Raw genomic sequence first — 72,089 nt, forward strand, 5'->3', positions numbered from 1 at the left:
CATGCTTCCTTAGCATGGGAACATCGCTGTGCCTCTTTGCCTCCCACCCACCACCAGTGAATGTGGCCATAGGCTTGCGATGCTCCACCGAAGTCACGACAACACTCTGGCTTCCCTCATCCTCAGAAGAGCTCGCATCGCCACCCACCTCCGTGGGGTCCTCCGACTCAAACTCCACCTCCACGTCACTCCGATTCTCGCTGGCCCGCACCTGCTAGGTGATCTCCATCTCCTTCCTGTGCTTCCTCCGAGCCTTCTTAGCTCTCTTCTTCTTCTTTACGACCGCCGCCTCCTTCAGGGCAGCTTGCCAAGCCACGCCCTCCGGCCCCTTCGAAAGATGTGGCTAGGATTTATAACCGATGAGTCCCTGCGAAATGGATGACTTGAATTCACATTACAGGAGGGCAAGATTGAAAGGGACATAGAATAAGGTGAGGAGAATGTACTAGATTAGGTAGCTTCCCGGTGAGGAGAGGTCTGGGCTTTCCTTTGAGGGTCTCCTGGGCCTTCAGTTGTAGCACCTAGTCGAGTCGGCTCCAGACTTCATCCTTCGCCAGCTCCACTGGTGACGCGTGGTCGAGTTCTGTTGAGCCGGAGTACAGCCACATTGGCCGCGTCCTTTCCATCAGTGGGGTGACCCGATGGTGGAAGAAGGTGTGGAACACCCATAGCCCATCGAGGTCATGCTCCAACAGCTTCTAGAGCTCTGCCTCGATGATCCCCAGCTTATTCTACCAGCTGGAGGGGCCCCATGACCAGCTCTCCCACCTCTCTGGCCTTCTACCAATGAACGACGGGAATGGCGCCTCCACCGAGTTCTGAATGTAGAACAACTCCCAATGCCACCCCCGATTAGAGTCAGAGGGGGTGTACGCGGGGTAGGAGCTCGACCAACTCAACTTCTTCTGTAGGGTGAAGCCCCCAACCGGCGTAGTCCTGGGCGGCTTCCCCTCTGACAAGGCTTGCCCGGTGAAGATCCGCCATAAGAAGTCCACGTGTGGCTCCATTTTGAGCTAGGCCTCATAGACGGTCACGAAGCCGGCGATGTGCAACACCCTAGTTAGATTGAGGTGCTATAGCTCTAGGCCCCACTCATTGAGGAGCCTACGCAGGAACTAGTGCGTAGGATATCCTAGCCCATGCTCATGGAAGGCGAGGAAGGAGACAAACTCATCGGCCCAAGGTCGTGGAAAAGCCTCCCTCATAGGAGCCCTCTAGTGCGCCACCTCCTTCAGCGGAAGTAGCCCCTTCTCGATGAAGGCGGCCAGCACCATCTCATCCACATTGGATGGCCTCCAGCTGACATCTGGCTTTAGACTCGCAAATAGATCTGTGAGTTCTCCTCTCCCTCGCTCTACCCTTTTTCTCCTAGGAACCGCCGTAGCACACGAACACTCTTGGCAAGAAGGAAGAAGGGGGAGAGGCGGTAGTTGGGGAATAGGCGAAGGAACAAGACGAAAACCCTCTCCCTTCCCCTATTTAAGGAGGAGATGCAACAGTTGGAGAAAGGTGAAGGGTTGGGGTAAAAAACCCTCCCCCTTTCCCTATTCAATGTAGATGGGAACATGATGGGATGCGTCCTGACCAATGGGATGTGCCCTGCCTGATGAGACGGTGCCTGGTTAGATAGGACATGGCTTGGGCATGGCCCACCACTACCGCACACAGGCGTCCCTCTGCCTTCCCAGGCAGGACCTAAAAGGGCCCAACGATGGGAATCTCCATCAAGGAGAGACCAACGGGCTTCCTAAGTCAATCCGATGGCTCAGGCAACTACCAAGAGATAGGTAAGTAGCAGAGGGATGCCCCATGTGGGCCACACCGACTCCATCATGAACGACGAACACGGATCCCATTTGGACATCTCCGATAAAAGCTCTCTGAAACCTGTCGCTCGAGTCATCAAGGTAACTTTACTAAACCCTCTTCATTTTTTGATGCATGATCATTCATCCATTCTCATACATGCATTCACACATTCATTTATACAATCATTCATTCATCACATACATCCAAAGCATCACATATGCAGCTAATGCATCACAACGCTTTGTGTTGCGTCATGAAACGGTAGTTGTCTCATTCAACATGAGCAACGACCGACCGGGGTTCGAAGGCTGGCCCACGAAGGGCTCAAGGCCACCTCGCGTCAAACAGAGTCAGGGGAGAAAATGTACATGAGCCCTAGTGGCCCTCGACCAATCTGCTTAGAAGCAGATAGGGTCATCTCAACCTTCTTGTTTGATCCTAACCTTGAGCCATGCCCACAGAATCTCCATCGAGGGGAGGCTAGCGGGCCACCTAAGTCGGTCTCCAGAATGACCTGGGCATCTATCGGACGTGGGTTAAGGAGCAGTGGAATGCCATATGAGGGCTATGCTGACCCCGTCATGAACGACGGACCCAGATTCCACTCGAACATGCCCGTTAGCGAGCTCACCGAGCGCGTCGCTCGAGCCATTAAGGCAAGCAACGTTAGCTTAGCCCTCCAGTTGTGGAAACTACGGATGGGGTAATGCATGGAACTTGACCCACCCTGACCAAGCCCAACGGGGCTCAGGGGCTGAGGTCGCCTGACACTGACTCAGGAAATCAACCAACTGCGTAGGTCATGGGTGCGACAAATATGGGCAAACCCCCTGAACAATAGTCTGCAACCCTAGGAAAGAGTACCAACATGCTCAGCCTCCAACCAATTTGCCAGTCGGACGCACCCGCTGTTAAAACAAAAAATTCCCCTGCTGGCAAAACAAAAACCCCCCTAACGATTCTACCCGAATCTCCTAGGGGCACGGGGGCTAAACCCGCGGGTGCGCTCACATGCACCCACTGCCAAAATGAAAAATTCCTCCGCTAGCAAAACAAAAAATGCCCTAGACGATTCTACCCGAATCACCCGGGGGCTCTAGGGCCACACCCATAGGTGCGCTCGTGCGCACCCGCTATCAAAAATGAAAATCCCCAAGACAATTCTACCCAAATCACCTAGGGGCTCGGGGGCTCCTATTGGGTTCATAAATCCAGAGTCCCTGATGGACCTACTTTCCAGCAAAAGCTCAGCATAGCAGACGACGTTGCGAACGACGCGCAACTCCTAGGCCGGCCCAAAAACCTAATGACAGGCCAGAAGGGTGATCCAATCTCTGACCAGAAGGCCTGGCCAAGGAGGAACAGCGCTCGCTTCTGACTCCGGCCCGCCTCTTCGACCGGAAGGCCTGGCCATAGAGGAATGGCGCTCGCTTCTGACTCTGGCCCGCCTCTCCGACCGAAAGGCCTGGTCAAGGAGAGGACAACGCTCGCTTCCGACTCCAGTCCGTCTCTCCGACCGAAAGGCCTGGCCAAGGAGGAACAACGCTCGCTTTCGACTTCGGCCCGCCTCTTTGACTAGAAGGCCTGGCCAAAGAGAGGACAACACTCGTTTTCCGACTCCAACCCGCTTCTCCGATCGGGAGAACACCGAACCTCTGCTTATAGCTCTTCTCCAATCGGCGTGATCAGAGTCGACTAGGAAATGACCAAACAGGGACGCCCGCTCGGTAAGGACCCAAAGAATCAGGCGGAGCAGGTAAGGTAGGGCGCTGAAGTCAAACCACAATATCGAGGACCGTACCCTGCACACCTGTAGGATAGTACTGTCAGGTCATGTCAGAAGGGTGCTCTACAACCTTCCAGACATGTCAGAACATGAACATTGTTATGGGTGTCGACATTTATCCTACAGTATGGTAGGTGCCGACATTTGCCATACAAAAAAGAACACAGTGGAACCAACCACATGCATCCAGCCATCAATAGTATTATGGGCACCGACAAACCACCTTGTACCTGATGGTGTGGGCAACAAGACTAGGTAGCACACACACACTCTCTCTTATAAAGTCTTCCCCTTTATCTATAAAAGGCGATGCACTCTTAGCAAAAGGAGGAGGATCGATTCACATAGACGATTCTAACGAACAACAGACATATCACTCTGATTCTCTCTGCTTGGCTCTAGAACTCTAAAGCTAAACAAAGCATACGTTCGAACACCCATCACTCTTGGCCCTTTGGTCCAGAGTCCGACCGGACCTCTGATACCCCCCATCTTACTCCCTCTTATTTGTAACCCCACAGCAAACTTCGAGCACCTGGGCTCAGGAATAAAGTCACCGATCGACTCAAACTGGATGTAGGGCACGTTGCCTAAATCAATATAAACCCTATGTCATTGAGTGCTAGTCCACCTCCGATTACAACGTACGACAAAACTATAAATACTTACGTGTTGGTCACTTTTTGCACCGACACGTAATATTAGAAATTTACTTGTTGGTGGTGACTCGAAACACTGAAAGGGTTACAAATGGGTGAGAGAGGGAGAACGTCCCAAGTCTCTGGTGAAAAGATCGAACAGAGTTGAGTCTTGTTGAGCTCGTTCAGCCAAGCGCTCGTGTCCCTCTTCATGGGGCGTCCTACTTCCCCTTTTATAGGTAAAGAAGAAGGCACAGGTTACAGAGAGAGAAAGAGAGAGAAAAAGGAGAAAAGCGAGGGAGAAGAAGGTCTCTAGGGTCGTGGCATCCTTTATCTCCTTTATGCGGGTCCCACCGGTCCTATAGATGATGATGGGGATGGCTCCACATCGTGGCCTTGTTCGTCACTAGCGCTATACGCAGACGTCGTCAGCCGGTCGCAGCGCTCCACTCTGTTCCGACGGGTGGCATGGTCAATAGGTGCTCTTGCCAGAAGTCGTACGGGGATTAGGCAGCATAGCGCCCGCTTCCCTCCCAATGTCAGAAGTTTGACCCTAGGGTCGTACTCTTAGACCCGTCGGGCGAGACAGAACCCGCATCCGAGGGTTCTGGTGAGATGGAGCCCATGCCCTCGAGGTCGAGTGAGACGGAGCCCGTGCCCGAGGGGTCTGGTGAGACAAAGCCCACGCCTGAGGGGTCGAGCGAGATGGAGCCCATGTGGCAGAACCACCCGAAATAACTCGCTTCTAGAGGCGCTCGTCTTCCACTAGACACTAAACACCTCAAAAGGGAGCTACATCGCACAGTTTTGTCGAGCACACCCTAAGGGAGAACTCGAAACAATCCATATTTTACATCTAGAATCCAATAATGAGTACGAGCTTACAATACTTAGTCCATTTCATACAACAAGAGTTCTTAGAAATTATTTGTTACAATACCAGAGTTTAGAGTGCGATAATTAAACAACGGAATGAAAATAAACATCTAGCGGAATCAATACAAGGATCCATCTATGCCCACTAGAAGAATCCTCCACACAAGAGCTACTCCTCAAGTTGCACCTACAACAGGGGTAAAATAAACCCTGAGTACACAATATACTTGCAAGACTTACCCGACTAGTGGAAATAGTTTCCCGACTCCAAGGAGTATGATAGGCCATATGGGTTTGTTGTTTTCTTCTTGTTTGCAAAAAGTATTACTAATAGTTCATCCTTACAGTCAAGTTTTATTAGCAGTCATGGTTACTTCATTAGCTAACCATTTTAGATAAGCACCTGTTCTACTTTCAAGCAAGGGTTGAGCCATCAGAACTATTTTACCATCTTTCATCTTACAGTTCTTACTACGGTGCTAGACCATAGCCAAGTCGTACCATCTTCATAGAAATGGTGATTCACGAACTAATGTATCCCAGCTGGGTTCCCCGAAACATACGCCTCGTTTGTACCCAGGCACAAACAAGACCAACCCATTCCACTCTTGTTAAGGGGTCCAGGTCCCTATTCAAACTTGGACTCCAAGTCACCACCCTTGAGACTCGGTCTTAGTATGGTGCTTAGACCTCCACCTTTCTTCGCCTCCAATCAGTTAGTCCGAAAAGAGCCAAAACCCACTATAAGAGCGTAACGAGCCTTCCCACTCCCATAAGCAAGTATGTGCTCAGAATAATAAGTATGTGATCTGACTACCATCCACAGCAACAAACGGTCCTTAATAGACACGAACAGATCATGATCTCCGCTAACTCGGTCTCTACATGCATGCGATGATGATGCAACACTTAGCATTTAAGTAATAGCAACTCCTAAACTTAAGAATACGCACACTAAGCCACTAAGCTAGCTCTAATGACTAAGGTACTAAGCTAACTATCATCTTTACCAAGCAAAGTGTTGGGTTCAACTAACAAACACCTAGCTTTACAAAAGAATGATATATCTTTATTTCTACTAATGATTTAATGTATATTAAAACAAGGAGCATTTCACTACCCTAATGCTTAGTCTATTCTAAAGCTATAAAAATTACAATGAGCACATAATAATACCATGAAGCTACTATAAAATTTTTAGGACTAAAGGTATCACTAATTTACCACAAAAATTCCTACAATAATTAACTTAATAATATTGAGCACTCTCAAATGATTTAATAGCTCCTGGTATCAACATGTATATATATGAACTAAATATACTAACAGATAGAGCATAATTTTAGGAACCTAACAAAATTTGTTTCATAATTTTTGGACACCTACATGATTTTATATGATTTACCAAAGATCAGCTCAAAAATTAAATTAGAAAACTATTTCTAATTCCTTACGAAAAAGAAAAATGAATTCTCCTGCGTGGCCCATGCGACGCAGTGCGCGCGTGTGTGAGCACGCGGCAGCCCGCAGTGTGGCCCACACGGAGACAGCCCGTGCCGAGGAATCCCGCGCGCGTCAATGACTTTGCAAAAGAGACCTCGCACTTCTCCTGAATTACAACTAAGTCCTAACACTATTCCCCCTCCCAGAACTTCTTAGTTAACCCCCTGGCCTTTTCCTAATTCACCCGCGCGCACCCCCAGCAACTCAGTGCACGGCAGCGCGGCGAGCGGCGGCATGGAGCGCCTACGCTGGCCACCTAGGACCTGTTCGGGACCACCTAACGGGTCGATCACCATCTCTAACACGAGCGGCTATGCTAAGCGGCGGTGCAGGGTGAAACGACTGGCTAGGGAAGGCTGCAGCGGTGCATGGTCATCCGCGACAGTGGTGCCACTGTTCTGGTGGGCTAGGGTAGCTACAGCCTAATTAGTTAGCACGTGAGCATCAGGAGGCTATCCTAGACCAGGCCGACATGACAGTTGGGGCGGAGGATGATAGAGGAGGGCTGGTCATGTGCGGCCGAGCCATGCGGCGACGCACCGCGGCGGCATGGTCGCGTCAGCGATGATGGGGAGGCGGTAGCGGTTCCGCTGACGTGCGCAAGGTGGAGAGGGCGGCGAGGCGAAGCTGGTGGTGTAAGTGAATTGGCTTGGGAGGGATGGTAGGAGTGCTGCCCACATCCATGGCCGGACGAAGCCTTATCGACACAGCGGCGGGGAAACTCTAAAATTGGAGCTTGGCCATGCGCGTTTCAAGGCTGGGTGGGGTCGGGCAGCGAGAGGACATGACGGTGAAGCTGTGGATGCAACAAATTGAATGGAGGTGATCGTTTGCAGGGTAATTTGATGGCGTGGCTTGACGACGGCAGCAGAAGGAGAAAGAGAGAAAGAAAGAGACGGGGCACGTCAGGTAGGCTCGGCTCGTCCTCGCCTTGGCGAGACACGGTCGACGTGATCATGGAGGACCACGTGCAGGCGCTAGCCGACAGGCACGCGCGTTCACGACCGGCGTGGCCCGCGCGCCGTAGTGCCATTAATGACAAGGCGACGGCGAGCCCGACCACGTGCGCGTGGCAGAGGCGGCAACGTACTGGGCCGGCAGCAGCGTAGAGATGTAGAGGGAGGCATGGACATGACGGCAAGGCGACGGCACTGGTTGCGGATGCGTCGCGGCACGGGGCGGTAGTGCGGCAGCGCGGTGGGACCGGCGGCAGCACCGCCCGACAGCGCAAGCAGCAGTAGCGGCTCCGCGCGCCAGGAGCCAGCGGCAGCCAGGCCACAGCCCAGGCCAGAGCAGTCGTGGTCGGACACGCGCGGCAGCGTGCGTGCGCGCGGGACAGTCAGCGTGGCGATGCCGAACACCCGAGCGTGGTGATCACGCCCACGCGGCCAACCAGCCCGAAACCATGTCGTGCATAAATTTTAAAGTGCCTATAAAAACTAAACGGTTGCTTCTGGACCTTAACCATCTTCACCATACTCAAGATGGCATATGAGGCTACCAAATTGAGATATAACACTACACCACCCCTTCATCCAATCTCTCAATATAATTTGCTAAACATAGCAATGTCTAGCTGTTGACAAACTTGAAAATTTTTCTAAGTTTTGAGCTGAATTTAATTTCAATTTGCAATTTCTAAGCTAGTGGAAATATTAGCTAGTAATATCATTTTTCGACAGCAAGTATTTCAATGTCATCTACAAAGTTTGTACTTCAAACTTTATTTAAGTATTACACACATGTTCTATAGTATTTTTGCTTAATAAAAATTAGTTTTAAACCCTACTTGATATACATGAACTATCGAATCAACTTTCGTTTAACATTTTTATTGATCATTTTAAGTTACAAGAAATTTATCTACACATTCTATCACATGCATTAACACATAAATATGATGCTCATGACATGTTTTAGTAAATGATTTAGGGTGTAACACCGAGGGTGTTATAGCCCGCGCCCTCGGGGTCGGGTGAGACCTTAAATACGTCTTGGACCATCCGGGTGAATTAACGTTCGTGGCCGTTAACTTCCTTCCTCCGAATATCCATAATATCGATACCCGACATATTGTATAACTTTTTCTGATTAAATATGATTGTTATTTTAGTACAGAGGAAGTATATATAAATGTAAACACCTAAACTCGCCAACAAGGATTTGTTGTACCTAAATGGCATCGACATACATCCACAATTAATCTCAACCAACTAAGCTTGGCTTAGCTTCCTATTCCAAAGTTAAAAGTCAATGCTCTAAGCATACGCAGTTCTAAGGACATGCCCAACCTATAAATTAGATGGTTTCTATGTTTACTACTTAGGGTGCTAGCTAAGAAAAATGATGATGTGGCACTAGAATTAAAGAAGAGATAGGATAAAGCGGTTTCATAAATAAGGAACTATGGGCTTATTTGGGTGGAGCAGCTCTACAAAAAACCTACAAATTCTGGAGCAACTATGTGCTCTCAACTCTACCTTTTTCCTGAACCAGAGTTTGCGGAGCTATACCTATTTTGCTAACAAAACGTCAAACGGAGCTAAAAAGCGTGGAGCAAGACGGTTACAAACAAGCCCTATATCTACGAGGGAACCAAGATATATGAAGAGAAGTGATGGGTAGAAAATGGTGAGAGATGACATATGACTAAATAAAAAATACTATTGAAAAAACTATACCTTGAAATTATACTATATATGTAGTATCTATATGATTTGCAAGTATAGAAATTACCTCATAATTCTGGATGGAGACTACTCTAAGGAAGTTTCTTATATATTCGGGAGTAATAGACAATTGAAGCCCACGAAGGAGGAATATTGCACAAAACAAGAAACGGCCCATGTACAAAGCACACACGCAAAAAGGTCAAGAATACCGGGGATGAAGTACGCCAACTCGCAAGAATCATGTAGCCACATCCAACCTCCAACCATACAATATTTGATTGAAAGGTACAAAATAATTTGTAATAAGTACTTGAAAGAGCTTCCAAAATGAAATGATTATACCTAATAAATAAATGAAATAAACTCCATACCACCGAGGTCACTATAGCATGTTTGGTTGCCCGCTTACGTCGTGGCTAAGCTCTAGAGATTTAACTTCAATGTGTTTGGATGTCTGCACCAAGTCCTAAGCCTGGCTTCCGAGATGTTCTCTGGATACGACAATGAGACCCGTTTCTCCAGAGTCGGACTCCCTAGGTATAGCGTATTAGTAAGCAAAAAATATGGTATTAGCAAATAATTAACACATTTCAAGATACATTAGTATATTTCAATGTAGATTAAGGTTTAACATGATAAAATTAACTACTATACAATTGATTCAAAAAAATAAATATTATCTTAGTACTTGTTTTTTTAAATTTTAATTTAATATGATGTATCCTAGTGCAACCAAACAAACAAACACTATACTCAGCCTGGTTCTTCACACTGAATTCATGACACGCTCCCGCCATCACTACCGGAAACCCTTAGTTTGTCGAGTGCAAGAATCTTTGCCGAGTGCATTATAACGGGCACTCGGCAAAGAAGCTCTTTGCCGAGTGCTACCATAAAAACACTCGGTAAAATAATTACACTCGGCAAAAGAGGCAAAAAAAAACACTCAGCAAATGAGAACAAAAACACTTGGTAAAAGCTAGGCACTCGGCAAAGTCCACATCCGTTAGTACGTGTGCCGTCCGTTAGTACGTTTGTCGAGTGTCCGTTAGTGGAAACACTCGGCAAAAGAGAAAAAAACACTCAGCAAAGGGAGGCACTCGGCAAAGAAATATCTTTGCCGAGTGCTAAACATGTGGCACTCGGCAAATAATTTCATTTTTTCTCTTCTAACCTTGAAAATTTTTCTACTCTCCACATGCATGTGGTATTCCATGTTAAAATTTGGTATATTTATGGATCTATTTGCTATATTTAATTAATTTATTGCATTTCTAGGAATTTTTTGGTATAAGTCAAATTTGAACTGCAAGTGATTCAAATAATAGAATAAAATGAGTAGAAAATGATATTCATGTTATTGAGTCCAATGTGAGGCCTTACCCAGGAAATGAAAAGAAATTTCAAACATCTTGTTCAGAAAACACGACCACAAACATGTGGTCGATTGGTTTTTAAATTTAAAAAAAACAAACAAAGTCTGAAAATCATGATATTTGTCATGATGTGATGATATCATATATGAAGGTTGTGGTAAAAAATTGAGAAGGTTTCGCATAATTTGTCACGTACGATGTTTACAAACCGAAGTATCTCAGAAAAAGAATCGTAGCGTTAAGAATGATTCGCTAAGATTTGGAGTCAAAGTGACGATCGAATTGGGGTTTGGCTTTAAAACTTTTTGTATAGGCAATAGAGAACATAGATTGTTTCATGTGAAATTTTGGTAATTTTTTTGATCCCTTTGATAATTTTAATTTATTAAGTGTATAGAATTTTAATTGATATAAATTAAATTTGAGCTGTAACTGCATAAAATAATAGAATAATATTCGTAGAAAAATCAAATATATATTGTTGAGTCAATTTGACAAGATATTTTCAAAGTACATCGGGAAAAAAACAAAAACACGTTATAGAAAAGAAGAAAAAGAAGGAAAATAAAAAAACAGGATTTGCCGAGTATCCCATCTAACACTCAGCAAAGCTGTCCCGATCTGACACTCGGTGAACCTAGATTTACCGGCTGTCAGATCTCGAACACTCGGCAAACACATCGCGGCCTTCACCTCGTCGATCCGCGGCACCGATCCCTCGCCAATCAGAGATCGATGCTCCATTCCATAAATAAACCGCACCCCACCCCTCTCCTCATAGGAATCAAAATTCCTCATCCTTAAATCGATCGATCGAGCGAATCTCCCTGTTTCCGCAGCCTCCACCCCACAGCAAGCCGCATCGATGGCGCCCAAGGCTGAGAAGAAGCCGGCGGCAGAGAAGCCCACGGAGGAGGAGCCCGCGGCCGAGAAGGACCCGGCGGGGAAGAAGCCCAAGGCGAAGAAGCGCCTCACGGCGAGCAAGTCGGACGGCAAGGAGGGACGGCGGACGGCGAGGGCACGACACTGGTGGCGCCAGAAGAATGGGCGGAGGAACGGTGGGTAGTCGTCCATGCGCACGCCGACGGCGAGCAGCACGCGCTTCATGACGGCATCGATGTTCACGATGTGCTCCTCGTGGAGGTCCAGTAGGCCGAAGGTGCTCCGGGATGCGGCGCGCGGCCAGCCGGCGGCTCGGGACGGGGTGGCGCAGCTCTACGTGGCTTGTCGACCTTCGCTGGCTTCCGCGACAACGCCCGCAACCCCTCCTAGCACGCACGCGCGCAACACCGCCCGAGCGAGCGGCCGGAGCCAGCAGAAGAGGGAACTCTGCCTTGCTAGCTCGATGATCTCACCGTGAAGTCATACTCTGCCTTGCTAGTTTGATGACCTCACCGTGAAGTCACGCTCACACCTTATATGGCCATTTTTCTTTAGAAAAATAAATTTAGAAAAACTTTAGAAATACACTTATACTGGCAATGAACCTCTACAGTTCCTCTCTGGATGTTTGCCGAGTGTTTTTTCCCGTGGACACTTGGCAAACATGACATCTTTGCCGAGTGCCCGTGCCGTTAGACATTCGGCAAACGCACCGTGACCGTCTTCTCGCCGTTACGTTACTTTTTTTTTCTGAGCGTCGGTTTTAACACTCGGCAAAGTCTTTGTCGAGTGCACGATAAAAAACACTCAGCAAAAAACTTTTACCGTCATTGTGTACGTCGTGTGCTGTTTGCCGAGTGTTTTTTGGGCTTCGCCGTGTGCCTTGGACACATAACAAAGCTCATGTTTCCAGTAGTGCATCCAAAAAAAATATATACAATTGAAATTACCTTGAGTTTGATCAATCATATAAAAAATATCTATAGTATCTATGATATTAAATAATAAGTATATTTGAATTCTCTGTGAAAATATATTTTCATAATGCATATATTTAGTGTCGTAATAATTATTAATGCTATTACTATAAACTAGCAAAGATACACATACATTGCAACGGGACGTTTAAATTGTTGTGTAGTAGTTACCAGGACGGATAGCTAGAATTATATACAATTTTTTTAGGACGGATATGGAATACTCTGGAAGGATAAGAAGAATGACATCATGAATAATGTCCCCGGATAGTACGAACCACCGCCACGGAGGAAATAAAAGAGGCTGCCAATCAAATCCTCTCGATCGGGAGGGAGTTTGAAAGCATGGAATGGACACGGAACATCACAGGAGCTGCTTGTTGTTAATTTGAGCACCACCACTCGTTTTTTTCTTATCGGAGACTACCGGCACCCTGAATAATCTTGTCGGCTAGCTAGCAGTTGCACTGGTAGTTGGTTGGAGAAGAAACAAACTTTTGTTTATTTCCACATCTCGCTGCGGTCGCCCTCGTCACGTCGCCGCCCGTCCGGCCAATCATGGCAGCCGGTTCCTCTTCGGGCATGTCCCGCTCGAGAATACGATACGTACAGGAGGCGAAGTCCCCTAGACAGGAATATTGCAATCTCGTTTAATTTATTTGACGCTGATCGCCATGATCGATATATATATTTTATATGTATACGTAGTATGTATGTATAAGAAAGTTGACAACGTACGTAGTACGTGCATACGTATTTACGCAGGCAGCATGATTGCATATCTTTCTTTCTTCTTGCGGCCGGGCTGCTCGATCGGAGCCCCATGACCGAATATCTGTAGCTAGTGAGGAGTATTTATTTGCAGACTCCGATGCGATCCGATCCGATCCGCAGATGCTATTTGCAGGAGCTAAGCGTGACCAGCAGGGATCACGTTGTTGAGTACTCCGTACACCGAGACATGAGAAGAAGCGGTATACATATACAGTATATATAGAAGTAAAAACGAGTGAGTGACTATGTTGCCCGTGTGCCAACGTGGATACTCACCTAGGCCGTGTGATACGTACTCCCTCCGTCCACGAAAGAACGTAATTCTTGCTTCCCCGAGAAATTAATCAGTTTCAACTTTAACTAAAATTATATTAAAAAATTACTAGCATTACTCATGTAAAATTAATTTTCATAATAAATTTATTTGGAGACATAGGTATTAATACTATTTACTATAAATTTGATCAAACTTGACGGATTCCATAATTGCATTCTTTACTTTCCTTGATGGAGAGAGGGAGCCGCGCGTAAAAAAACGTTACACGTACGCGTGCTAGCTGGATGATGAACGCACGCACGCATCCCCAGGTTTACACGTACTACGGCCCAGTGTCAACGCCGTCGCATTTGTGGCACGGGCCACGGGCCACGGCTAGTTAATTTTCAGCGCTCGCGGACGTCACGAGTGGAATGGAGAGACGATCGAGCCGCGCGCTTTGCTTGGGGTGGAGACGTAACAATCGTAGAACAAATCCGGCGCGGCGGCACACACGTGGACGCGCTTTCGGCCTACTACCAGACACGTACCGTACCTGCGTTGAGTTTGTCTAGTAGAGTAAGCATATTCGGCTGGTACACTTTGAGCTTGTTTTAGCTTATTCTTTCTCACAGAATACTATTGAATCGGTCGAAATCCGTGGCGTGGTGTGTTGGATTCGAACGGTTGGTAGCCGACTCACTCAGAGGGTGATTGGTTGCCCAAACCAGAACGTCCTGCATCCCTCCGTGCACTTGTGTCGTGTTTGGTTGCTCTGCTCGCACCTTTTGCCTACATCTTTTCATTCGTTTGCCCTCCCTCATCCCGCACGCCTCCGTCTTCTAGATTTCTCCTTCCCTCATGATGCAGGATGACTTGATTCACCCAGGATGCAGGGACCCATACGTCAGACACCAAAAAAATTGATGCATGCGTGCAACCAAACACAATCTCGTCTCGTACTAGAGCAACAGCAAAGACAACCAAACACAACTACTTGCACAAACTCAACCTAGCTGTTTGGTCCTGCATAGCGTGGCCATCCTGGCTTATGGCCTGGTTTACAACCAATCACGCCCTCAGTGTAGCCGCACAGCTGGGCAGGTCTAGCTTGTTGCTTTGTTGGGTACTGTACCCAGGTCATTCAATGTGTACGGCGCGGTCCACTTGTTAGTTTTCTGGATCTCAACGTGCTGTCCACAAATAAAAGTGAATTATTTCGTCTGAGCAGTTGAAGAGGATGGGACGCCGCAATTGTTTTGTGTAGATAGCGTCTCCTGCCTGGCCGGTTTGATTGATCTCGAGTGAAGGGCAGTGCGTTAAATCGTCTCCCAATAATTTGCAGGGCCCGGCCGGCCATCGTCGCCCATATGCATCTCTGTGCGGTGCGGCATCATCGTTACGCCAGGGCAACGTCACGGCCAGCTTGGAAGAAAAGAAAGAATAAGGATGAAAAGCGCACGCAGGTCCACGCATCCACGATCCGCGCACAGGCTTTCTATCCCCTGCTCCATCGATGGCTGCTCAGTGCTGACAACCACCGGTGGATCGGAGGTGGAGCACTCGTGGCCCTCCAAGGCCGACGGCCGGGCTGCGTGCCAGTGCCACCGCCATCGCCGTCCCAGTGGTGCTCTGCTCTGCTCTGCTGCTCCCGTGTACGTCCCTTTCCGAGGGTCACTCGAAACGATAGGAGACGTACGACAAGCAAGTCGAGTCGTTAGTCGTGGTTCCTTGCGTCTTAATGATGGTCGGCACCTGCATAGTTTCCCGACGAGGCTGACCTGACAGCAACCTCGCTCACCGATCATCTGAAAACGGATCGAGGGCGAGGCCGGCGGTGGATGGCGGCCAATTGTCAATATCCGGTTCGTTTAACCGGATTCGTGGGCAAAGGCAACCGAAAGCGAGTGGCCCGGGCGGCGGAAAGGTGAAACCCAAATCTCGCCGGGGGGTGGCGCTGCCGATGTGGCCACCACAAACGAATGCGGTGGTCTCGCTCTCGCCCGCATGGAATTTCGGTGGACCTAGTCTACACCCATGACACGTGGACTTGCAGTTTGCAGGTGCTAAAAGAGGTTATGTTAGGCACAAATAAAAGAGCTCGCAATGGGTAAGGTTTGGCAAGATTTGGCCGTCATCATCGCTCTTTTTAGGCAGTTGATCAGGGACCGTGATCTTGCTTTCATGTCTATCCGGATTCCGGTCAGAGTTATTTATTAGGTTTATCATTACCCTATGAGAGAAGCGTAACACATGTAATTCTATGTCATCAAAACTTGGCTGTAGTCACAAGTATTTTCTTTTAACACTACTAGTGCATACTCCCTCTGTCCCTGAATAAATAAATTTCTAGAGTTGTTTTAAGTCAAAATTTTTAAACTTTGATCGAATTTATAGAAGAAAAAAACAAGATTTATGATATCAAACTAGTGTCATTAGATTTACCATAGAATGTATTTTCATAATGTCCTCATTTTATGTCATAAATGTTGTTACTTTTTTCTATAAAATTAGTCAAACTTAAAAAAGTTTGACTGACACGGATTCTAGGAATTGATTTATTTAGGAATAAAGGGAGTATATAGATATAATATATAGTATTAATTAATGATGGGCATTTTGTATGATTTGATCTATGTAAGATTGAGTGGGGGAAAATAAAAGGTACTTCATAGAAAAATAATGCAAAATGGGTGCCCATGTTATTAACAGGAGCAATACACAACATTCGGGCCTCTTTTTTACTTGAAGGATTTTCATATGAGTTTTGTAGGATCCTGATCCATAGTAATTTTGGACATGTTTAGTTTGAATCTTAAGAAAGTTGCCTGGACCAGGCAATAATCTCAGACGTTGCATTTTGGTTGACTGTGGTGGGATGTTGCTGCCTGGATTAGACAAGTTTCTCAAGACGAGGGCCGAGCTTAGTTGGAGCCAAAGGTGGCCATGCCCCCTACTGTTAGAAAGTTTCTTTATTAAAGGGGTGACTATAGTCCTTGTCACATCAGATGTTTGATGCTAATTAAGAGAACTAAATATAAGCTAATTATAAAACTAATTGTATAGATGGAAACTAATTTGAGAGATGAATCTTTTAAGCCTAATTAATCTATCATTAGCACATGTTTACTATAGCACCACGCTGTCAAATCATGGACTAATTAGGCTTGATAGATTCGTCTCATAAATTAGTCTCCATCTGTGCAATTAGTTTTGTAATTAGTCTATGTTTAATACTTCAAATTAGTGTTCAAACATCCAATGTGACATAGACTAAATTGAGTTTAGTCCAGGGAACCAAACGCCCCCTAAGTACTCAAAATTACCATGTGTGGAGTGAGTTGAGTTTCATCTCTTAGCTTAGCCCCCTCCTCTTACGAAGATCCGCCGTTACATGTAGTTTCCTTTTACATCATCCAACACACACAACCTCTATTGTTCCTGCATTTTGAAATCATATAGAATCTCATATGTGAGACATTTTGTTCTATATTTTTCCTATTTCTATGTTTTCAACTCATGCTTTCTAAATATAAGGCCTCGGTAAGATGAACTAGTAGCTTTTAAGTTGACAAAGTAGCAAAGCCATCACCCATGTACCGGACAATACACTAGTGTTAAAAGAAGTCCATGTGTTTACTGAACGGGTCTAAAAATTACGAGATTAAACTAAAAAAGGAAAAAGAAATCATCATTAGATTTTATCATGATCTAACAAATTAAACTAAATAAAAGAATTCACACCAGATAAATTTAATATAAAGTAAATTTGCGGTAATAAATGGGAGTAGAAATTGATTTCCTTACAAAATTTGAAATAAAAATACCTAAATAAAGAATCCATGTGTAAAACACAATCAATAAAAGACAAAAATTGAATAAATTAAAATATTCTTAAAAATAATATTTTCATCTCCAGATGAATTGAAAACAAAAATATATAAATAAATAGTCTATAAATTGTAATTAGAAAGTATTTAAATTTAACATTGAAAAATTGTAATCTGATTAGAAAGTATTTAAATTTAACATTGAAAAATTGTAATCTGATTTCCCTATGTTTGAAAAAATACATAAATAAAAAAGTTAGCATATTGGTATAAGTAAAGTTAATAGTCATCTTTTTCACTCCCAAGTGCTAAAAACTAGCACATGATCTTATAGATCAAGATTGTAATGATTTAGATTTACCCAAAAAAACAGTACAAATTCAAATATAGAAAGAGACAATGATATATATAGAATTTAAATATAGCATTACAAATTGACTTTTTCATGTAGATAAGCAAACTATAACTAAGTGATAAAATGCATGCATAAGAGCTATATTAGCATGCCATCACTATATTTGGCATGTTCATAAAAATCATTGATGCACTTCAAATTCCCACGCCGCTCCTTCTCCCATTGTGTTGTAAGGGCACCCGCAATAGTATAAGCTAGCTGCTAGCTCTAAGCCAACTTCTTCAATAGTGCCAACTTTTAGCATATAGCTCACATAACATAAATAGCACCACATGACACTCTCACAACATCTAAAAATGTGTGTATGAGCCTACCTCTTGGTCAAGAGCTAGTTTTTCTCTCTCTTCTATTAAAATATGAAGAAAATGCTTAGAGATAGCTTATAAGTCACCCATTGCGGGTGACCTAAGCCTCACCATCTCAAATTGCTCTTTTGTCGTAGACTTAAGATCATTGATTCACTTTTTTCATGTGTTTATGTCCCAAAAGTTTAGCACCAACATCGACATTGGTGAAGGCAAACAAGTAGATAGTATAATGAGCCAAAGGTCCTCTAGCCTAATTTGTTAGATGGCTCCGGCGGCACTTCTCAGGTCCTAAGTTCGATTCCTCACGGGGACGAATTTTAGGCTTGAGGGTAAAAAAATCCCCTCGTCTGTCCCACACCAAAGTACAGGTCTGTGGCCGTCCCGCTCACGGGGATGTAGGTGCCGCTATATATGGGTAGGACCGGGGTTCGAGGATTTCCTCGAGCTACGTGAGAAATTCATCTTCTTAATGAAGCACTGTGGGGGATGTCTCTCCCCCATGGCTCGAGAAGATAGTATAACGATCGTGGCTCAAATTTAATGTATTTCATAGTGATTGTGATGACCAGGAGAATAAAACAAGTTCGATCAGTCAAGATTATGATAAAAGCATAAAAGCATATCTTCTTTTGATATCTTACAAGCTATTGATCAAACAAAATTCCTTGGTGCACATGTTTAACAAGTTCGCAAGCAACACAAAGGGGTATTATTTGGTTTTTTTTACGAGAAGTTGGACACAAGTGGAAACAGTTATGATCATAGCATGGTTCATGCGGTGGAGTGGCATAAGTAGTAGTCTAGAGATCACCAGCCCACTGGTGTTAGCGATGGATCCACAATTTTATGTTAGAATGCTTACGTCAATGAATGTTGATGTGATCATGGGGCCGACCAACGAATGTTCGAGGCAATATATTGCCTCTAGCAGACATGAATAGCATTGTGGTGAATTCGGTAATGGTTTATGGTAAAAAAAAGGTAAACGTAGATTATTGCAAGAGGGATAGAGAATAAGAAATGTTGTGATAGTGATTCTGTTAAGCTCAACAAAGAACTGAAAGTTACCTAGATTTTGCATCAGTAAAAATTACAGTCATGGGATATGATTGTAGAAAGTAAGGCCCAGTTTAGTTCCCCAAAAATTTTGCAAAATTTTTCATATTCCCTGTCACATCGAATCTTTAGACGCATGCATGAAGTATTAAATATAAATAAAAAATAAAACTAATTACACAGTTTAGACGAAATCCACGAGACGAATCTTTTAAGCCTAATTAGACTATGATTAGACACTATTTACCAAATAACAACGAAAATGCTACCGTACCCATTTTGCCAAAAATTTTGGAACTAAACTGGCCCTAAGCCAAAGAATTGGTGACAACAGTATAAATTTTATGCAAGTGGACGTAGTTACTATGAAGCATCAAAAGAAAAAAAAAGTTTCTTTGAAAAGTTACTTCAAAACTTAATAATTAATAATAGATATACAATGAGGAAAAAAGCTACCCGTCATCTTGCTAGTCTGGTATCTCCAATCGTCACGCTGAAGAAACTCTCCCATTGCTGCTCCCAAACCTTCGCACTGGCGGGTCACGGCAGAGCCAGGCGGCGGCCGGGGACTCTTGCCTTGCCTGCCTGCCCTCTGGCCATGGTCCCGGTCCACGAGGCATTCACCCATATAAACCCACGCGCCACCGGTCCACGCTCTCACAGTTGCCTCCCCTGCACGGCCCCGCCCCTCCCTGTCCCTGCTTCCCCTTCCGCTGACGCAACGGGTGGCCTCCGTTCCGGCCCCGCCCGACCCTCCCCATCCCCTCCCTCACCTCTCCGGCGCTCGCCTCCCGCTCCTCCTGCAGTCCCGCCGCCTTCTCATCGCTTCCAAAATCGCAAAGCCGGATTGAAACTCGCATCGCGCGCGGGGACATGGACCCGGACGACGAGCCGTCGGCGCAGCGGAAAGCCGTCGACTTGCACCTGCCGCGCGACACGGAGCCTGCCTCCGCGCCCGCGTGCACCCGCCGCACCGCGCCGCGCGTGTTCAGCTACGGTGATGACCCTGTCGCCTCCGCTTCGACGCAGCGCTGCGCGTCGTTCCCGCAGCGCCACGGCCACGGCGAGACGGCGTTCGCCCCCGAGGCCTCCTTCGCCGCCTGGGTCGACGGTGCCTCGGCGTCGATGTCGCCGTCGGCTGTGGCGGCGGCACTGGAGCGGGCCATGTCGCAGTACGGCGGCGCGGACGGCGCGCTGCTGGAGTTCGTCGGCGCTGGCGGGGGCGAGGGCATCTTCCGCGTGCCGCTCCGCGCGGCGATGCACCCGGCCCGCCCGCCAGCGCTCGAGGTGCGGCCGCACCCGCTGCGGGAGACGCAGGTGGGTGCCTTCCTGCGGACGCTGGCGTGCGACCCGCGGCGGCGGCAGCTGTGGGCGGGCGCCGAGTCCGGGGTCCGGGTGTGGGACCTCCACGAGGCGTTCCGCGGGTGGCGGCCGGGCGCCGGGCCGCGCCGCCGCGGCGACGAGGAGGCCGCGCCGTTCAGGGAGTCCGTGCCGGTCCCGCCTGCGCTCTGCGCCGCGGTCGACGGCGCCAACGGGATGGTGTGGACGGGGCACAGGGACGGCAGGATCAGGGCGTGGCGCGTGGACCATGGCGCGTCCTCGCCCACCGGAGACCCTGCTGGCAGTGCGCCCATGTTCAAGGAGGCCCTCTCGTGGCAGGCGTACAGCCGCACGCCGGTGCTCGCCATCGTCGTCACGTCGTACGGTAACAAGCTTTGCTTGCTCGATCATCTCGTTATTTTGCGCTCTGTTGACTGCTTCTAGCAATTAGACAATGCCACTTTTTACTGGGAATCCGGAATGTTCGGTTTTTTACTGGCTGATTTCACGCGACTGAATTGTGGTAGCCTAGCAATAAAGTTCTGGGATCTCCAGTAGTCAGTATAGTTATTGACTCGTTGATGACGAGAATTTTGAATCCCAAATTAGAATATTATCATGCCACCGTCATATCTTAGCTATATGTGTCGAGTACTTTATGTCCAAGCTTTGTTGTTTTGTATGAGGTGGGGACAGCTACAAATAGAGTAGGGACTAGCTACAAGTTATTCTGGAATGGCGTCATCCCCTTGTCTTTCTTTTCTTATGTGAATAGGAGCACGCTTGGATTTAGCACATTTGGCGTCTCTTTCTAGCTGGAGAAGTTTTGTTGGGTAGAATTAGCTTCTGTGGTGTCTTTTCATACAGAAATGAATTAGCCTGTGGAAACTTTAACTATCATAATCCTTGAGTGCTACTCCCTCCATTCCAAAATTTTCAAATTATAAATCGTTTTGGCTTTTCTAGACATTGTTTCTATTATGTATCTAGGCATAGTATATATCTAGGTGCATAGATAAAGTTATGCATCTAGAAAAGCCAAAACGACATATAATTTTGAATGTAGTAATTTGCAAAATCCAAATCGTTCCTCGTAATTGCTGACATGCTCAGTGATGTTATCCATAATCTATATGATTCTTGATCGACAACTTTGTACTCGTGATCAAAAGTTCTAAACCTATTCTCCCAGCTTTATGGGGACGCTTTCCTTTTGCTATCTATCAATGGCTGAATCACTAAATCTTTATTGTTTGAGTCTATTCATCTCTGATGTTTATAGCTTATGTGTTAACATAGATTTGGATTTAAAAGGGCTAAAAGCTATCCAAATTTATTGTTTCATTTAATCTCTTGGAAACAGGTGAAATTTGGTCAGGATCGGAAGGGGGTGTCATAAAGGCATGGCCTTGGGACGCCATTGCTAAGTCCCTCTCATTTACATCAGGAGAAAATCATATGGCTGCCTTGCTGGTTGAAAAATCCTATATTGACCTTAGAAACCATGCTACAGTTGGTAACATGTGCTCTTTGCCTGCTGCTGATGTGAAACACATGCTTGCAGACCGCTGCCGAGCAAAAGTTTGGAGTCTAACTAGCATGACATTTGCTCTTTGGTATGCTTTGATAAATATAGATATATCTAACAGTTGCCAAAATTTCACTGGCCCTTATTTTTCTTATAATATTTTATACAGGGATGCTAAGACTAGGGAGCTTTTAAAAGTATTTGGCATCGATGGCCAAGTTGACTTAGCTCGTCCTGAGGCCCCAGTAATGCCGGAACAATTCATAGAGGAAGAGATTAAAGTAAAACCCACAAAAAAGGAGAAACCGCAGGGCTCTTTCAGTTTTTTTCAGAAATCTAGGAATGCCTTGATGGGCGCAGCTGATGCTGTACGCAGAGTTGCAACGAAAGGGACATTGGTGGAAGAGAATCGGCGAACCGAAGCAGTGGCTCAAGCAATGAATGGGACAATTTGGTCTGGTTGCACAGATGGTTCAATTATTGTGTGGGATGGAAATGGGAATAGATTGCAAGAATTTCATTATCATAGTTCTTCTGTTCAATGCATAAAGACACTCGGAGCAAGGGTTTGGGTGGGCTATGCTAGTGGCACTATTCAAGTTATGGATGTTGAAGGTAACCTTCTGGCAGGATGGATTGGTCATAGCTGTCCAGTCATAAACATGGCAATCGGTGATTCTTACATTTTTTCTTTGGCACATCATGGTGGTATTCGAGGATGGCCTCTAAGTTCCCCTAGCCCTCTCGATGATATTCTACGCTATGAATTGGCTAGCAGGGAGCTGTCATATACAAGGCTAGAGAACCTTAAAATACTGGTTGGGACTTGGAATGTTGCACAAGAGAAAGCTTCTCCTGAAGCACTAAGGTCATGGTTAGGTGGTGCATTTTTTGATGTTGGGTTAGTGGTGGTAGGTTTGCAAGAGGTCGAGATGGGTGCTGGAGTTCTTGCCATGGCAGCAGCCAAAGAAAGTGTAAGATACTTTGCCTCACCTTAATATTATTTCTTTCTTGTCAAGTGTGAAGGTAGCATTCAATTTGGCTAATAGTGCCAGAACAGGGAGAGAAAAAATCTGGTTAAGAATTTTGAATTGGAGATATTTAAAGAATAAGTTTACATAGTTTCTGACAATCTTCTTATTGTCTCTACTCCACCCGTTTCATGATTTAAGGAAGATTTTCCTATAGGCTTGTTCAAAATATGTGACCACTTGAAAAATCGAGGGAGTATTCGATGAACTATCCACCTACTACCACTAATTGACAACATTGTTTCTTTTTCTTGAACAATATTATGAAATTGAGGGAATATTTGTGAATCTTCATGTTTGTGGTCCTGAAGCACCCAATCGTTTAGGTTTTATTGTGCCAAAATGCAATGTAAATACACCCTAATGCTTGTACTGTCTCCACCTTGTTACCATTTGCTCTCCATCCCGAGTTAAAGTTTTCAATGTTGTAGCTTATAGGAAGGGATATCCTCTGACTCCTGTTCACAATTAACAGATTCTTCTATTACTTAAAACTTGGGAAGTTAATGTATTTTGTTCTCGTATTAATTATAGATCCATTTTTAGAAAGTATCCATTTTACCCCTGATAACTGAAAGGGAGGGAACACTAATAAGTTTATATTTTCCCTACTCATTACTGTATTCTGATCTTTCTCCTGCTGCTTTCAGTTTAATCCAGAAATGTCAACATCACCCGCTATCGTCACCTACTATTTTGTGCTCTTTTGGTTATTGTTCTATATATAAGGTGATTATTTGATTCAATATATCTGTCTTATGGCCTTAGGTAGGGCTTGAGGGCAGTGCCAATGGGCAGTGGTGGATAGACAGTATTGGCAAAACACTTGATGAGGGGATATCCTTCCACAGAGTAGGTTCAAGGCAGTTGGCAGGATTACTTATTGCTGCATGGTACTGACTAATCATGAATCATTCTTAATAACACATTGTAAATTTCTGTTCACATGATTATTAGAGTTTGCGCTTAAATACTTTTCTCATCTCATATTTCCACATTCTACGTCATGATTATCTGAAGGGCAAGTAATGACCTTAAGCCACATGTTGGTGATGTTGATGCTGCTGCAGTACCATGTGGCTTTGGGCGTGCTATTGGCAACAAGGTAAGCGATTGTCAAGGCAACTTCACTTTCTTGTTTCTGATGAAGGTACCAGGTACCATCTGTCTGATCTGTGTCTTACCACTAGGCATCCCCTAGATCTCCCTTCTGCACAATATAAAATAAAAGAAAATGTCTGCAGAAAAAGGAAAAGAGAAACTGGCAATCTGCATGGTATTTATTAGAGTTAATGCAATATAGAATCTGTAAACTTATTAAAATGTGCTGTTCTTTTTGTGGCTGTACCATGAAGAAGCAATGTATATGTTCAAAAAAAAAATGAAGAAGCAATGTGTCCGCCTGTGTTAGAACAAAAGAATTCAACTGACGGCTAAGTTTGAAAGGTTCTAACTTCAGTAATCCGCAGATAAACTCTTGAAACTATATATTTGAATTCAATAGTTGATTATTAGCTTTTCATGCCTGTCAGTTGTGCTCCAAATTTCCTTCGCCGTTCCACACTGTTACTATAAATGACAGCTGATGCTTCTTTCAGGGTGGTGTCGGATTAAGAATAAGAGTCTTTGATCGCAGGATATGTTTTGTAAACAATCATTTTGCTGCACATCAAGAAAATGTTAGCCGTCGTAATGCTGATTTCGATCACATTTATCGGACAATGACTTTCAACAAACCTCATGGATCTACAGGCATGTTGTTGTCAAATGCCTCTTGGAACTATTGTTTACTAACATTGCTATACATGACACCCATAACACATTTTCTTTGTTGTTGTACTACAGCTTCTGCTACATCTGTCCAATTGCATAAAGCAGTGAGTGTATGTGATCATCAAACTGTGTTCACAACAATAATTGGCTAGTTATCCTCCTGGGAATGAAATTGTTTATGTATGCATACTGTAATAATGGCAGGCTAATGAAAATCAAGCCGATGAAGATAGGCCTGAGCTGGCAGAAGCTGATATGGTTGTCTTTCTTGGTGATTTCAACTACCGACTTAATGGCATCACATATGATGAAGCAAGGGATATGGTCTCTCAGCGGAGCTTTGACTGGCTTAGGGAAAGGGATCAACTTCGAGCGGAAATGAAGGCAGGAAATGTGTTTCAAGGAATGCGTGAAGGTCCAATCAAATTTCCTCCAACCTACAAATTCCAAAGACACCAGTTGGGTCTCTCAGGTACTGTATTTGATGGTTATAGTACTTGCCTGTTATATATGTCCATCTTTTGTTACATGGACAGTTCCAATTCATTTTTTCATGGTTTATTCGTACCACCTGCTTTAGATATGAGTTTGTTCAATCATCTCCATGCAGGGTATGATTCAGGCGAGAAGAAGAGAATACCTGCTTGGTGCGATAGAATACTATATCGAGATAGCCGTTCTGTATCAATAGCTGAATGCTCATTAGAGTGTCCTGTTGTTGCTGCAATTACAGCGTAAGATTTCACAGAGCCAAGCGTTTTTGTGTTTTGACCATTTTTTTGTGTGTTGAGGAAGAGAACTACTGGAGTTATGTGATCCTTCTTTAGTATAACTATTCCTTGCAGAATTAATTTGTTGTTTTTTGCTCTTTGATAGGTACGAAGCTTGCATGGATGTCACAGATAGTGATCATAAACCTGTGAGATGTACATTTAGCGTTGATATTGCAAGAGTAGATGAGCTGATAAGAAGGCAAGAGTTTGGAAAAATAATCGAATCTAACAAAAAAGTATGCTCACTGCTTCGAGAGTTGCATTTTGTTCCAGACACTATCGTCAGCACAAACAACATTATATTGGAAAATCAAGAAGATGTTATCCTTCGAATAACTAATAATTATGAAACTAGTAAGGCTGCTTTTGAAATCCTGTGTGAAGGCCAATCAATCAGAAAGCAAGATGGAACTAAATCTGAGCTGCTCCTAAGGGCATCCTTTGGCTTTCCACTTTGGCTTGAGGTAGAGTTACTCTTTTTTTATTCTATATGTACACTGTTGTTGTTCTTTTTTGTGTACTTTGTTGCCCTATTAGACCTCCTTTGTTATATCATACTTACTACTTAGATATAGTATGCCATAGCTTCAGCTGAATGGCATTTTGACAGGAACCCCTATAGTTGAAGCCTATATTAGGTTCCCACACTTTCATCAGAAAGTAAAACATAGTTCATAGCTCTTCCAGAAGGATATCTTGTTGGGTGTGTTCTGATCATAATTTTGCTTGTAGGAAATTATTGTGTTCATTTGTCATTTAGTTCCAAATGCCGAGCATATATTATTGGGCAAAGGCATACGAATTTATGCAAGTCACTTGACAAGTCTGTAATCAGTCATTCCATATTCAGATATTGTATTGCATACTTCAAGGATTTCCCCCTTTTCTGTATTTATACTGTTCTACCATCTTTATTTTACTTTATCTTGCTTTTAAGAATACTATATTATAAGTTCTCTCACTCTGCGATGTTAAATAGGTACAACCATCAACCGGTCTCATCGAACCAGGAGAAACAATGGAAGTTGCTGTGCATCATGAAGACTTCTTCACACAAGAAGAATTTGTCGACGGAGTACAGCAAAACTGGTGGTGTGAAGCCACCAGAGATATGGAGGTTGTTCTTTCAGTGAATGTCACAGGCAGCTCCTCGACCGAGACCATCACACACAGGATCACTGTCCGGCATTGCTGCCCAGTGCCTTCAGCTCCCCCGCCTGTTAACCCACACTCTATTACTGACTCACCAAGTGATGCTGAGTCAGGTTCCAATAATAACCAGTTGAATCACTTACTACGTTCTGATTTTGCAAAATTTGGCAGCTCAGAGGTGCATGACTTGTGGGGTGTGCAAAAGCGAAACTTGTAAAAGTGAGTTTAGTTTCTTTTGCTTGGTCTTGTAGTTCTTCTGTCCGAGTGTAGCCGGTGGAGTCTTAGACTTACCTAAGCTGGGGGAAAAGTGGCTCTGCTCTTCATCCTGTTATGTACATATGCGTCCCTGATATCTCACGTCTCACCGTTCTTTGCATATCAAATCAAAAAGGGAAAAAGGGGAAGAAAAAAAGAGAGTGCAGTTGTTGCAATTACCTGTAGTTAAAATTTTAAGTTAACCTTTTTTTAACCTTCTTAAGTAGTAGATGTGGCATTGAAATTATGTTGTTAGAAGGTGGAGTATGTAATTGTATATATAATAATGGAGGTTGTGAGTTTGAAGTACTGACTGATCAATAGTCTGTATAGTTTACTTCATTGATTGAATCACGGTAGAGTGGTTTTTACACAAAGGCAATACATGTGTACAGGACATTCTCTTTGATTAACGAGACTAATCTTTTGAACACAACCTATACCAACAATGTTCTATTTTCTTCTTTTCCCCATCCCACAATGCCCAATTGCAGCTCAAGCTCACCAAAATACTACTGGCTTTCGGTTCAGAACGTTGGGAACCTGAAAGCACCATTATGATGTCTGCTATACCTGTCAAGTTGCATCGAGTGGGATGATGCTTTGCTCCTACTGCACACACCTCAGTTGCGATACAGCTCAACGAGAACTGAAGCTGCTTCAATAACAACGCCATACTGTTTTTTTTTTAAAAAATAACTCAGCGATAGCGTTCATCATGAGATTGTCGATGATTGGTAGTCACTTCAACTGAACTTTGTCAGGCACTACACTTCAGCTCCCCCTTTGACCTGCAAATTGCTTCAGAGTTGGTCCGGAAACTCGATTCACAAATCCTTCCAACCACCAACACACCAACTGAAGGTGACCAGACGGATGCTAATGCGTTTGAGGTGGATAGAACTATAGAAGTTGAGCCAAGTGCAAGCGAAACAAACTTTTCAACTCCCCATTGAATGATGATGGCCTGACGGGTCATGCTCACACACCCAAAATATTCAGCAGTTTTGACAACCAAACTGCTTAGGTTTGAAGTTTGAGCCTGACAAGTTGATAGAATAGGAGAGGAGTAGGAGGAGAGATCCTGGTTCGCAGTGCAGTTAGGTTGGGTCAAACTGGTACACTGAACAGTCCAAGCCCGGTGATGATTTGGTCATAATTTGGTGTGAGCCGGTCGGTACAGCTGCATCTCGTTTAGAGTACTGATGATGGTTGGGTTTGGCCAAGCTCACTGACCTCGCCTGCAATGATCAGGCATTTAGGATGTGGATGCACTACTGGTGAAAACTTTTGGAATTTGGTATGGAAAGGGTTTGAGTTGGCTGGAGATTACAAAGGGTCAAGGGTGGTTCCTACCGTCTGGAAAGTGAGACTTCTGGAACTACTAGTTTGCACGTCATGATAAATGTACAGGTAACAAAGTACTATGTGAACTACCGGTCTACATTAGCATGTTTAATGAAAAGGTGATCATTCGTAACAAAAACTTGAGCAATGATGCGAACAAAACAACCCTGTCGAGACACAAGTACAGGTAGTGTTTTTTTAATGCCTCAACTCTTCGAGTACAAATTGTAGTATAGTACAGGTAGTGCTAATTGCACCCATTTCAGCTGCTCGCAATGTTTATGACAGAGTAGCGAGCTGGCAGGACTTATTAGCCCGACTTATCAGTCATGGTCTCTCATAACAAAACAGTATCAGCCGAACGAAGCTCCAGTTCCTGGCTCCGCATTGGACGGCCAAGTGCTGCCTCTGTGCGTGCTTGATCTACCGACCTAATTGTACCATCACGGTATCGGCATGAAAAAGGCTTCCAATCATTGCATCAGTTGGTCGGTAAGATATACAGTATCTTAGCCTGTACGGCCGCCAAAAGCCCAACCCGGCCGGCCTGCCGGCCGCTGAGGCCGAAGAGGAAGAAGACGCGATGGATCGCGTCGTCGTGGCATGGCGTGGTCCATGTACGCTTCCCCGTTCCAGCAGCAAGGTCAAGGAGCCCCCTTTTTTCTGGTGGTGCCGCTGCCGCCGACGCGGCGCGCATGAGCCGAGCCAGCGTGAGAAGCGGGGGCGAGCACCAGCCGCGGCGCCCGGCTGCTCGCCGGGCGTGGCCGTGCGGTGCCAGCTCCCGCGCCACCGCTACGGGCCAAACGCGACGCGAGGCCGCAGTGGCGGAGCGTGACTAAAAATTAGGGGGGGGGGGGGGGGGGCAATATTTATTAGTGAGAAAGTAGCAGACTTGTAATATAATCAATGATAGAACCATTACGAATTTAGTCTCAACTAAAATTTGATGCTAATATTAAACTAGTGCCATATGTGAGTATATCAGGTCCACGACTAAAAAACGAGAGAGGATTAGAAAATTCATCAATCACACCAATTGAACATATCATGCAATCATGGGCATGTTTGGGACCGCGTATTCCGCAGTGACGGTGGAAAGAATCGAATAATCACGCCAAACGCCCTGCGGCCGCGATGATTCTTTTAACCGCATTTGGTACGGGAGTCGCGAAAATAAACTAGCAGCTCACGGTGCTCGCGTTTACGCCACCGCGACTCGGAGCTCGCAGTGCCTATACCGCACCGCACGGTCGACGACCGCGGTCCCAAACACGCCCATGAGACATTTCTGAGTAAGCTAGTATAGCATTTGAACATTGAGCAGTGTGTCGTCGCTGCCACTCATGTAGTCCCTGCCGCAGATGAGATGCAGACTTCACATAAAGAAATGCTGGTGCTCTAGTGCTCCTTCAGGCTATGTTTAGTTTGCGAATTTTGGAAATTTGGCTACTGTAGCATTTTGTTTTTATTTGACAATTATTGTTTAATCATGGACTAATTATGCTCAAAACGTTCGTCTCGCAATTTTCAACCAAACTGTGCAATTAGTTTTTTTTTCGTCTACATTTAATGCTCCATGCACGTATCGTAAGATTCGATGTAATGGCTAGTGTAGCACTTTTTGAGAATTTGGTTGGAAACTAAACAAGCACTCAGTCTTGTCTCATGCAGTCTTCTGGTGCAGAGATGTAGCATCTTTTCACTTAATCTTGTTTACAAGTACTGCAAAGTTATCTCGGACAAGGGGTCCGGAGCCCAGTTTGGCCTCCACTGGGCTCCGCCCGTGCGAGGCCGGCCGGCTGGGGCGAGCGAATCCGCGCCAGGCGTGGCCGTGGCTGCTGCTCACACGCCTTCCGTTCGCCTTTGCGCTAGTCACACGCGTCTCGTGGATTTTTCTGGTCGGGGGCGTTTTTCCTGTGCGCGCCTCCGCCTCGGCACGCCTTTTTCCACCACCAAGCACCAAGGAAAAAGTTGCAGACGGACTCGCACTACGCCACAAACTTTTCTGCGGTTCTCACTGCTGAGGTGACCTCTTCTTCTCGGAGAGTCACTCTCGTGCATGTGTGCGCACCGATGGATTCGCGTGAACGCATAATAAGCTGATAGCGAAAACTGGGACAGCTTCATTAACTTGGAACACATCGCGCGCATTTGCGGCATGGGAAGAGCACCAGCAGATCGCACGGGGACGTTGACACTTTGCATTATATTTTGTTTGGCATTCTAGAAGCATGACGATGCTGTTCTTGTCCTAAACAACCAACCATCGCCACGCCGAACCCTGGTGGCCTCACTTTTTTACCTCCACTGGATAGCAGAAAAATGCACAAAATTTAGCAAGCAAGCAGTACACTAGACGCTTCCCAGTTGTCTCACTTTTCTAGAAGAGTCATGCTTCCACTACGTGTATATCCTCTTCCCATCCCAGCTTCACCAACCAACTACTGAGTACACCTCATCTAGTCATCTCATCAGCCTTTTTTTGCAAGATAGAACAGCAAATAGCATGATCCCAGAACACAAGTGCATGATCAGCTCAGCATTCAAGAACAGAACAAAAAGAAGAAAAAAAAGGCAAAGACCAATGCCACCGGTATCACTCACTCATCTCCAGTATAATAATCGTGCAGTATACACACATCTATCATACAAAAAAAAAAGAGAGATACTAAAGCATCATAAGGCCTAACCCGCCTACATCTGCACACCAACACAACACTGAAGATTAGATACAGTCAGAGGACCTGGCTATGACCGAGTTACATAGATAGCGGCAAGCGGCCACCGTTCGAGGTGCCGTTGTAGGTCTTGCTGTCCTCTTTCCTCCGCTTCAAAACAATGCCCCATGTGACGACCTCCAGGATCACGGCAATGGCGCCCAGGATGGCGATCGCGATGATGTAGCCCGTCTTCCACTTCTGCTCCACTTGCAGGATCGACATGCCCTTGAAGATGTTGACGATGCCCAGTATGATGATGGTGTAGCCGATCGAGTGGTGGTAGATGTTCCAGTACAGCCGGTACTTGTGATCCTTCTTCGGCCTCAAGAAGAGCGCAAAGATCTAGTACATTGGGAGGGAAAAAAAAAGATCAGCTATTCAGCTGGGGGTTTAGTTTTTTCATTCATCAGCTGGGTAAAAAGAGCATCATCATGAGAAGGATTGATGTATGCTGCTATGTAGTACCTGCAGAGTACCAAGAGCGAATACTGTGATCCCAATGTTCCTGTGAAGTGAGTAGGTGATTCCCTTGGACAGGTTTCCAAGATGAATTCCAGTTGCCCAGCCTGACACTCCGACACCGTACCCGATCAGCTGGCAAGCTACGTGGAGGTAGAACCATGCCGGATCAGCTGATTTGAATGTCTTGAGGTACCTTGCGAAAATGGCTCCCATCGGCAACAGAAGACCCCAGCTCACAGCATTCAGGATTCCATGAGTCTACATAAAGAACAGGACAAATGAGAATGGTTTGATGAAATCAGAAAACACTGGACAGTACGCCCAAAGCAAAATCAGAAGTAACAGCAGGTAGATGCTAAATGACAGTACGAGCATTTTTAATGGAAACGGAGACACTGTTTTCTTCGAAGACTTCATCATGAGTTGTCACAACTCACAAAGCAAACTGGAGTAAGCTAAGATGGTAACAGCTGTTAGGTGGTAAATGGCCGTAATAGCATTCTTAATGGAAACGGAGACAATATTTTCTTTGAAGACTTCATCAGTTGTCACAAACTCACAAGGCACCTACCAGGATACCTAGGCACTACACTACTAGTATGACAGCAAGAATTATACTGTGAAATAAAAATATGCCAGTTGATTATCTTGACTGCATCGAATTGCCCTGATGGGTCAGAATAGCATGTTAGCCACATATGCCTTTGTTCTTCAGAATCCAGAATGCATGTAAATGCAAAAAACCGAGGCATTTAGCCACCAAAAATTGGTCAAATCCAAGCTGAATTGCTTAGAAGTCCAACAAGGAAGGATGAAAATTGCGCCCCCTATACACCAAAATTCCAAGTGTACGGATAAGGAAGAGGGAAACTGGTATAACTGCCACGCCTAATAAACACAGTCAACAAACGCTGCCTGCCGTACGGACTAATACAGTTGATTAGCAGGTCTGAATCAATTCAACGCACCAGGACAAATTAGTTGAGACTATCGTAGAACACTTCACGAATTTTCTTTTATTAGCTATACATACATTCGAAGCCTGGAATTTTAAAAGGGGTAGGTTTCCCACGTTCTTACCACTACATCAACATGCTGTTCCTCGGAGAGAAAAAATCATGCGACAAACTTGATTTGTGTGGCTGGCTTTTTTTTTTCACAGAGAGAGAGGAATTATCTTTTTCGTTGCAGTAACGCTTCGTGTAAATACAGTAACAAACTAATTCGCAAAAACAAACGTAAAACAGAAGAGCTCTTCTGTTAAAAAGGTGATTTTTATTTTTTACTGAAAATTGAGTCAGGAATCGAATACTAGTAGAGTTGTGTTGTGAATGGGATCAAATTGACTTTGAAATTTTGCACCAGCGCAGGATAAGAATCGAAGAAACGAACAAATGGCTTATATAACACGAACAGACAAAGTGGGGGAGGCAACTCACATTCTTCTTCCTGAGGATGCTGCCGCCTCCGCTGGCGGCGGTGGTGGCCCCGGTAAGGAGGTTGAGCGTCCCCTTGGCGTTCATGCTGTCGCTGCCGGGCTTGGTGTCGTGCGGCCCGATCCCACCGGAGTAGGGGCCCACCTGCCAGACCTGGTTCACCTCGGCGCCCGTGCCGTTCTGCAGCTTGAGGGTCCCGAACACCTGGACGCGGCCGTCGGCGCCGACCTCGGCGGCGAGGTCGGACGTCTGGTAGTTGGGGAGAGGGCCCGGGTTGCCGAGCGAGTACCCGGAGATGCTGTAGGTCTGCACCACGTACCCGCCGCCGCCGGCCTTGGGGACGGCCACCAGCGCCTGCGTGCCGTCCATGCTCTGCGCCTTGGGGTTGAGCCCCCACGCGACCCACCCGCCGGAGGGCGGGGAGGCGAGGAACGCCACGGACAGGGACGAGGTCGCCGCGTCGTACGACCAGTGCAGCGACGCGCCGAGGCGGGGCAGGTCCGCGCACGCCGCGAACACCCGGTTGTTGGAGATCTTCTCCGCCGCGCAGGCCCCGGCGCCGGCGCCCGCCGCGTGGGCGGCCGGCGCGAACGCCGCGGCGGCGGCAAGGAGGGCGAGGAGGAGCCGCGGGAAGGACATGGCCGCGGCCGCGCGGGGTCGGGGTTCTTGCGGGCGGGGCAGCGGCGGCACGGTAGGCTCCTCCAAGGAGGGGGAAAGGAGAAGCACAGAAAAGGTTGCGGATTTTGGGTTCCGGTTTTCCGGTGTTGGACGGAGCTCGGAATGATGCTGCAGCGAGTGGTGCGGGTGCCGGGTGGGGAGGGGCCGCCGCGGTTAATAAGGAGGAGGGCACGAGGCCGGAGAGGAAGGTGGACACGTGGGGGCCTGCGATTGGGCCCTGATTGACTAGCCTTTTGGGAAAGGTTTTACACGCTCCTTTTTTTTTTCTACGGTTGTGGACTGCGGAGGATCATTTCCGCTTTTCGCAACTCGGGGCTAGTAAAACCCACGACGTGGCTCATGTTAGGCATACGAGGAACGTTTGGCGAGCAACCAAACGTACCATAGTAGTAGCCACTTAATGTCGCGGACACGGGTGCGGTTAATTGGATCGATTCTTGGCGTAGAACTAACAGCCGCATGCACGAGGTCGCATGTACGAGCAACGTGAACCTGCCACTAAGAAGAACCTGAGCACGCGGCGCGTCCAATGTGCATCCATACCCAAGGCGTCACTGTCACCGTCAGCGTTCCGTAATCACCGCCTCCAATCCACCTTGTATTAGTAGTAATGATTAATGAAGCCAAGGCTGGCGGCTGGCGGCTGGCCACATCGTCACCGTCACGCATGACACATGAGTTTAGAGTAAACCTTCAGCTGATCAGCTCGCGCGCCCATCTGTGATCTGTCACCAGACACCCACGACGCCGGAGCAGCGCATGCAGGCCGAAATAAATTCGTGCCAGAACGCCGCACGTTAGCCAGGTCAATGCTTACGACTTAACGCGTTGCTGCACTGCAAGTCTTCGTCATGGACTGGGCAGGGCAGGGCTGCAACCAAGGAAGGCGAGGTATAGCCGCCGAAGCACTGGCCAGTCGCCGAATCTGAGCACGTGGCGGTGAATGCCAACCAAGGGTGCGGTGAACGCAGACGACGCTGTGTGAGTGTGAGCGCTGGAGCCTGGAGCGGTTGACCTTGGCCACGCGGTCATCATCAGTCCGCACCGCACGGCCCCGCCATGACCTGACCTGCATGCAGCGGGCGGGCAATGGGCCACTGTTGACCGACTTGAGGTGGACTCGACTCCCGAGTTCACCAGTGGGGACCAGACCAGGGGTTGGTGGCTTGCCTATTGCCTTCCACCGCCCACCGCCGCGCCACCGGCAGCCTCGGCGTGCTAGTCCCACTCGCTCGGACTTGGCAGCGGGCCGGCGCCCGGTGGCGACACCCCATGCAGGTGGTGGGCAGGTGACTTTGGTGGGACGGGGACTCTCCCATTGCAGGTGCTGAGCTGCCGAGCCCCATTGGTACGGTTCAGGTTCAGGTTCAGGTTTCAGGTATCGTGGTTCGGAAAAAAAACGCACTCGGCCGTGACGAAACCGCCGCGACCTGGGAACTCTCGGCCCGTCCGGTCGCATCTCCATGTCAACTTTGGGAGCGACGGCGATCGAGTACCGAGTACTACGTCCGCCGTACGCGCCATGTGCCAATGCTCAGTTCAACGCCCCGGCCCGGGACGCACGTCAGCCGCGTGGAATGCGAACGCTCGGCGGTTGCCGTTGCTGGCGCCGGCAGCGTTAAGTTGCCGTGGGCACTTGGCTTCGCTTGGCTCCGAGCTGAATTGAGCCGCTCTCGTCCCGTCGTCGTCGGTCGTCATCGCCGCGGACCACGAAACAGCTGCGAGCGTAGGTTACCGTGGCCTGACCGGCTGACCCGTCGGTTTCGGCCTCCGGACTCGATCGTCCTCTTTTCCCGGCGCGCGCGCGCGCGTGCGTGCGTTCAGGTCGCACCGGTTCCGTGCACACCACCACTGCTAGGTAGCTTGCGTTTTAGGCCGGGGAGAACAAAGGAAATGACGGGTGGTGCGAGACGAGCCGATACTGTCCAGATTGCATACATCTGCTACTTCATCGATCTCTACCTACCTTTTTGTAATTTGTGGTACAATGAGGAGAACATCAGTACAACAGGCAGGTTGCTGCCTGAGCGAAGTAAAGCATCCATATTCCCAAGGTCGTTGCATTGCAACTCCGGCACGGCGAAGCAGACGCCGGTGTCACTTTCTATCTCACGCTTCTAGACACCAACAACCAGCATGTGGCCAGATAGGGGCGGCGGCATCGACAAAATCGGCACCACGCACGCACGGCACCTATCGGATCTGGCAGTGGTAGCTGGCTGGCTGGCTGTATGCCGCACGCACGGACGTACGTCGCCGCTCCGGCGTCCCGGTTCAGACTTCAGGCTCCAGAGTCCAGAAGACTAGGACACTACACGCCCGATCGACGTGCCGGCACCGCACTACGAACCGGCATTCACATCGCCACACGACCTTTTTTTTTTTCTTTCCTGTGACGCGGCCCACGCGGGTTTCTTTCTCGTCGATACTGACCAGAAACTCGTCCGCACGCCGCCACGTCCACGTCGCCGATGACGAGCGGCCCATGCATGGCCTGCTGGCTGGCTGCTCTCTGTTCGTGCACCGCGACAGGCGCCCGGGGTCCCGCCCGGCCTCCCGGGGGAACCCCGTGGCAGGGGACGCGGGGGACAACGACGGGAGCCAGGCGACGACGGGGCTGCGGCCTGCGGCCTTTGGCGCGTGGCGACGACGCTGCCCGAAATGGACGTGCGGCGCTTTGGTCCTGAGACGGATCGCGACGGGGCGCCCTGACGCCACCATGACGGCCGCATTGCGTGTGCGTGGCACTGGCACCGTTCGGTTCTTGCACAGTTGCACTCCCAGAGCCAAAGCCGTGCATACGGCTGCCTGGCACAGTGACAACTGACACGGGATGACAGCAAGAGGGCTCGACCGTACTTGTTGGTTGGGGTGGCCATGATTACCGATAACCTAACCCAACTAGTCAGACACTGAAACCGATCGAGCTAACCAAATCCGGTCACAAATTCGGCCTCTAACTGTAACTACCTGAATTAGTTTTCGGCTCGGTTGGTTAACCAGTGAAAACGAAATACTTCCCCCCATCCAAAACGTAAGTCTACGGTAGGCTTATTTTAACTAAAAAAAACTTGACTCAACATCAATATCTAAAATTTTAAATTCACTAAGCAAGAAAATAAGATTGAACTAAAAAATGGCAACACGTAGAATGGTGGCACATGCAAAATCACGTATGCATCACCTACTCATCATGTGAGATTTTTTTAAAATTTTAACACTTTTTCAAACTAATTTGAAATCTAACACGGTCGGGTTTTTTAAACTAACACTTTTAGCCGCGCCTAATGCCCTAGCGTGGCCATATGCCTGTGCCGCGCCATGCATGGTGGCACGACAGAGGACTGACGTGGCGGGGACCGGAGTCGCTGACCGCTGACGGGGCAGGGCCGGCCGCGTCACCGATCTTGGCGCGGCACTCCCGCGCCCTGATCCGTGGCGCGGCAGAGCCGAATAAAACAGGCGCGGTCAGTCCCGGCCCCCGCCCAGCCCTCCATTGCCGCCTCCCTTCCCTTCCATTCCTCGGCCGCCTCCCTCCCTCCTCGTCCTCGTGTAAGGTAACGACGCATATTTTATTTTCGTTTCAATGGTGGATATGTATATTATGAATGGGAGCTATTATTTAGTTAGAAGTATGTTTACCATGTATATTTTTGTTGCTCTAATTGTCGGTTATATTATTTTAGTTGCATTGCAAATTATTATATTTTACAATAATTTGCGTTGTTTTGATTGATGTTTAATTTGAACCATTTTATTAGATAGAAGATATGTTTCGGGAGCAGTTATGACGAAAACGGGGTCGTCCTAGAGAATTGTACCCCGACGAGTCTAGTAAAGATGCCCCCGTCCCACCTGAACTCCCTATCCCTAACTGTGACTGTGGTCATCCGGCCGACGTGTTTCAATCGAGACATCCAGACACAGCGGCTTGTTGCTTCTACACGTGCTGTCGTTTTAATGCAAGTAATTGTTTCCGTATGTTTTTTCTTCTTTATTTGTATTACTAGGTTACTAATATTTTGTTGAAATTTTGTTGTGTAGACCCATGAGAGGTGCTTTTTCTTTCAGCGGATCGACGGTGCATACAAGTTTTACCCTAGGTACCTCCTTTTCGACGGTTGGTGGAGAGGGCGACATCCAAGAGAGCACTTCGAGCGGTGGGTTCCGCCTCCCCATAACCCACAATTCTTGCTCATTGCCTCCAACACCGTCAATGGACGGGCCGTCCTGAACACCCTACATTCTGTACCCATTCTCCACCACCACCTCAGCCATAGGCACATTGAAACCTTGGAGAACCCTAGTGTAGCGGGACCGATGAGTAGGGTCGCGCAAGGGCATGCAGACATAGTGTGCCCTAGTCTTCCCAGTATCAAACCTCCACTTCAGTGTGAAATCACTGTCAAACTTTGCATTCAAACGGACACAAGGTCGTTGAAGCTAGGAGATTCATCAAACCATTCCAATTCTTCTTCCATATCCTCAAACATACCATCTTCTCTCCTAACACTTCCTCCATACAAAACTCTAACACAACAATCCATCTGCAAAAGCATTAAAAGAAACAACTAATTAGACTAAATCCAATGTATAACTAGACACAATAACTGTACTAACTAAACTACCTAACTTTACTACCTATACTAACTTACTATATTACCTATACTAACTAAACTAAATAACTTTACTAACTATACTGTAATAATTTTACTATCTATTAGGGGAGTACCTCGCTGCAGCACGCTAGACCAGGCCAGGAGGCGCGGTCGCAGTCCTCGGCAAACAACCGCCGTGCATGGCCAGAGGGGATGGCGCGCCGGCGTGGGGGCTCGGCGGCCACACGGGGCGGCCGACGGCCGTGCCGTGCTCGACGGCTGGCTGGCTGGCATGGGCAGACGCGGCCACGGCAGTCAGCGTGCTCAGCGGTGGGCTGGCGCGGGCGGACGCGGTGGCCTTGCTGCGCTGCTCGGCCACTAGTGGACGCGGTTAGCGGCGACCGGTTTTATTCGGCTCTGCCGCGCCACGGATCAGGGCACAGCAGTGCCGCGCCAAGATCGGTGGCGCAGCAGCCCTACCCCGTCAGCGGTCAGCGACTCCGGTCACCGCTACGTCAGTCCTCTACTGCGCCACCATGCATGGCGTGGCATAGGCATTTGGCCGCGCCATGGCAATAGACGCGGCCAAAAGTGTTAGTTTTAAAAAACCAACCGTGTTAGATTTCAAATTAGTTTGCAAAAAGTGTTAAAATTAAAAAAAAACGGATGATGAAATGCATCAGACTGCCACATTCCTCCTAAGGTCTCCTCCTCTTCCTCCACGTGTCCTCTAGACTTATAATTGAATCTTTTCTACCTTTGAAACAATCTTTTTCCCTTTTTTGATTGTGTTGGTCTTATGTCCATATGATACGGAAACAGAACAGAACAAAGCCATACACAGCGCCAATGACCCTGGCGACATCCACCTTCGCCTGATCCTCACCACAGGTCCATCCCTCCATGGCCCTGTCACTCTTGGAGGTACTACCGCTACTGCACTAGATAGTTGTAACACCCTTGGTGTTATCGCTTAAACAACTTGCTAAAATATGTCATGAGCATCATGTCTATGTGTTAATGCATATGATAAAGTGTGTAGATCAATTTCTGTAACTCAAAACGATCAACAAAAACGCTAAACGAAAGTTGCTCCGCTATTTGTACAGTTATCAAGTAGGGTTTAAAACCAATTTTTATCGAACAAAAATGCTACAGAACATGTAGGTGATACTTAAATAAAGTTTGAAGTGCAAACTTTGTAGATGACAATGAAATACTTATGGTCGAACAATGATATTACTAGCTAATATTTCCACTAGCTTAGAAATCACAAATTGAAAACAAATCCAGCTCAAAAACTTAGAAATTTTTAAGTCTGCCAACAGCTAGACATTGTTATGTTTAGCAAATTATTATGAGAGATTGGGTTAAAGGGAGGTGTAGTGTTATAGCTCGATTTGATAGTCTCATGTGCCATCTTGAGCATGGTGAAGATGGTTTAGGTCCTAAGCAACCGTTTGATCGTGATGAGCACTTTAAAATTCGTACACGACATGGTTCTGGGCTGGTTGGCCATGTGGTTGCGATCACCATGCTCGGGCGCTCGGCGTCACCGCGTTGGTCGCGCTACCACGCACGGCCGGCCATGGCTTCTTCTAGCCTGGCTTTAGTTTGGCTGTCGCTGGCCCCGCCGCGCGGAGCCACTGTTACTGACGCCTGCCTCGCCCGCGCCGTGGCAGAGCCGCTACCGGTGCCATCAATTGCCGTCACGTCTGCCACTGCTACTTTGCGTCGTGATGCTGCCGCTGTTGTCACATCATCATCGCATCCGCGCCTGTACGCTGTAACCGCTGCACCATGCTGCGTCGCTGGCCCGCTTTGATTCTGCGTGCACGTGGCCATGTCGCCGTCGCCATGTCATTTATGACACTACGGTCACGTGGGCCACGCCGGTCGGGCACGCGCGTGCCTGTCTGCTAGCGTCTGCGTGTGGGTCTCCATGAACTCGCCGATTGCGTCTCGCCAAGGCGAGGACGAGCCAAGCCCACCGCCGCGCCCCGTTTCTCTCTTTCTTCCCCTGTTTTCCACCGTCGTCGTGTCATAGTCACGGTGAGTCATAGAGCAAGCACCTCTCATCAATTCCTTATGTCTGCATCTCTGCCCTCACGTTCCCTCTCTAGCTGCCCCCACCCCGCTTTGATTGCAGCTCAGCCGAGCTCTAATTTTGGAGCTTTGTCCACCACCGTGCTGTTATGAAACGTCACCGCTCGTGTCGTGGCCAGCCTCCACCACTTCACCCTGCATAAATTCCTCTGCACCACTAGCTCACCTTGGCTGCCTCTCCACCGTGCGCACACTAGTGGGAGCACTGCCACTGACATGGCCATGTTTACCGCGGCTTGTCACCATGCTCGTCGCGCGCACGTGGCCAACACTACTCAGGTAGTCACCGCCCAAACCACCACTTCGATCGGGTTCGCGGTGTGCCCCTAGTGCTTATTCCCTATCTCTACTATTCTGTTAGCATTGTGGCTCACCGAAACATGGTTGCCGCCATTACAGGTCACCCGCCATCGGGGAGAGCCCGCTCTGCTTCACCCCCATTCGTGCAACCAGCACCCATCATCGCGTGTCGGCCCATAGGTGAGCATCGGTCTTTTAGCTAGGTTAGCAAGGGTCCTGGGTGGCCGGCGTTGTCGCCAATGCCACCGCTCGCCGCGCCAGAGCGCGCGGGGGAGGCCAGGGATCATGCCGTTGTAAAGAGGAGATAGTACAAGGGTCTTTTTGCATAGGTGTTGTCTCTAGGAATAGTAACATGGACTGTGGATTGTTTTGTTCATAGTCCAGTGGTGTTTTCGCTAAAATGTCAGCGCGCGCGGGATTTCTCCATCATGGGCCATCTCCGCGTGGGCCGGCACCACGTGGGCCGCATGTATGGGCCACACGAGAGAATATGTTTTTCTTTTTCTTAAGGAATTAGATATAGTTCTCTAATTTGATTTTTGAGTTGATCTTTTGTAAATCATATAAAATCATGTACGTGTCCAAAAATTATGAAACCAATTTTGTTAGGTTCCTAAAATTGTGCTCTATCTATTAGTGTATTTAGTTCATATATGTGCTAGTTGATACCAGGAGCTATTAAATCATTTGAGAGTGCTTAATTTTATTAGGGTAATTATTGTAGGAATTTTTGTGGTAGATTGGTGATAGCAAAAACCCTAAAATTTTTATAGTAGCTTCATTGTATTATTATGCGCTTACTGTAATTTTTGTAGCCCTAAAATAGACTATTTAATATGGTAGCTAACTACCCAATAAGGCTAAATGAATAATGGCATGATATTGGTTTATAAAAATTAAGCACTTGTAGTGTGAGCTTGGAATCTATTTGGTAGAGATAATGATTAGCTCAGTATCTTAGTCATTAGAGCTAGTTTAGTAGCTTAGCATATGTCGGGTTCATAAACCTAGGGTCCCTTATGGACCGGCTTCCCAGCAAAGGTTCAGCCCAGCAGACGACGTTGCGAACGACGCGCAACTCCTGGACTGGTCCAAATACCTAAACGATAGGCCAGAAGGGCGATCCAATCTCCATCCAGAAGGCCTAGCCAAGGAGGAACAGCGCTCGCTTCCAACTTCGGCCTGCATCTCCGACTGGAAGACCTGGCCAAACATCGTCTCCAACTCCGACCCACATCTCTGACCCAGGATGCATCGAACCCCTACTTATAGCCCTTCTCCAACTGGTGTAGTCAGAGCTGACTAGAACCAACCGACTGGGGACGCCCGCTCGGTGAGGATTAGGAAATAGATGGAGCAAGTAAGGCAGGGCACTCAAGTCGACCACGATACCGAGGACTGTACCCTACACACCTATCGAATAGTAACTGATAGGACATGTCAGAAGGGTGCCCTGCAACCTTCCAGGCATGCTAGAAACCAAGCAGTGTTGTGGGCGCTGACATTTGTCCTACAATATTATGGGCGCCATCAACTCCCATACTAGACAAACACGGTAAGGCTCCCCTCCATGCCTCTAGACATCAACAGTGTTGTGGGTGCCGTCATCTACCATACATGGTGAATACGGTAAAACCTCCCACGTGTGTCTGACAACAACAATATTATAGGCACCTACCATCATCTTGTACCCGACGACGTGGGCAACAAGACTTAGTAGCATGCATACTCTTTCTCTCTCTCTCTCGCTTGTAAGGCCATCCCCTTCATCTATAAAAGGAGATCGCTCTCTCCCAACAGATAGATCCCTTAGTTCACTCACACACCATAACAGAACCACTAGGTTCAAACCTCGAGCACACGCTCAAACACTTAGCACATAGCGGAGCTTCCGTCACTCTCAGCCCTTCAGACCAGAGTCCGACCGGACCTCTTCACCCCCATCTTTCTCCCTTCCGTTTGTAACCCCACAACAAACTTTGAGCACCTAGGCTCAGGAATAAAGTCACCGACCAACTCAAACTGGATATAGGGCACGTTGCCTAAACTAGTATAAACCCTATGTCATTGAGTGCTAGGCCACATCTGATTACAACGTACGGCAAAACTATAAATATTTACGTGTTGGTCACTTTTTGCACCGATAGTTGGCGTCGTCCGTAGGGAAGACGTTGTACGTTCACACTTTTGGTCATCGGATGGCCCATTTTCCCGCCACCTTCGCCATGGCGGGCTCAAGAAATATGACTCGCTTTGGCTTGTTGGACTTTCCTGCACTCCCACCTGTTGGGACATGGGTTCCACTCGTCTTCGAGTCGTCCTAGGCCTTCCTCTTTGGAAGCCTAGACTTCGTCACCGACTGACTTGGCGTACTACACCTCCGTGAGGAGGCACTTGTTCTGGCACTCGTCGGAGGGGCACCCTCCATCGGCTTCGGGACACATGATGACTTCAATGATGAGGCACCTGCACTTCATTCTGAGCAAACACTCCGCTCAAACCCTACTGTGAGTAATGTACATGTTTTTATTTACTCGCTATTTACTATCTTTCGTCGATTATCCTAAGGGACCGCATTGTCCGCACTACAACCACCGTACGACCAGTTCCCCTATGGCCTCACGTCTCCCATGGACGTGTATGCTCAGGGGCTCCAAAGGACGCTGGCGCCGCCCCCTCTCACATCCGAATTTGTGGGAATGGCGACCTATGCTCCCACCACTTTCCACGAACTCCTGGATAACGTGGTTGAGAGCGATGGCTCCAGCATCAGCAACGTGGCACTTAGCCACCATCTGTCCCAAAAGTGCGCTATGGCAGATGCTTCAAGATAGCTGGTGGTGGTAGCGAAGTCCTTGCAGACTCACACCCCTCTGGACCCACGTGCGGGGGCCCTCGCACTCGCACAAGAGCACACCGAGGAGCTACGACAACGGCAGCAGAACCAGCCGCCACCTGTGCCGACGCACTGAAAGCTCTAGTTTGGTTTTAGAGAATTAATGAAACCCTAAATGCTAACCTAGTTTATCAAAGTGATTATGAGATAGGTAGCACTACTCCAAGCGGTGAAGAAAATAAAGATCATAACATGACGATGGTGATTCCATGGTGATGATCAAGTGCTTGGACTTGAAAAAAAGAAAGAGAAAAACAAAAGGCTCAAGGCAAATGTATAAATTGTAGGATCCATTTTGTTTTAGTGATCGAGACACTTAGTGAGTGTGATCACATTTAGGATCGATAGCCGTACTATTAAGAGGGGTGAAACTCGTATCGAAATGCGGTTATCAAAGTGCCACTAGATGCTCTAACTTATTGCATATGCATTTAGGATCTAGTGGAGTGATAACACCCTTGAAAATGTTTATGAAAATATGCTAACACATGTGCACAAGGTGATACACTTGGTGGTTGGCACATTTGAGCAAGGGTTAGAAACTTTACCGGTAAAGTGTCCGCCCGTATAGTGCGGACAGTCCGATGGTGCCACCGCTGCTCTTCATAGAAAAGACAGAGGTCACTATAAGTGACCAGACACTGGTCTCGGTAGGACCAGTGCATCCGGTCAGTGGAAGTGTGAAGACGCTGGCGTCGGTCTTCGACCGGACGCTAGGTCACTTAGTGACCAGACGCAGACGAGGTGCGTCCGGTCCTACTGACGTGGCAGCGCATAGAGGAGACACCGTGTGACCGGACGCTAGGTGAGTCCGACCGAGCATGATCGGACGTGTCCGATCGAGATTTCTCACTTCTGGATGCTTACTAGAAATGACCAGACGCTGAGGTCCAGCGTCCGGTCACTTCGTAGCAGCGCGTCCGATCATCACTTAACTGTTGGGATCGGGCGCTTAGTATTTGAAGAGAAGGGGCACGTGGCGTGCATCGCACGTATGAACGCTGGGGTACTGCGTCTGGTCGATATGACCAGAGCGTCCGGTCGCCCCATGTTCAGTGCAGTGAGTAGCCCAACGGCTCTATTTCATGGGGGCTTCTATTTAAGCCCCATAGCCTGCTCAAGCTCACTCTCTTTGTCATTTGCATTGACATAGCAACCTTGTGAGCTTAGCCAAAGCCCTCCCACTCATCTCCATCATTGATCCATCATCATTGTGAGATTGGAAGAGAATCCAAGTGCATTGCTTGAGTGATTGCATTTAGTGGCACTTGGTATTTGTGTTTCGCTACGGGATTCACTTGTTACTCTTGGTGATTGTCGCCACCTAGATGGCTTAGAGCAACGAGGATCATTGAGCAGAGGTTTGTGATTGTCTCTGACTTCGATCGTGGTGATTGTGAGGAGTCTTGTGCCTTCCTCGGTGGAGCGCCAAAAGGTAACTCTAGTGGATTGCTTGTGTCATTGAGTTACCTTACTTGTGGGTAGGTTCTTGCAGTGTCCAATTGTGTGGACGAGGTTCGTGCAACACCTCTTAGCCGCCAAACCACCAAGTGTTGGTCGACACAATGGGGACTAGTGTGCCGGCAAGCACGTGAATCTCAGGAGAAAAATTGGTTGTCTCTTGCCCTTTGGTATTCTCCCGATGATTGATTTAGTATTCATCTTGTGATTGGTTCACTCCTCTATATGATGGTATAATCACCCTACTCACTCATTTATATTCTTACAAACTAGTTGTAGCAATCTCTTTAGTGTAGCTAGATTTGAGAGCTTGCTTTATAGTTTAAGTTCATCTAGTGGAGCTCTTTATTGTAGCAAGTGTGAGAGCTCTTAGTGAGTAGTGACATAGCAAATTGTGTGCTTAGTGATTATAGCAACTATAATTGTTGGATAGGTGGCTTGCAACCCTTGTAGAGCTAGAGGAAATTTGCATTTTGCTATTTGTTATACTAATCAATTTGCTCTAGTTGGTTTGTAGATTTTTAAATAGGCTATTCACCCCCCTCTAGCCATATTAGGACCTTTCACGCGCTCGGTGCAGCATGTTCACCCCATGCGCGTAACCCGACGAGCGACGCCTGGGGTCATGCCCGCTAGGTCCGGCGTAACATCATGGATGAGGGGAACGACCCCCCATAGTTTGCTTGGGCTAGCTAGAATATCGCTGCTGTGGTAATGCTTCTGTGCGGTGTTCCCGAGCCTATCGACCCCCAGAAGCGGGCGGTCCACCAGAACCTCTAGGCGCTGGTGGAAGCCGTCGCCGTTCAACAAGCGAAAAGCTCCACATCGCGACTTTGACTCGCAGCCTCTCTCTCCCCACCAGGGGAGTGGGGACACATCAGATGGATTGCTCCATCTGCTCACCGCTATAGCCGCCAAGCATGGCACAGGAGGCCGCAGCTGCACCGTGTTCCGACCTGGCACCTGCTCCACATCGACCGCCCGTACGCAAATGGCTCGGTCCAAACCAAGACGCTCGTAGCATCATCAGCAACCGACATCAGGCCAGGTGTGATGATGACGTCCATCAGGCGGCGGTAAGGAAAGGCGACATGGGCCCTGGTCGGACCATCGAGGGGAGCGGTGAAACACGCCCCAGGCATGATCGCCGACCAGACAACCAGAGTCCCAGCCCGAATGGCCTTGGACCAAGGACCTTTGGCCAATGCATTCGTAGAGCGTCGTTCCCACAGTGCTTCTGACCGCCCACCAACATCACCAAGTACACCAGGGAGACAAACCCCGGTATATGGCTCGAAGATTTCTAGCTCACCTATCAAGTCGGAGGGGTGGATGATGACCATTTCATCATTCAATATCTCCCCATCTGCATCGGGGAACATGTTCGAGCATGGCTTGAATTCCTCCTGCACGACAGCATCCGTGACTGGGCGGACCTCAAGAGGGTCTTCGTCAGAAATTTCCATGGGACGTATGTCTACCTTGGTAACTCCTAGGACCTCAAGAGCTATCAGCAGGAGCCCAGCGAGTCCCTATGGGATTACATCCCTCCCTGATGTCATCGATGCAGACGTCATCAGCACATTCCTCTCCAGGACAACCTGCAAGTCCCTAATCCACAAGCTTGGCTACCTAAGACCTGCTCAACATCGCCATGAACCATGCCTCCAGCGAGGAGGCGGTCGAAGCGGTCTTCAACAAAGGCTAGGACAAAAGCAAGGCTAAGTGCGAGGACCAAGACAAGGGCCCCTCCACGCAGAGGGGCAAGAAGAACAAAAAGGGTCGGCACCAACCAACCAACACCGTATTGGTCACCGCAGCTGATCACGTAGGCAAGCAGCCCCAGCATAGCTTGCTTGACCACTTCAACAAGCTCATGGATAGCCCATGCACCAACCACACCTACCCTATCAAACAACTCTACATGGACTACGAGCTCCTCAAACGTTTCCAGTGATAGGCCGGCGGGCCGAAAGAAGGAAATGGCAAAGAGGCGGTAGCCAAGAAAGGAGGCACGACAGGCAATGATGGGGACAACTTCCCCAACCCGAGGAATGCATCATGATCTTCGAGGGATCAAATGCCATCTGCTCCAAGTGCTAGCACAAGGTACGCTACAGAGAGGCATGCTCCGTCGAGACGGCTGTCTCCTCCTTCCTTAGCTGGTTAGAATCTCCAATCACCTTCAATCAGAGGGACCATCCCTCCCACATCGCTAGACCAGGACGCTACCCGCTCATCATCGACCCCATCATCCCCAAGAAGCACCTCACCAAGGTGCTGATGGACGAAGGCAATGGCCTCAATATCCTCTATGTCGACACCTACGACGCCATGTGCATCCCCCGGTCAGCGGGCTCTCCCTTCTATGGCGTGATCTCGGGAATGCCGGCATACCCGCTCGAGCAGATCGACCTGCCCATCATGTTTGGCAACTGAGCCAACTTTCGCTCGAAGGTCCTCACCTTCGAAGTGGTGGACTTCCTAGGGTCCTACCACGCCATCTTGGGGCACCCATGCTATGCCAAATTCATGGCGATCCCCAACTACACCTACCTCAAGCTAAAGATGTCGAGACCGAATGGCATCATCACCGTGGGCAGCGCCTTCTCGCACGCCTTCACGTGCGACCACGAGCATTTTGAGCTTGCCACCACCATCATCAACTCATTCAAGCTCCCGCGGCTTGGGGAGTCGTCGACCCCAGCAGTCCCAGACTACAACAAACCAACCTCCTCGACGGCCTTCTGCCCACTCGAGGAAATCAAGGCAGTGGGAATCAACCCCACTGACCCTATCAAGACGGTGCGGATCAGGACCCAGCTCCCGACCAAATAGGAATGTGAGCTCATCGACTTCCTATGCGCCAATCGCATTGTCTTCGCATGGAAGCCTTCTGACATGCCGAGCATACCGTGGGAGGTCGCCGAGCATGCACTGCACCTCATCCTAGGCTCGAAGCCCACCAAGCAGCACCTGCGTCGCTTCGACGATGAGAGGCGCAGGGCCATAGGCGAAGAGATCACCAAACTCCTGGCAACCAGATTCGTCAGAGAGGTATTTCACTCTGACTGACTTGCCAATCCTGTTCTTGTTAAAAAAAGACCGGAAAATGGAGAATGTGTGTTGATTATACTGGTCTCAATAAAGCATGTCCAAAGGATCACTTTTCTTTGCCACACATAGACTAGATAGTCGACTCCACCTCGGGATACGAGATCCTCTCCTTTTTGGATGCCTACTTAGGCTATCACCAGATTGTGATAAAAGAGTCTGATCAACTCGCAACCTCATTTATCACCCCATATGGTTCATACTGTTACGTAACCATGCCTTTTGGTCTAAAGAACGCTGGCGCCACCTACCAAAGGTGCCTGCAGCAATGCTTTGCCGACCAAATTGACCCGCTCGATCAACCAGATTAAGTCGAGCGGCCAAAACCAACAATCACGTCTATGTTGATGATATAGTGGTCAAAATGGCTCAAGCTTACAACCTAATCGCAAACTTGGCCGCAATGTTCGTGAACCTCCGAAGGTTCAACATCAAATTGAATCTCGAGAAATATGTTTTCAAGGTTCCAAAAGGGAAGCTGCTTGGATACATTATGTCCAAATGCGGCATCAACGCCAACCTCGAAAAGATCACCGCCATATCCAACATGGGCCCTATACGCAACGTCAAGGACGTACAAAGGCTCACCGGCTGTCTGGTCGCCCTGAGCCAATTCATCTCCTAGCTCGGCGAAAGGGGGATGCCACTGTACAAGCTCCTCAAAAAGATGGACGCCTTCGTCTGGACTGAGGAAGCTCAGTAGGCTCTGGAGAGCCTCAAAGCGTCACTAACATTGGCCCCAATCCTTGTTGCTCCTGAACAAGGAGAACCCCTCCTCCTCTACATCGCAGCGAGCAACCATGTGGTGAGTGCCGCCCTAGTCGTCGAAAGGGAGGAGCCAAGACACCACCTTAAGGTCCAGCGACCAGTATACTTCATCGAGGAGGTACTCAAAAACCCCAAGGTCCGGTACCCCTAGGTGCAGAAACTCCTATACGTCATGCTGATGGCAACCCGGAAGCTCTTGCACTACTTCACCGACCATGAAGTCACAGTCGTCACTTCATACCCGCTCGGAGACATCGTTCGCAACCACGACGCCGTGGGACGGATCTCCTAGTGGGCACTTGAACTCATGGGCCATGACATCAGGTATATCCCCCGTACCGCTATTAAGTCTTAGGCTCTTGTGGACTTTGTCTTCGAATGGATGAAGGTCCAACTATGAACCTCAGACGTCACCCACGAGTACTAGATAATGTACTTCGACGGGTCCGTAATGGTGCCCACTGTGAAGACAAAAACCCCCCACATGATTCTACCCAAATCGCACAGGGCTCGGGGGCTCCTGTCGGGTTCATAAACCCAGGGTCCCTCATAGACCGGCTTCCTAGCAAAGGCTCGGCCCAACAGACAACGTTGCGAATAACGCGCAACTCCTAGATCAGCCCAAATACCTAAATGATAGGCTAGAAGGGCGATCCAATCTCTGTCCGAAAGGCCTGGCCAAGGAGGAACAGTGCTCGTTTCCGACTCTGGCCTGCCTCTCTGACCGAAGGCCTGGCCAAATAACGCCTCCAACTCCAACCCGTGTCTTCGACCCGTGATGCACCGAACCCCTACTTATAGCTCTTCTTCGACTGGCACAGTCAGAGCCAACTAGAACCAACCGACCGGGGACACCCACTTGGTGAGGACCAGGAAACAGACGGAGCAAGTAAGGCAAGGCACTCAAGTCAACCGTGATACCCTACACACCTGTCGGACAGTAACCGATAGGACATGTCAGAAGGGTGCCCTGCAACCTTCTAGGCATACCAGAACCTAAACAGTGTTGTGGGCGCCGACATTTGCCCTACAGTGTTGTGGGTGCCATCAACTCCCATACCAGATAAATGCGGTAAGGCTCCCCCATATGCCTCTGGACATCAACAATGTTGTGGGCGCCGTCATCTACCATACATGGTGAATACGGTAAAACCTCCCACATGCGTCTAACAACAACAGTGTTATGGGCGCCTACCATCATCTTATACCCGATGGCGTGGGCAACAAGACTTAGTAGCATGCGTACTCTCTCTCTCTCTCTCTTGGTTGTAAGGCCGTCCCCTTTCATCTATTAAAGGGGATGCGCTCTCTCCCAATAGATAGATCCCTCAGTTCACTCACACACCACAATAGAACCACTAGGTTCAAACCTTAAGCACATGCTCGAACACTTAGCACATAGCAGAGCTCTCGTCACTCTTGGCCCATCAGACCTGAGTCCAACTGGACCTTTTGCACCCCCAATCTTTCTCCCTTTCGTTTGTAACCCCACAGCAAACTTCGAGCACCTGGACTTAGGAATAAAGTCTCCGACCGACTCACACAGGACGTAGGGCACGTTGCCTGAACTAGTATAAACCCTGTGTCATTGAGTGCTAGGCCACATCCAATCACAACGTACGATAAAACTATAAATATTTATGTATTGGTCACTTTCTGCACCGACAGCATGTGTATTCTTATTTTAAGAGTTGTTGTTGCCTTAATATTAAAATGTTGCATCATCATCGCATGCATATAGAGAATGAGTTGGCAGAGATTGTGACCATCGGAGATCATGAGTTCGAGGAGGTGATTGAGGAGTACGAGGAGGAGATCCTCATGCTAGAGGAGGTCCTAGAGCCGCCACTAACTGACTCAGCTGACACCGCGCCTACCCAAGGCAAGCCCCAATGCATAACCTTTATTTTAATTAATCATTGGATATATATATGTGTGTGTGTGTGTGATGTGCATTTATGTTACAGGATTTATATTGAAACTACATGCATAGATAAACCTACCATGAGTCCTACTAGCATAGGTTGAGTAGCTGCTATGCTTAGGCTATCGGTAGCGTGAGTAGCCTGAAGTTACTCACAATAGGTGATTACTATTATTACTCTCATGATAAAATGGTGAAAGGAAATAGAGATCGGGTAGGGATATGGTATGGGTATTGGTGGGTATAACAGGTTGTGTCCCACGGCCAATGGGGCATAGCTTGGTTATATTGTTTTCCCTGTCTATGTCGGTTAAGAACCGTCCGTTGTAATGGATTCTAGTTAGGTCACAGACGTATTATCCTAAGCACATACTTGCTTATAGAAGCGGGAAGGCTCATTGCTCTCTTATCGTGGGTTTCGGCTCTTTCCGGACAAACTGATTGGAGGTGGGGATGGTGGAGGTCTAAGCACCACACTAAGTCTGGGACTAGGAGTGGGGGCTTGGAGTCCAAGTTTGGACGGGGACCTGGACCCCTTGACAGGAGAGTGGTGGGTTGGTCTAGCTTGTGCCTGGGGTACAAGCGGGGCGTATGTTTCGGGGTACTCGGCTAGGATACATTGGTTCACGAATCATCGTGTGATACAATACGACTTGACTACGATCTAGCACCGTAGTAATAACTGGAAGATGAAAGATGGTGAAATGGATCTGGTTGCTCAACTCTTGCTTGAAAGTAGAACAGGTGCTTCCATAGAATGGTTAGCTAATGAACTAATCATGACGGTTAATAAAACGCATACATAAGGATTCACTACTAGTACTGCTTTTCGCAAACAAAAAGGAAACCCAGCAAACCATAAAGCTTATTATATCCTTTGGAGTCAGGAAATTATTCTCACTAGTCGAGTAAGTCTTGCGAGTATATTGTGTACTCAGGGTTTATTTACCCCTGTTGCAGGTGCAGCTTGGAGAATAGCTGTTGTGTGGAGGATTCTTCTAGTGGGTACAGACGGATCCTCGTATCTTATCGTTAGATGCTTATTTCAATTCCGCTGTTTAAATTCCGCACTCTGAACTTGGTATTGTAATAATGTATTTCCGAGAACTCTTGTTGTATGAAATGAACTAAGTATTGTAAGCTCATTCTCATTATTGGATTATAGAGGAAAAACGTGGATTGTTCGAGTTCTCACTTGGAGTGTGCTCGACAGAACCGACTTGTGTAGCTTACTTTTAGGATGCTTAGTGTCTAGTGGAAGACGAGCGTCTCCGAAGGTGGATTATTTCGGACGATTCTGCCACAACAGGATTGCTTAAAACTAATAAATATATATTGTTGAGTGGTCCTACACACTTTTGAACTTTGAACTGGAAACGGCTTTTATAGACAAGGGTTAAGCACGTGGGAACCACCATTACCGATGTTCCCTTCTTTATCCTTTCTTCTCTCCTGGGTGGTGGTTGTGGTAGAGTGCTAATCAACACACTGCACATGCCATAAGACCTAGCCATTCTCCTCCCCTCTCTCCATCAGGAAGAGCTACATGTAGGTCATAGTGGTCATATGCCCCCCAGTTGAAAACCTCATTAAACGATTATTAAGATTGATGATTAAAACTAATAAATATACACAATAAGTAAACCATTAGTAATGATGACCCTCTTAACCTCTTTTGGTTTCCTTCACGCTTTAGTGCTTTGCTACTGTTTCACCATTACTCGCTATAACGCTTTGTTGTCTACACGATAGAGATTATCATTTTTTATAAATATAGAGTGCTAAAAATTAAACTATCAGTATTTTGATGATTTAAATACAAATTTATGAGTTTCAACTTATCTTTCATCTAGTGGAGACGAGTAGTTTAAGGCCCTGTTTAGTTAAGCTGTGACTTTTAGAAAAACAGCTGTGAGTCGTGACTTTTGAAAAAGTTGATGTCGAACGTAGGCCGTGAGAAAAGCCAAAGCCATTTGGTGTAGCAACCGCGGCTTTTGAGAAAAATGTTGCTGGTCTGTCCCACTTACGAGCGGACCCCACTCTTTAGCCTCACGTGGCTTCTTCTACCTCTTGCACCCATCGCCCAAGCCGCATGCCGGAGCCCACGTGCTCATTGGAGTCCCTGCGCTCGCCGACGGCCTTTCACGCGCTCGGCCATGGCAGCCGTGGAGGGAGGGAGCTTTCTTTGACCATGGAGGAAGGGAGGGAGGTTGCGTCGGCCATGGAGGAAGGGAAGCGAAGGGGAAGAAGGGAGGGAGCTTGCGCCGGCGTTAGTCGGGGCTGTGGCCAGACTCGGTGGAGCCGGTGGGAAACGTGTCGGGCGGATGCAGAGGAATAGAAGGAGCGAACCACTTTTTCCATCATAACCAATGGCAGTGGGTAATTTTCTCAAAGTTGCCCACTCAAAAGTCAGTGAAAGCAGGGGAGAGATACTTTTGGATTTGTACTGCACTGAAAGTTGCTTTGGGCAAAAGCACATGTGCCTTTGGAGCCCATTGGTTGAGCTTTTGACTTTTAGAGGCAAAAGTCACGGCTAAAAGCCCAACCAAACAACCCCTAAATGCAAATTTAGAGAATTACTTTATATTTTTATAATAACATATATGGGTATTTAATGAACAATATTAAAAACTAAAGGCACTCACAATAATCATTGTACTCTACCAAATTAATGGCGTGGTTAGGGAGTAGATGTTATAATTATTGTGAGATTTCTATGATTTATTTTTTTTTCTAAACTTGTATCGGGACAATTAACACGTGAATCACTTAAAGCCTGTAAGACTAGGATACTCACTCCTAGGAGTTGCCATCGCCCCCACTAAATTAGACTAGCAAAGTTGAAGAAAATACTTCCGCCATCACAAAAAGGATACAATTCTAGAATAGCTCTAACGCATAGAACCTGAAGATTATCCATTTTTATAATAAAAAGGATAATAATGTTTATCATAATAAATATGTATCATCAAATTCGTCATGAATTATACTTTTATAATGTACCTATTTGGAACCATATATGTTAATAGTATCTTTTATAAATTCAGTCAAATTTAAAATAATTTGAGTCTAATGCGACCAAGAATTGAATTTTTATGAGGATGGTGGTAATATTGCATGGTAACCCTATTACTATCCAAAGATTCACAGGCGATTACAAGGCTAGCTCCACTTATCGTTTGTCTCGATATCTGCAACAAATTAAAGTCGATTTATTGCATAATATCAACATTTATATCTTTAAATAAGTATAAAAATATATTGCATAATTAATCTAGCAATGTTTACTACATGTCATAGATATTAGTATATTTTTAATATTTGATCAATATTTCTACTTTTTGGATTGGAATGGACAACACGCACTGACACCTTTATCACTTATCAGAGGACGAGAAAAAACACGTGCCGGCAATCCAAAACCGAAGCACGCGAATGCCGTGCAGCCAGCAATCAACGCCTTGTCGATCAGATTACGGCGATGCGCACGAACGGGCATGCGCCGTTGACACGACTGCCCGCACCTGAAAAAACTGCCGCTGCCGTGCATCTGCGTCGTCAGTACTCAGGACCTCGGGGCCGAACTCCGAAACTGAAAGTAGCTGCTGCAAGCCTGCAATGTCGCCAAGTTCGGTCCGGTCCTTCGTTTCAGTTTCAGACAATGAAGCCTTCGTTCCGGCTGCTGAATTGTCCTGCGGGAAACCAATTGTCGCGAATTCTACGATCTTCGGTAAGCGATGTTGCTACTTGCGTTGTGCATTGCAAAGGCAAGTGATGACAGCGTAGATAGATCACGGAACTTCCAAGTCTGGGCAAGAAGGTCAGCTTGCAATGCTTGTGACCTATGTGGGCCGGCTGTGGCTCCGGGGAGCTCACGCCGCCGCCGCCGTCGGTCTCAGGACACTCCTGTGGTTTCCGCTACTTCTTCAGTTCTCCATTCTACAACCAACCTTTCAGTTCTATGGCCACGTGACCAAAATCCAAGCAGGAACCAACAAACTCAGGCCAAGCAGATCGATTCAGGCAGGAGAACCATCCAAACCGGACAGGCACTTAGCTGAATCTGGGAGCCTGTTTGGTTCTCTTCTCTGCAGAGCCTGAATGGCATCTCGGAGCCAGGCTGTTTACATGCAGGAGCGATTTGTTTGGTTCGCGTTTCCGTCCATCCTGTCCGAGCGCCAGAAAGTGATTGGTTGCACACTTCTTGCTCACCTCGTGCACGCAGCAAGAGATAGCCGAGCTCCTTGCGCGCACCACGCGAGCCAGGCTGGCCAAAAACGGATTCTAAATCCGTTTCCCGGGAGCCAGGCTCCAGGGGCCTTCCTGCACGCGCCGGGCCAGACCCGTGTCCGAGTATAGGCATCCAAACGACGCTAGCCTGCATTTGTGGAGCCTGACCAGCCTTCATCAGGGCAACCTTACGTATGCAGATTGTGCGAACCCGAGTACACGTACACACACACTTCAGTGGTCAAACCAACCAACCAAATCTGACGCAGGCAGGCAGATGGGCAATACGGCTGAAAGGGAGACAGATTTCAACTATTGAAATCCGCCAATTTTTTCACACCAAGAAAAGCAGGCAGGCAGGCAGGGTTTTTCTAAGTCTCGGTTTCACATCAGCCGGCCCGCACGGCGGCACGGAAGCAGTGCAGGACAAATTTTGCAGGCGGTTAAAGTTCACAAAATGAAGGAGTGGACAGTGGAGTCAACAGTCAAGTGTCAAACTTTTGTTGCATTGCAGCACAAGTTTGCTGACTGAAGATCCCCTACCTGAAGAAAATGGGCACGGGGTGCCATGGTTGATGGGGAAACAATAGTAGTTTAAAATTTCCAAGCTTTCTTGGTGTCTTTTGGAGCACAAGTTCGGCGCTTGCTTGGACTGCTGCCCTTCAACCACGCTCACTGACCCCGACCGAGCTGCGTCTGCTCGTCTGAATGCAACCCAATGCATGCATGCATGTGGTTAGCCGGCAAATGGACTTGGTCCGTTGCAGTTTGTGTTCTCGTCTTCTTCGTTGTGTGGGAGAACGACAAAAAACCACACTCAGTTAAGCACACAAGCAACTTGGCTAAACATACGGATTCAGAAGCTCGCGTGCGTATCACTAAAATGTTCTGTTCTCCAAATCGTGAAACGGCCATATGATGATCTAGGCAGTAGCACAGGATCCGTACCAAAAGGGAAATGCTTTGAAGCGCATGCAGCCGCTTGAGTATAACTCAAAGTTTTTGTTGAGAAAAAATCGCTGATTCGTTGTGAGAGAAAAACACTGTACCACGTTGATAAATCAGGCTGATAAGTTCAAGCGAACAGGGCCAAAATCTCTGCTTTTCTGGAAAGCGTGTGAGGGTTTACAAGCCAGAATAGAGTTGGGGTAGCTTCACCACACAAAATATAGGTTATCTTTGCTTTTTCTAAATATATAGTAGGCCGTTTTAGGTTTTTTAATATATAGTTTTACTATGTATAATCTAGATGTACTTACACAAAAGCCAAAACAACTTATAATTTGAGATGGGGAGGTTAAGAATTAAGATACAACTAGAGAGAACAGGAACACTATGTTAATTGCTAACAGCAGTAGAACGCCAACCAGCTCCTTGTCTTTCTCCTTGAGCAGCAACCGCTGATTATGTGGAAAATAGAGTCCCAAACATGAAATCTCAGATGGGGTGTTAGGGGGAAAGAAATTGTATGCGACGGTGCCATACCCGCCTTCCATGCGACACCACCCCGATGTGTGGCATCCTGGCCCCAACCGACAACTCAGGGTTTGTTTTTCTCATACGAACGTGATTTGCAATATGGGTAGAATCTGTTTTCCAGCATGGACTGGTGGTGGTCATGGGAGCAGTGTCGCACGACATAGAATTTTATTCCTTGTTAGTGTGTGTGTGTGTGGGGTGTGGGGGGGGGGGGGGGGGGGGGGGGGGGTCCTTTGTATTGCCATCTTATTCTGTTTTACAAAGTGCCTAAACAAAACCTGAACAAAGATAGAGACCTACTCTCTCAGTTTCACATTATAAGTTGTTAAGACTTTTCTAGATACGAAGCTTTTGATATGCAACTAGATATACATTATGTAAAGATACATAGTAAAAGATCTAGAAAAACTATGTAATAACTAACGCTTTGAAAGGAGGAAGTATTGCTTAGGTACTCCAAGTTCATGAGGGAACCAATTCGCCCATGAAAAGATCGGCCAGATAAACAGGGAACCAGATAAATTTGGCAATACGGCAGCTGAACATATGTGGCTATAAGTGCCATCTTGTGCACAAAGACGGCACGAGCTGTTACGAGCTTTTCCCATCTAAGTGATCCCAACCACTGAATCCCGAGTTGTACTCAAATACAGCTGTGTATATTACCCTGTTCGCTTAATCGTTTATGTGGCTTATAAGCCGGCTGATGTTGTTTTGTTGTGAAAGAAAAACACTGTATCATGCCTGATAAGTATGGCTGATACGATCAAGCGAACAGGTTTTCAGAGCATTGGTACTCATGGTAGGAGTACTCAACAACAACAGAGCATTGGTACTCAACAGTAACCTATTGCTATTTCCAGGTTTTCAGAGCGGTCCTACTCCTACCAAAACAGCGAGCGCCTGTTATTGCTGATGGAGCCTGAAAGCTGGGAATCACGCCATGCCAGTTAGCATCTAGGAGTAGGAGTAGCACAAAAGCGAGTGTGAACGTCAACTAACGTGAAACCTAACCACCCAACACCAACAAGATGGGAATCCTTTCCATCTGGAAAAAAGACGAGCTTCCACCAGAAAGCATCGTTCCTGGGGCAACTTTTCAGCTACCTTGTTCAGGATCAAGAAAGGCCACAAACTCCATGCAAGAACCCATAAACAAGAGATTATTATACAGGAAAGTTCAGATGTCTTTTTCACTCCAGTGTTCAGTCCAGCGATTCAATGTGTAGATAGAGTGGTATGCAAGACAAAACTATTGAAGAGATAATACAGTGCTAGGCGTGCATGTAGCCGTTAGCCCGTTACCTAAATCCGAACAAGAACCCCTAGTACGTACTTCGCTGTGTGAGCTCCACATTTTATTCAGAAACAACTCTTCTAAGCCCCAGTTGAGACGATGTGGTCACACACTCACAACTGTGTAGCTACAACCTGTCAAAGACGAGCAGGCATAGAATAAAGCATTGCATTGCCTTGCCGGCACGGCCATGACCAAAAGCGTCCATGCCATAATCACATGCATGCCTGACTGTGCCTACCTAGCTAGTTATATGACTATATCTCGATCACTGAGTTGCTTACACACAACGTTCTCGTACTAAAACGCATACCGCAACGATAGGGACCTCTGAACTTTTGGCTTGTATAATAACAGTTTACAGGTCCAATCGTGCCCGTTTTGTCTCTTCCTTCTCGATCGACACTGCCGTTGGCAGTTTTTTGGTGCAGTCTGTAGCATGGATATGATCACGGGCGTAGTCGTCTCGGATTAACTACTCGAGCCGTTGTGGTGGTGGTGCCCCAAACGATCAGGATCTGCCGAAACGGGCTTGTTGTTTAGCCCTTTGTTAATGTGCAATTTGCACAGATAGCAGAGTAGCGCCGTGTTTAGTTTTAGGAAGTTGGAATTTTGGGTTACTGTAGCACTTTTGTTTTTATTTGGCAATTAGTGTTCAAACATGGACTAATTAAGCTCAAAACGTTCATCTCGCAATTTCCCACCAAACTGTACAATTAGTTTTTTTTCGTCTACATTTAATGCTCCATGCACGGGCCGCAAACATTCGATGTGATGGCTACTGTAGCACTTTTTGAGATTTTGGGTTGGAACTAAACATGGGCTAGATGCTGCCCTGGGTGTGCATGATCTGTCTGTTCTTGGCATGCATCTGACTGACGCCGATGTGGGTTCGCAAGCGAAGAGACAACAACAACAGGATCGGAGCCGGAGTGTGAGTTTTACAGTGTGTTTCAGAGTGCAAGCGAAGAGACACAACAGGATCGGGGTGTGTAGTGTTTCAGAGTGCAGAGTGATGGAAATTGAAGGGTTTGAAAGATTCAGAGCTGCTTGTTGCCCGGCCGGCGCGCGGTGGTCGCCTGAGACGGCTCCAAACTATCTGGATGTACATACACGTTCGCGTCGATCGTAGCTTAGGCTAGAGACGTTGGCGCAGGGCGTGTTTTTAAACTGGTTTCTAGATCTTGCGGATCCACGAGTGACGTCCATGCTAAAACGGAACGTGATCGCAATTGCCTCCCACATGCCCGCAATCGAATCAACTCGTCAATCTCCTGCATCCACCGAACCACGTTACTTCATTCCGCTGCATGTGAGCTTATCCATCATACACGCATTCAGCTCAGATGCTTGCTCTGCTTCCCTGCTGCTAGTTCATCCAATTTCCAATCCAGATCCAAGAACCCTAGTAGTACGTTAGTAGATTTTGGCATGTGGATGCTGCTACCTGCGTGCATCGCACAACGGTCACCCCGTTCGTCATCAGTCATCACCGTCGTGATTCGCGGACGGGTCAACCGTCAGCGCTCAGACGCCCAGTTGAGGTTGCCCGGCCGCTGCCGGCCCCGGCCCCGGCCAACCTGCATCTAATGCGCGGTGGCCAACGTGCACGGATTTCCGCGCGACGCCCCACCCGTCGTACTATGGCCGTATCAGAGATTCACAACGACCGGGCTTCAGTCAAGACTTGCAGCGGGGACCGATCGGTAGGCCTGCACCTGCACTAGTTTATTGGCAGCGCAGCATGTGGATCAGTCATCAGTGGATGTGGGTGAGGTTCTACCAATGCAACACCCGTCTCGCAGAAAAACTGAAGGACAGGAGACATCACACAGCAGGAGCTAGCTAGGTGAAGATCAATGGAGTAGCGGACACTTCGGCCTTGCGTTGGCCGGCGGCCCGGCGCTTCCGCCGGTCACCTGACCTGTGTCTGAACATTCAGAACATGAAGCTCGTTGCGGTTCCTTCGGTTTCCTCTCGCCACTGTTAATATATTATGGGTTGACCCGTGTGGGTATTAACCCCTATACCCTTAAGGCTAGGCTTGGGTCAGCCCGGATCAGAGGGTCCGGTCCACTAGAAGACGACGCGCGGTCCGGCCAACCTGTTCGGAGTCCTGCGCAAGGAGTCAAGGCAGATTTGGAGATCAAGCAAGATCCTGATCGGTTAGAATAGCAATCCTTATCTGGCCACCTATGGTAATTGTAACAGGCTAAGATTAGTTTCCAGATCTGTAACCCTGCCCCCGGATTAGTTTCCAGATCTGTAATCCACGGGCTGCAGCATCGACAAGTGTGTTCTGTGTTCTCGGCTCCAGCCGCTGCTCCTCGGTCTGACTTGTTATCCCTGGTGCTGAGGTGTCGCCCTCTACAGGGTTGGTGCTCGGAGCACTTGTGCTTGACTCGGCTCTCCCCTCGACCACCTGCTCGGGGACTGTTGTCTGGCCGCTTGTATGCTGAAGCTCCGGCGGACTTTCTGCTATGGGTTCCTCCATGGCCGGCTGCTGGGCAGTCTTCTCTGACAATGACGGCGGAGCCACGCCGCTCCCTGCTAGTTGGTCTGGATTTTCGGTGGATGCCGGCCTAATATGTCCGAGATAAGTTCAGAAGGCAACCGTAATCAATATAAATTGTAAGCTTACATCAAGGTTACAAATACTTACATGTTGGAAGCACGGAATGATGTGGCAAAGGCGCGTCTCTTTAACCGTGTTTGCTCCACGTGCTCTGCGGGTGACACCTGGTCTCCCTCTAAGACCAGCACCGACGCTGGGGCTTGGTGCTCGACCCCTCCGCCGCTTGTCCTCGGCGCTGCAGTGGTATGCGATGTGAGTCCCAATGGCACGGAGGAGTCACCTTGCTCCGTCGACTCCAGTTGCCTCCTCCTCTTTCGAGGGACGAGTCGACAGATGTCTGCATCCTCTGTGTCGTCGTCCAATAAAGTCAAGATCGCCTGACGACGCTTGCTGGTCGTCGGCTGCTTACCAGCAGCTCTGGCCGCTGCCTCCTCTCCAACTCCGAGCACAGCCCAGTCCACGTCCTCGCCCCCGATGCTGGTCTAGGTGGTCGGGTCAGCAACTTGCGGCCAATCTACACCAGGGGGTGGCGACACAAACACTGTCGCTCTATCCCGACCATTAACCTGGGAAATAAATAGGCGATCACACAGTAAGTTTCTACTACAATATGAGACTATGGGTACAAGGCAAGATGAGTTACCTTTGGGGGAGGTCAGGCGAGCTTGAAAGCGTGCTCGATGGCGCTCAATCTAACATAATTTGGATCAGCTAAGTTGAATAGCTCTCCAATTCTAGCTCTGACTTCGATCTTGTCAAGCGCCTCCTGCCTCGTCCTCGTTGGATCTGCGCTACCTTGGTACTCGTAGCCGGGATGTACCCTCCTCTGGCAGGGTTGGATCCTTCGGCTGATGAAGTTCCCGACCACGCTCGGACCGTCCAGTTTCTTCCACAGGATCATCCCAAGTAGTTCTGGGATCTGTTCCAGGTGCTCGGGCTTCTCCGACCAGCTGTTCTTCTTCTCCGAAATGAACCCCACATCGCACAGTGTGATCGTGTTTGGCTCTTCGCGGATGTAGAACCACTTCTTGTACCAGTCATCAAGCGACGTGTTCCAAGGGCAGTGTAGGTACTGGGCCTTCATCCCGTCACGAAGATTAAGGTACACACCTCCGGCTATCTTCGAGCCCCCGCTTCCTTTCTTCCGTAGACAGAAAAGATGGCGAAAGAAGTCGAAATGGGGCTGGAAGCCACCATATGCTTCGCAAAGATGAATGAAGGTGGAGACAAGAAGAATCGAGTTGGGATGCAGATTGCAAATCCCAATCTCGTAATACAGACAGAGCCCCTGAAGGAAAGGGTGCACTGGAACCCCAAAACCCTGCTTGAAGAAATCTTCGAAAACCACAATCTCACCTGGTTGTGGATCGGGGTACCCCTCGCCCTCCGGCGCGCGCCATCCAGCGAGTTCCTTGTTGTGGAGTACTCCCATGATGACGAGGTCTTTGATGGTCTGCTCGTTGCTTCTTGACTTCCACCACTCCTTCGCCATGACTCCGGCTTTCTTCTGGGCGTCACTTTTCGCCATGAATCCGCCCTTGCTGATGAAGGTGGATACGGTGGGGGAGTGATTGGTGATGATTTCGGAGATATTAGGGTTGGCAAGAGGAAGAAGAAGGCTGCGGCGGCGAATGATAATGGGGTTCGGTAAAAAGTAACTTACCAATTCTATATTATAAATAACCAAGAGTTCCACCGTTTTGTCTGCCCGAGATTCTTGGGAGACGTGCGCACATGCCACAGACGGTTGTTTTCACAACCTCGAGATCTATGCCAATATATGCGCCTCTTCGTTATCAGTGTATGCGACTCTTCATTGCCAGTGTGAGAGGGCACACATTGATGCACCTCCATACAGGTGCCAAGTGGCTGTTTGCTTGAAAGGACAAGAAGGCAGCATGACGTGCTATAGCCGTCTACTTTTTTGACCAGACGTATCAGATTGGACTTGACAGAGTAAGAAGATAAATAAATACACCAGATAGTAGTACAAGTGGCATTTGTTTCTTCGTCGCACGTCTCGTGCTCAGGGACGGTCCAGACCACTGTCGTGCTCGGGGACTGCCCAGACCACTACCGTGCTCGGGGACTGCCTAGACCACTATCATGCTCAGAGACTGCCCAGACCACTATCGTGCTCGGGGACTGCCCAGACCACTACCGTGCTCGGGGACTGCTCCGACCACTACCATGCTCGGGGACTGTTCCGACCACTGCTCGGCGACTGCTCTCCTTGGCTACATGTGATGTGTACTCACATACAGTTGAGAGGCATTTATTTGGACCTTGCTACAAGGCTTATACTTCGCCTTCCAGCAAGCTCGGGGACTACATCGGTATGATGCACCTGCCGGTGCATCTCGTATTGCTTATACGACGATTGGATTCTTAACTTCAGTGGAAATTCTTTTTAGACCCTGGCACCACGTGCCTACGTCACCTACTACTAGGCTCGAGGACTAAGTGGGCACACTTCACCTTATGGTGAATGTGTTTATTTTATCGACCCCTACGCTTTGACTGATTACCAGAATTACTATTGTCCAAGGGTCACTTACATTTCTTATCAGAAATACAAGTGGGCACACTTGATAAGGAAAGAAATCTTTTTCTTTTTTCTTTAGAGCACCATGCATTCTTCGGACAACCGAAATCTTCGGCTATAATTATGTTCTACTACTCTCTGTTCTAACCAGAATGCTGGCATATTCGATTGGTTAGTGTTTCAATCAGTTGGAGATAACATGAAGACGGATCGCACCAGTCAAAGGAGATCGAACGGCGTGTCGCAGCATAATACATGGTGCTCGGGGACTAGCTGTGGGGGTATTAACCCCTATACCCTTACGGCTAGGCTTGGGCCGGCCCAGATCAGGGGGGCCGGTCCACTAGAAGACGACGCGTGGCCCGGCCAACCTGTTCGGAGTCCTGCGCAAGGAGTCAAGGCAGATTTAGAGATCAAGCAAGATCCTGGTCGGTTAGAATAGGAATCCTTATCCGGCCACCTATGGCAATTGTAACTGGATAGGATTAGTTTCCAGATCTGTAACCCTGCCCCCCGGATTATATAAGGCGGGCAGGGGACCCCTCTAAAAAACATCTCTCATTGACATACATCAATACAATTAGACGCAGGACGTAGGTATTACGCCTTCGCGGTGGCCGAACCTGGATAAAACCTCGTGTCTGTCTTGCGTCACCGTCTTGTTTGTGGCTTGCGCATCTGTCTGCCGATAATCTACTACCTTGGGCATACCCCTAGGTAGACTACCGACCATATTTCGTCGACAACCCGTATAATATTTAATAAATCAAATAAAACTCTATGATACGTAACATTAAGCGTTGTATATTTTAATACCGTATGAGATTTTGACTGAATGTTTACTCAGCTTATTTGGTTGAAAATTATCCATCTTAATTGAGAAGCTGAGAAAAGAACAAAAAAAAGTGCCACACGCGCGCACGGCGCCGCCGCCGCCGCCGGCCGGGCCATGGACGTGGGCGTGGGGCCGTGGCCGTGAGCCGTGGCCGTGGCGTGTCTCTCCTGAATTCCTCCATGTGTCTCTCCTGAATTCCTCCGCTGGCTCTCTCTCCCTCCCTGCCGTAGGCATAAAACACAAAGTCACCCGTCAGTCTTCTTCCCCTTCCTTCGCTTCCGAGAGACCACATCTCAGCCGTCCTTTGGCTTTCCCTGTCCCGTACCTCTGCGCACACGGAGTAGCGGGAGAGCAGGTGCCTCTGGAACCCTCGTCCACCTGCGAACCTTGCACGGGGTGTGGGACGATTAGATTTTTGGGGAGTGATTCCACGACTGCTCGTCCGACGTCTTCTTCCTGGTGATCGCTCATGGAACCCGTCTTCTTCCTGATGACTGTTCGAGGGACCACACTGCGAACATCTTCCTGCATCGACTGTGGTCCACGACTTTGAACAATGCACTATGTCTTGTGCGAATGGAGCCTCTGATGCCCTTGGCATAGGACCCTCCGCTGGGTACACTCTTATCTCTGTGATTACAGTACTTTGCGTACTTATTATATCGATCAGTATATCATATATGCATGCTGTAGCGTTTGTTAGAGATATACACATGCACATATATATGTCATCACGAACCTGCTGATGTTTTATTTCTGGATTAAATTAACCATAAAAATGCCTAATTATCTAACAATCCAAAAACCTAATGTTAAGCAATTTTCTGTCAGTGGTTTTGCTGCTGCTTTGAAGCCAAATAATTTTGATGGCAAGAATTTCATGATATGGCGTGCCAAGATGGTATTGTGGTTGACTACTATGAATGCTATCACGCCGCACAGGGGAAGCCTGAACAATTTACTTTTGAGGAGGAGCAAAAGTTCTTGGCTGCCGATAACCTGTTTTGAGGCGCCGTGATTAGTGTACTTCATAGTAAGTATGGGAAAAACTACATATCTTGCACATCAGGCAAAGAGTTATGGGATGCTCTTGAGGCAAAGTTTAGAGTTTCTGATGCTGGTAGCGAGTTGTACCTTATGGAGCACTTGTATAACTATAAAATGGTTGAAAATCGTTGTGTAGTGGAACAGGCTCATGAGATACATGCGCTAGCAAAGGAACTAGAATATTTTCCATGTCTATTATCCGATAAGTTTGTAGCCGACGGTATAATCGCTAAGCTGCCACCTTCTTGGAGGGATTTTACTACTTCTCTAAAACACAAGAGACAAGAGTTTAGCGTGGCTGAGCTTATTGGATCTCTTTATATTGACGAGAGGGCGAGAGCAAAAGACAACCGTGGAAAAGGAGTTGAGTCTTCCGCTGCCAATATGATGCAGAAGAAAAACTCATTTGCATCCCGTAATAAAAAGAAGAAGAACATGCAAGAGAACAAGAATACAAAGCCCAAGCAAACTGCTCAGTTTAAGAAGAAAAACAACAAGAAAGATGGAGGTTGCTTTGTTTGCGGGAGTGATGAGCATTGGACAAGTGTGTGCCCAGACCACAAATATAAGCAAGAAAATAAATCAGCAAACGTGGTAATTAGCGAGACTGGAGGAGGAACATCTGGTTATGGTAATTCTTTACATTTTGTTCTTTCAGTTTGTCTTTCACTCGAGTGGTGGATGGATAGCGGTGCGAATATTCATGTGTGTGCTGATGTTTCTTTGTTTACTTTCTATCAGGCCAGCAGGACTGGAGCCTTGCTGATAGAAAACGGTTCGCATGTGCATGTTCTTGGTGCTGGTACGGTCATTCTGAAGTTTACTTCGAGAAAGACGGTGCTATTAAAGAACGTGCATCATGTTCTCTCCATCAAGAAGAATCTTGTTAGCGGTTCTCAAAAGTGGCGTGATGGCTTTAAAATTGTACTTGAGTCCAATAAGTGTGTTGTGTCGAGACATGAAACATTTGTTGGAAAAGGTTATGGTTGCGGAGGCTTGTTCGCTTATCTTTGCTTGATGATGTGTGTAATAAAATAGTGAACAATGTTAATGTTTCGGATGAGTCGAATATATGGCATTTCACGACTTTGTCACATTAATTTTGGCTGTCTCACGCGGCATGCAAATCTGAATTTAATCCCAAAATTTAACTTAGTCAAAGATTCTAAGTGTCAGGTGTGTGTGCAATCGAAGCAACCGCGCAAGCCTCATAAGGCTACTGAGGCAAGGAACTTGGCAGTATTAGAACACGTTCATTCTGATTTATGCGAAATGAATGACGAATTGACTAAAGGCGGTAAACGATACTTCATGACATTTATAGATGATTGTACTAGATTTTGCTACATGTATTTATTGAAAACTAAGGATGAAGCGTTGTATTATTTTAAAGTCTATAAAGTTGAGGTAGAAAATCAACTTGAGAAGAAAATCAAACGTTTGCGGTCCGATCGCGGGGGAGAATATTTCTCAAATGAATTTTCTGAGTTTTGCGCGGTGCATGGAATTATTCATGAGAGGACGCCATCATACTCACCACAGTCCAATGGAATTGCAGAGAGAAAGAACCGCACTCTAACTGATTTGGTTAATACCATGTTAGAGACTGCGAGACTATCTAAGGAATGGTGGGGTAAGGCTATATTGACAACGTGTCATGTCCTGAATAGGGTGCCCACAAAGAATAAAGAAATTACACCATTCGAGGAATGGGAGAAGAAGAGATTAAATCTTTCTTACCTGTGAACTTGGGGTTGTTTGGCAAAGGTGAATGTGCCAATAAATAAAAAGCGAAAGCTTGGACCAAAGACTGTTGATTGTGTTTTTCTTAGTTATGCTATTCATATCGTGGGTTATAGATTTTTAATTATAAATTCTAGTGTTCCTGAGATGGTTGTTGATACAATCATGGAATCTAGAGAAGCTACATTTTTTTAGAATAAATTTCCCATGAAAAATACGCCTAGCACGACTGGTCATGAATTTATAATTCCCCATGAGCATGAAAATTTTACTCCGATAGAACAAATTGAGGAACCCTATATGCAAAATCCTGAGGATGACACTATAGTCAATTGTTGGGAATATCACTTGTTTCATGGTCATCAAAAAGCAAAATAGTTTTGCATTATCAACAGTCAAAGCCGAATACATATCTGCCAGTAGTTGTTGTGCACAAATAATTTAGATGAAGGCCACTTTGGGTGATTTTGGAATTAAGTTCAAGAAAGTACCATTGCTATGTGACAATGAGAGTGCAATCAAGTTGACCAACAATTCGGTTCAAAATGCAAGAACAAAACACATTGATGTCCGCCACCATTTCATAAGAGATCACCAACAAAAATGAGACATTTGCATTGAAAGTGTAGGCACCGAATGTCAACTTGCCGATATATTCACCAAGCCAATAGATGAGAAAATATTTTGCAAGCTAAGGAATGGGTTGAACATATTAGATTTCTCAAATATGTGTTGATGCACCCCCTACTCATATGACATGCCTCTCCTTCGAGCAATCTAAGGTAAAAGTTGATTAGCATGGCATACATCCTTGCTAAGGACATGTTTAGTGCATCTAGACATCTTTCACATTTAGTAAGATCGTTCATGAAAATCAAATGATTTTGATGATTGTATGGTACCACTATTGCTTCTATGCTTATTTTGATCTAGTGGTAGCATATGACATGTCTGTGGGCTTGTAAACCTTGTGTTTGATCTAGAAAATAAGCTCTAAGTGTTTAACTCAATATGGTACAAGATAACCCTTATTTGGAGGTGTGAAGAAGCTCGTCCTTGGATCAAACCGAGTTAAATATCTTTGGCAAATGATCTAGATTGGACCAAATTTTGAAAAATGATCCTCGCCCCATTGATTGACATTGATAATCTCAACCTATCTACATTTTGAACCTTTGTGGTCATTGATGACAAAGGGGGAGAAAAACAAAGATATTAGTGATATTAGTATATGGGGAGAAAAACAAAGATATTAGTGTACTAAGATAATGAAAAGACAACAAAGGGGGAGAAATATGATAAAGGAAAGTGATCAATTAAAATTTTGAGCACACAAGTAGGGGAAGCAAGCTCATGAACTTGTATGGTGCATTTGAATGTGCATTTCATATGATTTGCTTGCATGGCACATGTTTTAAATTTCAATATCCATGCTTGTGTGGTGTATGCTAGTTGTAGGTTTGAATGATGAAATGAAAATCTAGCATGCATAGGTTATCTAGTGATTTCATTTCTAAGTGTTTTCAAGTGGTATCGAGCTAACCATGGTGCTAAGGATGGTATAATGGTGCACTCCGATTGGTATCACGCTTCAAAGGTCCATCTTTTATACCTTAGCATCATTTGGTAGACATTGTCTCCTATATTTCCTATCTAAGCATATGTGCAAGCTACAATCCAAACTCTTAGCACATATGTAGGTGGAGCAATTGCTACCATTTAGGGTTCATGAAACTTGTCCATTTTCTTTTACACATGGTAAATATGCTTGGGCAAGCAACATGGATTCAATTGAATTTTATTTCATATCTTTGTATAAGGGTTGTCATCAATTACCAAAAAGGGGAAGATTGAAAGCTCTAGTTTGGTTTTGGTGAATTGATAAAACCCTAAGTGCTAACCTAGTTTATCAAGTGATCATGAGATAGGTAGCACATTCCAAGTGGTGAAGCAAATGAAGATCATGACATGATGATGGTGATGCCATGGTGATAATCAAGTGTTTGGACTTGAAAAGAAAAAAAGAAAAACAAAAGGCTCAAGGCAAAGGTATAAATGGTAGGAGCCATTTTGTTTTGGTGATCGAGACACTTAGTGAGTGTGATCACATTTAGGATCGATAGCCGTACTATTAAGAGGGGTGAAACTCATATCGAAATGCGGTTATCAAAGTGCCACTAGATGCTCTAACTCATTTGCATATGCATTTAGGATCTAGTGGAGTGCTAACACCCTTGGAAATGTTTGCGAAAATATGCTAACACACATGTGCACAAGGTGATACACTTGGTGGTTGGCACATTTGAGTAAGGGTTAGAAACTTCACCGGTGGAGTGTCCGCCCGTAGACTGCGAACAGTCCAACGGTGCCACCGGCGCTCTATATAGAAAAGACGGAGGTCACTGTAAGTGACCGGACGCTGGTCTTGGTAGGACCGGCGCGTCCGGTCAGTGGATGCGTGAAGATGCTGGCGTCGGTCTACGACTGGATGCTAGGTCACTTAGTGACCGGACGCTGACGGGGTGCGTCCGGTCCTACTGATGTGGCAGCGCACAGAGGAGACGCCAAGTGACCGGATGCTGGGTGAGTCCGGTCAAGCATGACCGGACGCGTTCGGTCGTGATTTCTCACTTCTGGATGCTTACTGGAAACGACCGGACGCTGAGGTCCAGCGTCCGGTCACTTTGCAGCAGCGCGTCCGATCATCACTTGACCGTTGGATCAGGCGCTCAGTATTTGAAGAGAAGGGACACGTGGCATGCATCGCACGACCAGACACTGGGGTCCTGCGTCCGGTCGATATGACTGGAGCGTCCGGTCACCCCGTGTTGTGCCCAGTGAAGAGGTACAACGACTCTATTTCATGGGGGGCTTCTATTTAAGCCCCATGGCCGATTTAAGCTCACTCTCTTGGCCATTTACATTGGCATAGCAACCTTGTGAGCTTAGACAAAGCCCTCCCACTCATCTCCATCATTGATTCAACATCTTTGTGAGATTGGGAGTGAATCCAAGTGCACTGCTTGAGTGTTTACATCTAGAGGCACTTGGTGTTCGTGTTTTGCTGCGGGATTTGCTTGTTACTCTTGGTGGTTGCCGCCACCTAGATGGCTTGGAGCAGTGAGGATCATCGAGCGGAGATTGGTGATTGTCTTTGGCTCCGGTCGTGGTGATTGTGAGGGGTTATTGACTTTTCCCCGGCGGAGAGCCACAAGGTACTCTAGTGGATTGCTCGTGGCTTGTGTGATCCTCATATTGTGTTGATTGTGCGGCACCCTATTGAGGGTTTGGCTATGATGCCAAATAGCGTGTGAACCTCCAAGTGAGTGAATCGCCACAATGAGAACTAGCTTGCCGGCAAGCAAGTGAACCTCGGTAAAAAATCATTGTATCATCATTTGATTTCAAGGTGATTGGTCTTCATTGTTATTCATTCTTGCGATTGATTGGCTCCTTCCTCAACATGACGGTATAACCTTCTTGTTCACTCTCTTTACATTACCGCAAACTAGTTTTCAAGCTCTTTAGTGTAGCTAGTTGTGAGAGCTTGTTAGTTTGGTTAATGTGGCTCTTTAGTTAGCCTTTGAGAGCACACTAACTTAGTGTAGTGACATTATTATTGTGTGGATAGAGACTATATAAACTAGAATTGTGGTAGGTGGCTTGCAATTTTAGTAGGCTAGCGCAACACTTGCTTCGCCTCATAATTATCTAACCAATTTGATAAGTGTTATTGTAGAAATTTTTAGTAGGCTATTCACCCCCCTCTAGCCATTAGGACCTTTCATGAGTGTTTAGGAAAATGCTTAGGCTTGGTGGTACTATCGAGAGGTACAAGGCAAGACTTGTGGCCAAGGGTGATACTCAAAAGGAAGGTGATGATTTCTTTGATACTTATTCATCGGTTGCCCGATTGACTACAATTCGAGTTTTGCTTTCCCTAGCAGCCTCCTATGGTTTTATCGTTCATCAAATGGACGTAAATACAACTTTCCTAAATAGAGAGTTAGAGGAGGAGATCTATATGGATCAACCGAATGGGTTTGTAGCAAATGGTTAAGAAGGCAAGGTGTGTAAATTATTAAAGTCATTATATGGCCTAAAACAAGCTCCTAAGCAGTGGCATAAGAAGTTCAACAAAACTCTAACATCTGCTGGCTTGTTGTGAATAAAGCTGACAAATATGTGTACTATCGGTATGGTGGGGGTGAAGGAGTTATTTTGTGCTTATATGTTGATGACATACTGATATTTGGATCCAGCCTCAAAGTGATTGAGGAGGTGAAGGAATTTTTATCTAGTAATTTTGAAATAAAAGATTTAAGAGAGGCTGATGTTATTCTTAATATCAGGCTTCTGAGAGAAGGTGATGGTGGGGTAACTCAGTTACAATCCCACTATGTGGAAAATGTGCTGAGTCGCTTTGGGTTTAGTGACTATGAACCTACTCCTACACCTTATGATCCAAGTGTGCTATTGAGGAAAAATCCGAGAATAGCAAGAGATCAATTGAGATATTCCCAGATCATTGGTTCGCTCATGTATCTTGCAAGTGCAACAAGGCCTGACATCTCATTTGCTGTGTGTAAGCTGAGCCGGTTTGTGTCAAACCCGGGAGATGATCACTGGCGTGCTCTTGAGAGAGTGATGCGCTATCTAAAAGGCACTATGAGCTATGGTATTCGTTATACCGGACATCCGAAGGTGCTAGAAGGCTATTGTGATGCTAACTGGATCTCTGATATTGATGAGCTTTATGCCATAAGTGGATATATGTTTTCGTTTTGAGGTGTTGTTGTTTCCTGAAAGTCTTGCAAGCAGAATATCTTAACGAAGTCTACAATGAAAGCAGAACTCACAGCATTAGACACCGCTAGCTCTGAGGCCAAGTGGCTGCGTGATCTTCTTATGGATTTATCGATTGTTGAAAAACCCATATCGGCTATTTCTATGAACTGCGATAATCAGACTGTGATTACGAAGGTTAATAGTTCTAAGGATAACATGAAGTCTACAAGGCATGTTAAGAGACGACTAAAATATGTCAAAAAATTAAAAAACTCATGAGTAATAGCGTTGGACTATGTTCATCCGTCTAACAATCTGGCAGATCAGTTCACTAAGGGTCTGTCACGCTATGTGATAGAAAGTGCATCGAGAGAGATGGGTTTGAGACCCACATGAAATTTACTATAGTGGTAACCTGTTCTATGTGATCGGAGATCCCGTGAAGTAGGATGGTGAAACAAGCTAGTAGTAAATTATGAGGAAAGATCCTTAGTAAGACTCATTTCTGATGTATATCTTTCCTTTCTGTAAGGCATGTTGGTTTTTACCTTAATGTGTTCTAAGTGGCTTGCTAAAGCAAAGATGTTGCCCTACAGAACATCTTTTGAGGAACACACCTATATGAGTCAGACTGCTGGTCACAGTTTATGAGATTTGAATGATCTCTAAATACTCATTAAAGACACTGGAGTGTGACTTATATGCTTCAAATAGAAGGGATGTCTTTTGCAGCCTAGTATCAGCTAAGGA

The 72,089-nt window shown here is 47.0% G+C and overlaps 2 protein-coding genes across 4 annotated transcripts; one reads left to right on the top strand and one right to left on the bottom strand.

Moving 5' to 3' along the window:
- The first annotated feature begins 19,670 nt into the window (after positions 1 to 19,670).
- On the top strand, positions 19,671 to 27,403 carry LOC136476899 (type II inositol polyphosphate 5-phosphatase 15-like). Of its 3 annotated transcripts, none has more exons than XM_066474874.1 (11): positions 19,673 to 20,863; positions 21,842 to 22,094; positions 22,176 to 22,980; positions 23,806 to 23,930; positions 24,058 to 24,142; positions 24,636 to 24,789; positions 24,883 to 24,914; positions 25,015 to 25,282; positions 25,421 to 25,544; positions 25,687 to 26,047; positions 26,563 to 27,403. In XM_066474874.1, the coding sequence occupies exons 1-11, from the start codon at positions 20,032 to 20,034 to the stop codon at positions 26,950 to 26,952; spliced, it is 3,429 nt and encodes a 1,142-aa protein (XP_066330971.1). In that variant the 5' UTR covers positions 19,673 to 20,031; the 3' UTR covers positions 26,953 to 27,403. The 3 variants fall into 3 exon arrangements, with proteins under 3 accessions (XP_066330969.1, XP_066330971.1, XP_066330970.1); XM_066474873.1 differs by having other exon boundaries at positions 19,675 to 20,863; positions 24,883 to 24,920; XM_066474872.1 differs by having other exon boundaries at positions 19,671 to 20,863; positions 24,636 to 24,920.
- A 3,505-nt stretch (positions 27,404 to 30,908) lies between these two features.
- On the bottom strand, positions 30,909 to 33,758 carry LOC136476900 (cytochrome b561 and DOMON domain-containing protein At3g25290-like). The gene is made up of 3 exons (XM_066474875.1): positions 32,959 to 33,758; positions 31,523 to 31,777; positions 30,909 to 31,399 (listed from the first exon to the last, which is right to left on the bottom strand). Exons 1-3 carry the CDS (start codon positions 33,592 to 33,594, stop codon positions 31,097 to 31,099), a joined length of 1,194 nt encoding a protein of 397 aa, XP_066330972.1. The 5' UTR covers positions 33,595 to 33,758; the 3' UTR covers positions 30,909 to 31,096.
- Positions 33,759 to 72,089: the final 38,331 nt, after the last annotated feature.

This window comes from Miscanthus floridulus, chromosome 8 (genome assembly GCF_019320115.1).
Source record: "Miscanthus floridulus cultivar M001 chromosome 8, ASM1932011v1, whole genome shotgun sequence".
Lineage (NCBI taxonomy): Eukaryota > Viridiplantae > Streptophyta > Magnoliopsida > Poales > Poaceae > Miscanthus > Miscanthus floridulus.

Bases quoted from the DNA above. Each gene is read 5' to 3' on its own strand.
- LOC136476899 (XM_066474872.1), top strand. From the start codon at position 20,032: ATGGACCCGGACGACGAGCCGTCGGCGCAGCGGAAAGCCGTCGACTTG. The intron at 20,864-21,841 runs GTAACAAGCTTT...TCTTGGAAACAG, and splicing joins CATCGTCGTCACGTCGTACG to GTGAAATTTGGTCAGGATCG. The intron at 22,981-23,805 runs GTAAGATACTTT...TTATGGCCTTAG, and splicing joins TGGCAGCAGCCAAAGAAAGT to GTAGGGCTTGAGGGCAGTGC.
- LOC136476900 (XM_066474875.1), bottom strand. From the start codon at position 33,594: ATGTCCTTCCCGCGGCTCCTCCTCGCCCTCCTTGCCGCCGCCGCGGCG. The intron at 31,778-32,958 runs GTGAGTTGCCTC...TTCTTTATGTAG, and splicing joins GCATCCTCAGGAAGAAGAAT to ACTCATGGAATCCTGAATGC. The intron at 31,400-31,522 runs GTACTACATAGC...CCAATGTACTAG, and splicing joins TCGCTCTTGGTACTCTGCAG to ATCTTTGCGCTCTTCTTGAG.